We start from the raw sequence: 72,089 nt of genomic DNA on the forward strand, positions 1-72,089 counted from the left end.
CAAATGCATGCTTCAGCTAGCTGGCTCAGTTTCTTGTATTCCTGGCATTTTCTTCCTTGAGGAAATCGAGCAGGACAGTACTCTTGCATTTGGGGCATTTTGGATCAGCCAGCTCGGATAGCATGACGTACATGAGGCATCTGGGACATCCTACGAGCATCATCGATCTGGGTTCCGTGCTGCTTGGGGAGTACTGCAACGTCATAGGCTGATCTTCCGGCTCCGATGAAACGCATGAGCCTTCAAACGACATTTCCGACGAAGAAGAGGTCGAAACATTTAGAGACTTGGCAGGCGAGTGTTCCCGCCTTGGCGGCGACAAGTTCAACTTCAATTCCAGCTTTGGACCGTTGGCTCTTTTGCTCATGTTGTCGTACTAAATATATATCTGTCCGGATCGAGCAACCTTTTAATTTGTGGGTTTTGATCGTTTGTAAAATATCGACTTTTCCAGCAATGAGTAGTACTACTGATCTACAGCCATGAAAAAAGTTATAGATCAGTACGAGTAATTTATAATATATGATTGATTCTGCGGAAAGAACGATCAGTCCCTGTGAAAATCAATGAAAGTACGGCAAGCCGTAAACTGCGAAATGATTGAAACAAAAAAATAAAATGAAAGACTAATGCCTTGTAAATTTAAGGTCGCTTGCAAATTACTGTAGGATGATGAAATATCAGCAGCTGAAGCGATTGGAAAACTAGTGGGACAATTGCAAGAAGATCTGCGGCTATATTGGATCGCCTAATCAACGAAGGTTTGGCGTTGTACGCGTTGTTGACATTGGACCTGTGAATTAAGATGACTTTTTATATAGTACATTTGAGAGAGAGAGAGAATGAGTGAGAGGACTCAAGGGTTTGGATTGATGAGTTGTAGAGAAGAAATATTTAAGAACCAGCAGGAAGTCTAAAATGTCATAATGTTAATTTATTGGTAGGAGGATAAGCATGACATAAGAACTTCGTATATGCATTTTCGAAAGAATTTGTATATGAGCAGTGCTACATATACTTATAACTTTACTTACAAAACTCATTTTGTTAGTTTTCTTTTGAAATTTAAAATTTCATAATTTTCAGTATATCAATAATTGACATTTGAAAAAGTAAGTTTTTAGTAAGTTTTTCTTAAGTACATTTAGCATTTTTCTTTCTATATATGTCTATGCCTAATTTAAACAATGCAGGTGGAGAGTTAAGCCTTATCAATGAAACTCACATTGCGTTAATACAAAGAAGAAGAATCCAAAGAAGATATCAGAGTTCAGGCCTATTTCTCTTTGCAATATGATTTACAAGGTAATCTCTAGAGTTTTGACAAATCAACTAAAGAAGATACTGCCTAAGATCATCTCTCCAACTCAGAGTGCCTTTATTCCAGGAAGGTTGATTCTTGACAATGTAATAGTGGCTTATGAAGCTATGCATTCAATGAACTAGAGGATGAAGGGCAAATCCGGTTTCATAGACTTGAAGTTAGACATGAGTAAGGCCTATGATAGGGAGGAGTGAAACTTCCTTAAAGCAACTACGTCCAAGCTAGGTTTCAATCAGAGATGGATTGATTTGACTATGAGATATATCAATTCTATTTCTTATTGCATCCTATTCAATAGTTCCCTCGAGCACAATTCAAAGCATCAAGAGGGTTAAGGAAAGGTGACCCACTGTCATCCTACCTTTTTGTCTTATGTTTAGAGGCTTTGAGTGTCATTCTTAATCATGCTGAGGCCACTAATTTAATAACGGGTATTCCCACGGCTTGAGGAAAAATATGTATTAATCACTTATTTTTTACTGATGATAGCTTGTTATTTTGTAAAGCATATCCAGTAGAGTGGAGTAGAATGGATGGCCTTCTTGACTCCTATGAACAAGCCTCGGGCCAAAGGCTTCATAGAGATCAGACTTCTACTCATTTTAGCAAAAACACTTGTAGGGAAGTCAGGAGCCATATACTGAGTATTGCTAGGGTTAGATCTTCAACTTCATATGAAAAGTATCTTGTATTACCTGCACTCATTAGTAGGTCTCAATTCCAGGCTTTCAATAGCATACTGGATAGAGTAAGAAGCAATGTGAGCAACTGGAAAACTAAGATCTTATCATAGGCTAGGAAGGAGATCCTTTTGAAGGCAATGATCCAAGCTTTACCAACTTACTGCATGGGGGTTTTTAAGCTACATAGATCTCTATTGAAAAAGATCAACCAAGTCATGAGGAGCTTTTGGTAGAGTCAACAACATCATGAAAGAAAGATTCACTGGGAACTTGGCAAGGCTGGTATTGGGATTATAATTAGAGATCATGGAAGGCAAGTAATAGCAACCAAAAGAATGCAAAGAGATTTTTATTAAAACCCCTTACTGGCTGAATCATATGGAGCCTTCCAAGCTATTAGTTTTGCCTTGGAGATTGGTATAAGAAAGATTATCATTGAAGGTGATGCATTGCAGGTTGTTAGAAGCATTTTACAGCAAGAAGCTTCCTATCATAACTCGAGAGTTTTCATTTGGGACACTAAATATGTTCCATCACAGTATGAATTTTGGAAATCTAATCATATTAGAAGAGGAGCTAATGTAGTAGTTGACACTCAAGCTAAAAATGTTCTAGGAATTGATGAGGATATAATTGATTCGGAAAGTTGTCCCACTTGGATTATTTCCTTCATATGAGGAGTGATATCAATAAAGAGCCATTGTTCATTAAAAAAAAAAAACTAAAATCATTTATTTATTTATTCTGTATATTGCTATTTATTTATTATGTTGTTATATATACAAAATTATTGAGTTTATGGAGCCTAGTTTTGTTAGTGTGGAGTCGATTTGATGACTCGACCCTGCAAGGATGCTTTATAATTTTTTGGCAGGTTTTCAATGAGGCATGGGTGATGTTCGCTTCGGCTTGGGCTGAATATTTGGCACTGTTTGCGGTCAGAAAAAGTGCCAGGCAGAAAGTTCACTCGATGTTCACGTGATGGGTAGATCGAGCAAAGCTCAGGCAGATTGTTCACTAGACAGGTAGCTCGAGTGAGAATCGAACAGAGATCTTGCTCGAGGCACGCTGACACTCCATTCGAGCAAATAATGCAAAAAAGTAAAAATTAAGATTTCTGTTGTGTGACACTATAAATACGTACTTAATGAACAATTTAGTATGCCTGAGTGTTCTAAATAGTAAGATTTCACGCCATAGTATATTTTGTGATTCCTCAATATAATAAAACATTTGTAATTCTGTGAACGTAGGCACGTTGCTGAACCACGTTAATTTTGTATAGTGTGATTGATTGTTTGTTTATTCGCTTGTGTTTGCTTTCACTTGTTTTTCGTCGTTGTTTTTCACAACAACAGTCACACACATCTAGTTAGGTTGTTTTTGGGTGTAGAGAATATCTGAGATCATCTAAGATATTTTCGTAGTTATGAGAATACCCTCATTCCAAACACTCACAATTCATTTCATCCCAATTGATGGGATCTACCACTTTTGCAACTTCTCATAAAAAGTTAAACATATCTCAGCTTACTTCATATATCCAAACTCACTACTATTCATTTTTTTAAAGGAGCCACACTCTTACACAAAATTCACTCAAATATCTTAACTCACTATTATTTTTAGATATTTTAAGATACTTTTAGTATCCAAACGAAATTATACAATTTTTAAAACCAAAAAGCAGGATTACTTTACCTTAAGAGCAACCCATAAAATGATGTAAAAGTGGCGTGAATTGGCTTAGGCATCATTCAGTCATCCAGCTCTTGAGCTATATATAGTGGTTCAACATATTTGTGTTCTATTTTAGCTAGGGGTGAAAAACAGTCGGTTCGGACCAGAGAATCCGACCGGATGGGATAGAGACTGAGACCAGTCGATCTCAGTCCACGTTTTAGAGGATCGAAAAGTTTCGGTCTGGTCCCGGTCCAAGATTTTTCTAGCCCAGCCCGGACCGAATGAAAAATAAAAATAAAAAATATATTTTATACATATTATTTATATAATAATTGTACAATTTATTATGTAATTTTCATCTAACCTATTACCATTAACAATATAAAATTGTAAATATATTATTAACACTTGTTAATATTCTATAAATTAATTAATATATAATATCAATTAGCTAATTATATAAATTAATAATGTAATTTTCATCAATTATTATTATTGACCAATAAAATATTTTTTTATTGAGTTAGTTACATAATCCATATCAATAAGTCACTTAATTTTAATTTAGTATTTTAAATGAATTTTTTTTATTAGTTGATTTAAACAAATAAAAAAATAATTAGGCTAGACCGACCGGACCGATAGCTACCAATTCAGTCTGCTCCCCATGGGTGTTCGGTCCGGTCCGGAAAAATGATGGACCGAAAATGAAACATTCACTGGACCGAACTGACCGATTCGCACCCTTAATTGTAGCTCAATCATCTTTATATTTTATTATTAATTTTTCTTTCACCCAAACTGTTTCATTTCCCTGATCGGTTTTGTTTCATTGCCATTATTTATATGTATTCTTCACCCCCAAATTAATCAGCACAGCCTAAAGGCAGAGCATGTACCTCTTGCCATGTGTATTAATCTTTTTTTTCCGCATCATTCATTGCGTGCTTTGAGATTTCCTTGATCTATGATATAACTTTTTTTTCCTCTGGGCAAAATAGCAGCACAACTCTTATTATATTATATATACACCTTGCTTTGAATGTTAGTATAATTTCTTGCTTGCTTGGAAGTATTGGTTGATTGCTTTCGTTATACTTTTGAACGAAGCATGAGGCTGATTTTGTACATATTTTGATGCTTCATATTTAAAAATGAAGTTAATTTAGGTTTATGGATATGTACATGTTTTATATATTTTGGTGTATAGGTTACTAGAAATTAGGAAAATGAAAAGAGAGAGGCTACAGACCGGACGAGGTGTGAAAGCCATTTTTACACCATCTACTAATAATTTGACACGTGTTTCTCACCAAATTTACAATACATTTGGGTGTATGAAAAAAAAAATCCCGCGAGGCTCATTTCCCCTTCCCAAGTCGATCTCTCTCTCCACTCTCTCCCTTTCTACTAGCCAGACCAAACCATTTCTCTAGATCTCATTTTTGCTCTCTCTCTCTCTTAACTCAAAATCTCATTAAATCAAAATCTCTAGATCCAAGCTTTCATACTAGGTTTATGAAGAACTTAATACCCAGCCACTCTTGATGTTTTCCAAAGGGTTTTGATCCAAACCTATTAGGTAAGGGTCTTAATTCACTCCTATATTGCTATTTCATCAAGTTATTTTGGCTTAATGATTTAGGGTTATGAAAAGCAGAAATTAGGGTCCCAAAAAGAGGGAGAAGGGAGAAGAGAATAAAGAGAGAAGGGAGGAGAAGAGGAGAGGGAGAAGGGAGGACCGGAGAGGGAGGACAAATGAAGGAAGAAGGGGAGAGCCTTCGGTCGGGGGAGAAGAGAGAAGGGATTCACTAGACCGTGCTCATGAATGCTTTCCCTAAATTGCACACGTGACATGTTATGATTAGAGAGTGTAAAATTACATTTTACAGTACCCGGCCAATCCATTTTGAAGATATTTTCAAATGAAAATAAAAAATATATATTTAAAAAAAAAAAAACAATGCATTTAAAAAGTATATTAAAAAAATAAATGAAAATAAAAATATTAGATTATTATAGAAAATGAGTTGGCTAATCTAATGTGTGCTTCAAGTTTTGAATGGATAACTAAAAGTTAAAAAGTGACCCATTGGCCAAACTTTACCTATGAGTTCTGATCATCATTCATGCATACATCTTACTCAAGCTAGAAACTCTGATAAGCAACAAATTGTGACCACATTTTTCTGTGAATCTGATCGATCTTGTCATTATGAATCAGTTTCGATCCATACGTTTCTTTCATTGATTACTGTACCTATGCATGTGCATCCTACATGCAGGTGTACGTACCCATTAATATTGGGTCCTGCTGGAATTTTTTATTTCACAAAAATAAACTTGGCATATATATCATGTGGCGCTCGATCCATTTATTTTTACCACACATCGGTACAAAAATAAAAATGAATTTTTGTGATCAATTTATTGTAACCAAAAGATTTTTCACAATCAATTTTAATTGTAAATAGTCATTTTACTGAAATTAACTAGTCACAAATAAGCAGTTTTCTTGTAGTGAATTAATATATCATCATGTTCACCTACATTGTTATGCCCTTACAAATGATTTTTATCCTTGAAATGCAGTAACACATGACTTCTGAAAATCCTAGATCATCTATTCTTCTAATAAAAGCGAATAGTATTATTTGAAGGTTTTTATATCGCACAGTAACACATATTTACATACAAGACATAATTTGATTTGTAAGATTCAAATTTTAAAATTTATTTTTCAAATCGAATTATCCCACGTGAATGAATTGTGTGTTGTAAAAACTTTTAAATAGAATTACTCTGATCAATAATATATAACAAGAACAAAATTATTTAGGTGTATGAAAATCACGTGAGACTCATTTCCCCTTCCCTGATCGATCTCTCTCTCCACTCTCTCCCTCTCTGCTAGCCAGACCAAACCATTTCTCTAGATCTCATTTTCGCTCTCTCTCCCTTAACTCAAAATCTCATTAAATCAAAATCTCTAGATCCAATCTTTCATACTAGGTTTATCAAGAACTTAATACCCAGCCACTCTTGATGTTTTCCAAAGGGTTTTGATCCAAACCTATTAGGTAAGGGTCTTAATTCACTCCTATATTGTTATTTCATCAAGTTATTTTGGCTTAATGATTTAGGGTTCCGAAAACTAGAAATTAGGGTCCCAAAAAGAGGGAAAAGGGAGGAGAAGAAATGGAGGGCTTTTGTTGGGGGAGCTAAGGTGGGGGAGAGAAGGGAGAAGAGAGGGAGAATGGAGGAGAGGAGAGGGAGGATGGAGGAAGGGATAAGGGGAGAGCCTTCTGTCGGGGGAGAGGAGAGAAGGGATTCACTAGACCGTGCCTATGAATTCCTTCCCTAAATTGCATACGTGACATGTTATGATTAGAGGGTGTAAAACCGCGTTTTACAGTACCCAATCCGTTTTAAAGCTAGATATTTTCAAATGAAAATAATATATATATATTTAAAAAATATATAAAAACAATGCATTAAAAAAGAATATTAAAAAAATAAATGAAAATAAAAATATTATATTATTATAGAAAATGAGTTGACTAATCTAATGTGTGGTTCAAATTTTGAATGGATAACTAAGGTGTCGTTTGGATTCGAAGATGAGTTGAGATAAGTTTGGATGAGTTGTGAATAGTAGTGAGATGAGTTGTGAATAGTAGTGAAATTTGTGAGTTAAAGTTGATGAATAGTAGTAAATAGTAGTGAAATGAGTTGAGATGACTTGAAATGACTTCCGAATACAAACCACCCCTAAAAGTTAAAAAGTGACCTATTGGCCAAACTTTACCTAAACTTTACTTATAAGTACTGGTCATCATTCATGCATCTTACTCAAGCTAGAAACTCGGATAAGCAACAAATTGTGACCACATTTTTCTGTGAATCTAATCGATCTTTTCATTATGAATCAGTTTCGATCCATACGTATATTTCTTTCATTGATCAGTATAGTACCTATGCATGTGCATCCTGCATGCATGTGTACGTATCCATATATATATATACACACACACATGACACGTGTTTATCATGCATACCAATATTGGGTCCTGCTGGAATTTTTATTTCACAAAAATAAATTTGGCATATATATCATGATTTTAATTAATTTTAAATTTCGCACATGAATTGCTTGCTTTTCGATTTATACATAGTTATAAAATATTATAATTAGTTGTATATATATAATTATTCGTAATATTTTCTACTCCTCCTAACATGATGATAAATTATTAGGGAAATAACTGTACGTCTAACTACCAGTACACAGTCTAATAAACACTACTAATATATACGTACGTACCATGAAGATCATCCAGCTGCGAGCTGCTTTCGAGATCGAGGATTAGGAAGACGTCCAGAGCCCTAGAATCAGTACTTATAATCGAGGGGCTAGCTACTTAATTGATTTGAATATTTTACTTGATAATATATATCCGATTATTTTTTACTCTCCCTGTGTGTCTTAATTTTCTGAATTAAATTTGCTATATATATATATATATATAAATAAATAAGATCCGGCGGACTTAATTAATTATAAGAAAATCTATTCGTAACCGCGTAGGGGAACCACGGAAAACCACGGCCCACATGGTAGAATTGAAAATGACATCATTTTCTTTTTTTACCAAAATGAATTCGTTTTCCCCTCATTTCATCCATTATTTTATCTTCCCCACATGAACGATTCCCCATTTCTTCCGATCATTTCAGAGCTCTTTCATTCTCCCAAACGCACAAAGCAGAAAACACCTCATATCCAAAAATTAAAGAAGAAATTAGCGAATGAAAGAAAAAAAGAAGAATAAAAATCTAGAAAATTTCATGGCGTTTTCGGTATCAAGTGGTTCCTCGACGAAGCACAAGTGCTTTTTACTACCCATTCATCTTTTTTTTTTTCTTTTCTTCTCTCTATCTTCGATCTTCTGAAATGAGTTGTGAGCAATTTGTATATTAGTTCTCTCGCGATTTGCTAAGCCCGAGCAAACCGTCCGTAGCCCAGACCACTTTCTCTCTCTCTCTCATGTTAGGGTCTGATATTGAGAAGAGGAGAGCTGAAGATGTTTGGGTCTGAGATTCCCTGAAGGATAAGTACAAAAGTAAAAATTGAAAGACAACCATTACAAGCAGAAGATTGAGAGGAGGGGTGCGAAAATGAAAGCAAAATGAGGAGAAAAGACTTTCAGCATTTTGAAAAAAAAAATAATGCCAACGTTGGATGGGTGGTAAAACTGCTGTTATTGGATAATAGGGTATCATCACCCTAGTATGGCCAATACTTTATCTTCCAGGCTCGAGAACTCTTTATTTTCCTTTTTTCTATTTTTTTAATTTTTTTAATATATTTACTGACGTAGCAAGTGCGATTTCCCTACTAGCAACTACTGGTTGTCTATAGTAGAATTCAAATAAAATAAACACTTTTTTTTTATATATTGATGATGTGATTAGTCAATAATTATTTTATATTAAAAATAAATACAGACAATCACAGTAATAAAATACAGAATGAATATGAAAAGTGACCGCAGAGTTTCTCACGGGGCATATCGTCTTTTGCTAAAAAGTACTAGTACTAGTCATCATGTTATATTGATGAGATATTATGACCTCTGCAGGTTTTAAGCTCATTGATTTTCAGCCACTTATTTAAAAGCCACGTATCGTCTCTTGTTGAACAGTACAATGGAGTAATATTGAAACTGGATATTATATAATATTTCTATTAATATTTAAGTTGTTTGAAAATTAAGAGTGATTTATATTCGTAATTTATCTTAATTTATTTTAATTCATTTTAATTTATCTTATTATTATTTATTATTATTTATTAATTTTAATTTATAAATCTCACTAATATTTATAATCTATATTAATTCATTTCAATTCATCTTTAAATCTAAACGATACTAAAATAATAGCTCCGAGATTTATTCGTTGAAAGAAGGTCAAATTCAATTAGCAAATCCATAAGACAATTTAGGTAAATAAATATTACCATTTTTTTAACCTTTTTTGTGCTTTAAAATGAGTTTGAATTTGAAACCCATTTTTTTGGTAAATTAGTTGTTAGCTGTTCTCCATATATGGTACTGTATGAAAATTTAAAGTTGGTGTAATTATTTGGAGGGCCCTCCCATTCAATGCTCTGCTTATGGTCAGAGAATACGTTGAACCTCTGAAGATCAGCAAGAGCTTGTCGAGGAATATGCGACTTTTCTCAACATTTTGTTATTATTTTTTTATTATTACTTACAGAATATTTAAAATCACTTTATTATTCAAACATAATTTTAAAGATAGTTCTGATGCAATTTTTTTTTTTTTTTTACTTGTTGATTAAAACATTATTTTTTAAATGATGTTCTTAAAAAATTTAAAGATATGAAAAAATGAACAAAAAATTAAAAAAAGAATTTATAATTTATCCGTAGCCACCCTCGTACACCCACCACTCGGTGGGTGTAGTACGACCTCTTTGAAAAATAATCTAATATTCAAAACATCATCTCTATTGTGATCAGAAAATATAAACATATATTAAATTGTGTTTTTAAAATTTTATTTTTACATATATGTAACAAATTACCAATATTTAATTTTATATATGATAATGCTTTTATAACTTTTCGTGAAATTAAGATTATGATTAGTTTCTTATTATTTTACATAAACGTATGATACGATAGAAGAGTTTGTTGCCACTTAAAAAAACTCCTAGTTCCGCTATTGATATTAAACTTCGCGGAGCAACGACAGAAGAAGAAGAAGTCATTTGATTGAGCAAGGTTTTCTTTTCTCTTAGGAATTTTAAAGCAGACTGATTGTTACACGCCGACATCGAAGTGAATAGAACAGAGGGAGTAAAGTGTTGTGAGGAGTCAGGACTTATGGTTCCTTCAGAAGACATGTTCCTGAGATAAGTGTGATCGTGCGTGGGCTGGGATAGTGCATGGGCCATAATAAAGGTCAGATGATATGGACGTTCGTGAGCCTTGAATGGGCCAAGAAGACCTGATGCATGTTTAATTCTTGCTTTACATTTCCTTCGAGTTGTAACCAAATAACCTAAGGGTAATTTGGTCCTTTTACATTTCTAGTATATCCAGCACAGTAACGGAATGAGGAAGCATCCAGAACCTGAGAATCATTTTGTTATTTTCTGTTATCATCTATGGAGGAGCTCCCCTCGAAGAGAGCCTTATCTTTTCCTTCTCAATACATATGAAATATTCATCAGATTGTGCATTTTTCCTTAAATCCCTAGTTTGATCTATTACAAGTGGTATCCAGAGCCCCTTTCCTGCCCTGTTCACCATGGCTGAAAATACTCGTATGAAGGAATTACAGGAAGGTCTCAATGCTCAAAGAAAAACTACAAAACAACACATCAAAAATACTGATAACCAGTTTAGTACAATTGGAGTGGAGATGTTGGCTATGTGGCGTCAAATGGAGACAATGTTGAAGCAGTTTTCTGGTATGGCAGCAGATCTGCATAGTGTGAAGACAACTCTATCAAGAGATTCATCTAGCCATTCACAGAATAACCAAAGTCTGGAAAATCAAGAGTCACAACTCGTACCTCACAATACCGACATCCAGCCAAGGCCCATTCGATTGGACTTTCCAGTTTTTCACAGAGATAACCCCCATGGATGGCTATTTAAGGTAAAATATTTTTTTACCCATCATAATATCCTTCCTCAGCATAAATTACGTTTAGTATCCCTCCACATGGAAGGGAAGGCACTTGTATGGTTTCAAGACTTGGAAGAATTTGGGAGAATAAACAGTTGGGAGGCCTTTGTGAAGGCATTAATTGTCAGATTTGGTCCAACCACATATGATGACCCAATGGAACAGTTGGCTAAGTTGAGTCAGAAGGGTAGTGTGGATGATTACAAAACTAATTTTGAAGCCTTGTCTAACAGGCTGCGTGGGTTATCTGAGAATTACAAGCTTAGTTGCTTTCTCAGTGGCCTTAAGGATGATATAATGTTGTCAGTTAAGATGTTTACTCCAACTGACCTGCTTACAGCCTATGGACTTGCAAAAATACAAGTGAAAAATTTTTTTTTACAAAAGAAACCTCTATATAGAACCGTACCTTACCAAACAGCTACACAAAACACTCAACCATCCTATTTTAAACCTGCCCAACAGCCACAAACCACAGACAGCCACCAAAATCATCCCAAAGCCATTGTTCCAGTCCATAAAGTTGGTCAAACTGAGATGAGAGAGCGCAGGGCAAAAGGCCTCTGTTATTCGTGTGACTCCAAGTGGGCCCCCGGTCACAAATGTTAAGTCCAAAGCTATATTTGATTGAGGAAATTGAGGAGAATTATGAAGTGGTTGACATTGACACTAAGAAGGAAGAGGAACAGATCAGACAAGAAATCTCTAGTGCAGCTCCAGAGATCACCTTACATGCTATTATAGGGTCCTTGAACCCTAAAACTATGCGTGATGTGGGCAGAATTGGTAACCAACCAGTGACTATTCTCATTGATTCCGGAAGTACTCACAACTTCCTAGATCCTTCTTTATTGTCAAAATGTTCCCTACATGTGTTAACCAATGACAAAGTGAGGGTGAAAATTGCAAATGGAGACCAAGTTCAAAGTGAGGGCAGAATTAAAGATGTTCCAATGGTTGTCCAAGACATGAGGTTTTCTGTGGACATGTATTTGCTAGTGCTGGCTGGTTGTGATGTAGTGCTGGGTGTGTAATGGTTACAAGGGCTAGGGTCGATTTTATGGAATTTCCATAACCTCACTATGCAGTTTAACTACCAGGACACTGTGATCCTTTTAAAGGGGCTACGAGGCAGCGCTTTAATGGAAGAAGGGCCATGTAATAGAGCTACGGCTCTGAAAAAAAAGGTGTGCTTCTACAGCTCATTGAACAAGTTTCCCAAGCCCAAACACCTGCCTCTGTTCCTAAACCCATCCAGCAGCTCCTTGACCTATATCCTGACATCTCTGCCCTCCCTTCTAGCCTTCCACCAACCAGATCTCAAGACCACAGTATCACCCTATTACCTGGTACTCAACCCATCTCTGTGAGACCCTATCGTTATCCCTATTTTCAAAAAGATGAAATTGAGAAAATCATTAAAGAGCTGCTGGAATATGGAATTATTCAACCTAGTCAAAGCCTGTATTCCTCACCTGTTTTATTGGTAAGGAAGGCAGATGGCACATGGCGTTTATGTGTTGACTATCGTGCCCTCAACCATGCCACAGTGAAAGATAAATATCCAATCCCAGTGGTGGAGGAATTGATGGATGAACTACATGGTGCCAAGGTGTTTTCTAAACTCGACTTAAGGTTGGGATATCATCAAATAAGGGTGAAAGCTGAAGACATCCCTAAAACCGCATTCCGTACACACGAAGGACACTACGAATTTTTGGTGGTGCCATTCGGCTTAACCAATGCGCTTTCCACCTTCCAAAGTTTGATGAATCAGATTTTTAAACCTCATTTACGAAAGTTTATTTTGGTTTTTTTTTATGATATTTTGATCTACAGCAGGGATGAGGAGGCTCACCTACACCACCTACAGCTCACTTTTGACATTTTAAGAGACAACCAGCTTTATGCTAAGCTCAGTAAGTGCGATTTTGGTTGCATGGAAATTGCATATTTGGGCCATTTAATTTCTGGCCAAGGAGTAAGGGTAGATCCAGAGAAGATAAAGGCTATGTTGAGCTGGCCACCACGTAAATCTCTTAAAGCCTTACGCGGTTTTTTAGGCCTCACGACTATTATCGAAGGTTTGTGAAAGGATATGGAGCTATATCAGCAAAACTGACCAGCTTACTCAAAAAAGACAGTTTTATTTGGGATGAGGAAGCCCAAACAGCCTTTAACACACTCAAAACAGCTATGACTGAACCCCTAGTCTTAGCTTTGCCCAACTTTCAAAAACATTTTGTCATTGAATGTGATGCGTCGGGTGAGGCTATTGGGGCAGTACTTATGCAAACAGGGAGACTCCTCGCATTTTTTAGTCAAGCTTTAAAAGGAAGATCCTTACAACTCTCTACATATGAAAAAGAATTTCTGGCCCTAATTTTAGCAGTTCAAAAGTGGTGCCATTACCTTTTGGGCCAGCCGTTTATTATCAAAACGGATCATCAAAGTTTGAAATTCTTACTTGACCAACGAGTGGGGACAGTTATGCAGCAAAAATGGGTTGCTAAACTCATGGGATATGACTTTGTGGTTGAATACAAAAAAAGGCAAAGACAACATGGTGGCGGATGCTTTATCTAGACAAGGGATAGACTCCGAAGTTACTGTGTCTCTCATTTCTGTTCCAAATTGGGACTGGATGAATGATATCAAATCCTTGTACTCGAGTGATGATAGAATTAAGGTCCTTTTGGAGAAACACAAGCAGAACCAGTTGCAGTCTCCTTACACAGTGAAAAGTGATATCCTATTTTATAAAGGCCGAGTTTACATTCCTACAGTTCCTTCTTTTATACACAAGCTCCTGGAGTTGTTACATGGGAGTCCCTTAGGGGGTCACTTGGGTTTTGACAAGACCCTTTATAGGGTCAAGAAGGACTTTTATTGGCCTGGCCAGAAGTTGGATGTGAGAAATTTCCTAAAAGATTGTGACATTTGTCAAACTGTCAAGGTGGATAATACACTCCCTAGTGGGTTGCTCCAACCCCTACCAATCCCGTCGACACCATGGACTGACATTACTATGGATTTTGTTGAAGAATTACCTAACTTTGCTGGATTTAATACCCTATGGGTAGTTGTTGACAAGTTTACAAAATACTCCCATTTTATTCCAATTTCCCACCCATATACTGCTAAGACGATCGCCCAACTCTTCCTTAAACACATCTTCAAACTACATGGCATGCCTATTACATCAGATCGTGACCCAACATTCACTAGCAAGTTCTGGCAAGATTTTCTGTCCTTATAGGGAGTTAAGTTGGTTTTCAGCACGGCATACCATCCACAAACAGATGGCCAAACGTAAGCTGTTAACAAATGGGTGAAAAATTACTTGAGGTCCTATGTCTGTGATAGACCTAAGGAGTGGTCTAAATGGGTGCCTTTGGCAGAATGGTGCTACAATTCTAGCCAACATGCTTCGAGTAAAATAACACCATTCCAAGCATTGTATGGGTACACACCACCTAAGCTAACAAGTTATACAGCAGGCACTGTAAGATTAGAGGAGATCGAGCTTACACTGCGGGAAAGAGACCAGCTTTGGGCCCTGTTGAAGCAAAACTTGGTCAGATCCTAGGAGAGAATGAAGAAATATGCGGATAAGAACAGAAAGGAACAACATTTGGAAGTCGGTGAGTGGGTTTACCTGAAACTCCAGCCATATCGACAGTCCTCCCTTCGCAACCACCATTGTTTGAACCTTTCACCGCGATTCTACGGTCCTTTTCAAGTGATTCAGAAAGTTGGGGAAGTAGCCTACCGAATCCAACTACCCCATTCTTCTCAACTTCACGATATTTTCCACATCTCGCAATTAAAGAAGAAGTTGGGCAACCAGGTCAATATCATACCCACTCTACCACCCATGGACAAAAATGGCATAGTAAAACCAGAACCCGAAGAGATCCTCCAACACAGACTAAAGAAAGTGAGGAACTTACCCGTCGTCGAGCTCTTGGTTCGCTGGACTGGTCAGACGCAAGACGAAGCCTCCTGGGAACCATACACACAGTTGTGCACCGATTACCCACATCTTGTGATGGGGGGGAAAGTGTTACACGCCGACATCGAAGTGAATAGAATAGAGGGAGTGAAGTGTTGTGAGGAGTCGGGACTTTAGGGTTCCTTCAGAAGACATGTTCCTGAGTTAAGTGTGATCGTGCGTGGGCTGGGCTAGTGCATGGGCCATAATAAAGGTAAGATGATATGGACGTTCGTGGTCCTTGAATGGGCCAAGAAGACCTGATGCATGTTTAATTCTTGCTTTACATTTCCTTCGAGTTGTAACCAAATAACCTAAGGGTAATTTAGTCCTTTTACATTTCTAGTATATCTAGCACAGTAACGGAATGAGGAAGCATCCAGAACCTGAGAATCATTTTGTTATTTTCTGTTATCATCTATGGAGGAGCTCCCCTCGAAGAGAGCCTTATCTTTTCCTTCTCAATACATATGAAATATTCATCAGATTGTGCATTTTTCCTTAAATCCCTAGTTTGATCTATTACACTGATAATGTTGGTCATGTATGGAGGATTTTTTTAGCAAAGTTTTAAATATCCCTCTAGGTTCAATCTCTCTCATCCAATGCATAATCGTTCTGCAGCGTTGGAGTCACACCAACAAAAATTCGAAAATCTCGAATGGCAAAATCCATAATTGCCTTCCTCATTTCTCATTACTTCCTTAAGTATCAAATCCACATTACAATCTTCCAACTCCAACTAGGAAAGCAAAAAATTAGGAAAATAAACTAGGAAAGCAATAAACTCGGACGAAATAACAGAATTGACCAACAACAAAATCCGAATAATTAGACTTCTAAAAACGTAAACTTCCAAAAACTCCTCTGCATAGTCGAACATCCACATCAGCTCCGTTGATTATGGATTTAAATTAACCCCTTCCGGATTTGCCTCTACATCAATATCCGCATCAATATTTCCCTCCTGATTTGCATCAATTGCCGGCTCTCCTGAAGAACTTGACTCCGGTAAGTTTTGCTGAATGTAAGCAGCAAATAGATGTGGATGTAAGCGCTTGAGTTCCGACGCTTGCAACCAAATAGAGTCCAAATTTGGACGATTCTTCCACTGGACTAAGAACTTGTAATATCCTCCCCGACGAGTCGAAACAAATTGATGGTCAAGAATGGCAACAATCTCATCTCGTGGCGCTGTATTTTCTGGTACTCGCAAAACTGGTGTTACCTCTGGAACTGGTAATGCAGAAAATTCATTGACATCACCTTTGAATGCAGCAAGGTCTTCTATGTTAAACACATGGCTAATACCAAAATCAGAGGGTAACTCAATAACATATGCATTAGTTCCCAATTTCTTGGTAACTTTAAAAGGACCTACTCGGCGCGCATGAAGCTTGGTAAAACTCCCCGGAGGAAAATGCTCCGGCCTTAAACGAACAAGAACCATATCACCTTCGTTAAATTGCCGATCCTTACGTTTTGAGTTTGCTGAAGCTGCATAGGAATTTGTATGGAAAGTAAGGCGCCGTTTGCATTCTTCGTGAACATTTCGCATATAGCTAGAAAAATCCAAGGCAGCCTCACTTGGTCTGGGTGGTAACGGTAACGAGTTGATATCGAGTGGAGTGCTTGGTCGAAATCCATAAACCACTTCGAATGGAGCACATCCTGTTGATCTGTTAACAAAGTTATTAAAGGCAAACTCGGCATGAGGAAGTACCATATCCCAGCTGGTAACATGATCGGCGACAAGGCAGCGTAATAAATTCCCTAAACTCTTGTTAGTTACCTCGGTTTGGCCATTAGTTTGTGGATGAAATGCACTTGAAGACATCAACTTTGTCCCCATTTTTTACCACAAGGTCTTCCAAAAATAACTTACAAATTTGACATCTCTATCGGACACGATGAAAACTAGAATACCATGAAAGCGGACAACCTCCTGCAAGAATATTGCTGCAACCTTGGATGCGTTAAATGTTTTGTGACATGGAATAAAATGGGACATCTTGGAAAACCGATCTACCACCACCATAATTGAGTGTTGTTGCCGAAGAGTTTTTGGCAACCCAAGAACAAAGTCCATACTAATATGCTGCCATGGTTTGTCTGGAATGAGAAGTGACGTATAGAGTCTTGCTTGATGCTTGGTTCCCTTATTGAGTTGGCAAATTCGGCACCAATCAACCACTGTATGTACATCTCCTGAAAGGACCCACGCGGAACGCATAGGCGTGACTTGAAGAATAAAAATCCCTTGTGCAACATATAATCACTACCAAACGGGCGGCATGAGTGGATAGATCTCTCCATACATTGCCGAAATCTTCATCATTGGCATACTCTGTTTTTAGACTTTCGAATTCTGCAACATTAGTGGAAGATATTTGTAGCAAATGAGGTCTCTTGCTTAAGGAGTCAACCACCTTATTCTCAGTCCCTGACTTATGCTTAGTAACAAATTCAAATTACTGCAAATAATCCATCTAACGGGCATGTCGTGCATTCAGCTTGCTTTGAGAATTTAAATGTTTCAAAGAATCATGGTCTGTATAAAGAATAAATTCTATATGGATTAAATAGGGTCGCCAATGCTTAAGCGTTTGTATTAACGCATAAAATTCCATATCATACACCGAGTAACATCTGCGAGTGTTGTTAAACTTCTCGCTGTAAAAAGCAATGGGATGGCCTTCCTGACTCAAAACACCTATGATTCCCACTTGCGAAGCATCACAAGCTACTTCAAAAATTTTTGAAAAATCTAGCAACTTGAGCACTAGTGCTTCCCCATCTTTTCTTTAATTTCAGTGAATGCTTTGGTTGATGCGGCACTCCAAACAAATTTTTTTTTTCTTTCAAACACTAAGTGATCGGAGCCATTATAGTGCTAAAATTGCGAATAAATCGCTGATAGAAAGTGGCCAAACCATGGACGCTTCTGACTTCGAAAAAATTCTGGGGCGTTGGCCATGTCTGGACAGCGTGTACCTTTGCGGGATCGGCCTCGACTCCATTATTTGAAATGATAAAACCCAAGAACTTGGCACTATTCTTCATAAATGAGCACTTCTCCTTGTTAATAAAGAGTTGTTCAACTCTCAAGACCTTCATTACCTGCTCAACGTGGCTCAGACGATCCTACACACTTCGGCTGAAAATTAATATATCATCAAAGTACACAACAACAAATTTTCCCAAAAATGGTTTGAGAACTTGCGTCATGACACGCATGAAAGTGCGTGGCGTGTTGGTTAATCCGAAAGGCATAACTAACCATTCAAACAAACCATCTTTTGTCTTGAAAGCCGTCTTCCATTCATCACCCAACCATATACGAATTTGGTGATAACCACTCCGGAGATCGATCTTAGTGAAAATAGAAGAGCCACTTAGTAAATCCAACATGTCGTCGGGACGTGGAATGGGAAATCGGTATTTCACAGTTATTTTATTGATTGCGCGGCTATCCACACACATCCTCCAACTACCATCCTTTTTTGGCGTCAGTAAAACTAGGACAGCACAAGGGCTAAGGCTTTCTCGAGTAAACCCTTTGTCTAGCAACTGCTAAATTTGTCAGCTAAACTCTTCATTTTCTGTTGGACTCATCCGGTAATGTGGTACATTAGGCAAAGTCGAGCCAGGGATCAAGTCAATAGCATGCTGTACCTCTCTCATTGGAGGTAGTTGATTCGGCATGATATCCTGGAATTCTTCCAGCAATGCCGAGAGCTCCACTGGAACATTACCGTCCCCTTGCTTCGCCTCACGTCTGACTACCATTAAAACCAGATTGTCCTCATGCATAACTCGAGTGAATTGTCGCATCGTCAAAATTGGGCAAGCTTCATTCTTTGTCTCAAATTCTGAAACCTGTAGAGGATCCAAAACAAACTTTTTACCTTTAAAATCAAAGTAGTAAGTCTTAGCATACCCATCATAAAGAACATTCCAATCATAGAGCCATGGGCGTCCCAATAACATGTGGCAAACGGTCATAGGAATTACATTGCACCAAGCTTCATCCACATATTTTTTTCCCAATGAAAATTTAATCAAGCAACGTCGTTTCACTAGGACTGAATTAGTTTCATTAACCCAACTAATCCGATAGGGAGTGGGGTGCTTCTCTGTTTTTAGCCCCCCAAACGTTTGACAGCAGTTTCAGAAATCACATTCATACCACTCTCATTATCAATAATGACATTCAAAGCCCGACCATTATGCTCCATTCGTGTGTGAAAGATATTGGTGCGCAACCACTCGGGATCGGCTTGGAGTTCTCTTTTTGATCCCATCAATACTCTCTTGATCACGCAGCTGGGTAATTCCAACGCACCCAAATGCTCTTCTTCACTATGATTATCTTCATGGACTCCTCCCCCTCTGTGTCTTCTTCAACTTCCACTACTAGTAACTCCTTCTCACATATAAAGGCTAGTTTCTTATCTCTTGTAGGACACACGACAGCATAGTGTCCAAAGCCTTTACACTTATAACACTAGGGTCTTTCATTGGTAACTTTTATTTTTCCTTTCAAATCCCCACTCCCCGAGCCTCTAAAGTGATCTTTCGAAACTAGTGCTCTTTGGAATGGAGGTGGAGTAACACGTTCTTGTCTTGCATCTGTCGAAGTCATTTTCCTCCCGACCGTAGAACTTGTTTGTTTCTCAATATGGAGAGCCAACTGGTACGCCTCCTCTACATTGATTAAGCGAGCAGTCCACATTTCTATGCGTAACTCGCTCCGTAAGCTAGTGCGATATTGAGCTAAAGTTTGTTGTTCAGTTTCCACGATCTTGCTGCGGACAGTCAACTCATGGAAGCGGTCCGTAAATTGATCGACACTCAATGACCCCTACCTAAGCTGCAACATGTCTTTAAACATCATTTGCTCATAATCAATGGGCAAATATTTTTCCTTCAGTCGCTCCTTCATCTCCTCCCAATTGGAAACTACTGGACGTCGAGTACGGTGTAACGGCTCTTCCACACTTCCCCACCATGCTCGTGCATGCCCCTTCAATTTCATCCGAACGTAACGAACCTTCATATCCTCCGAAACAGCGAACCAATCGAAATAATCCTCGATTGTTGTTAGCCAGTCCTCAAAGGCATTGGGTTCTAACTTCCCATAAAAATCCGGCACATCGATCTTCATTCTCTTGGTCAGTTCATCAAGAGGTTGATAATCTGCACCATGTTCGGCATGTCCTCGGCGAAAGTTCCGCCTATGTCGTCGAACTCACGGCCCATGATTCTCAAGTTCCCGATATTCTTCTTCATCCCCCTCTTCCTCCGCATTTCCTTCACTGTCGTCCACTCTTCCCCCATGAACTGCTCCACACCCTCTCCGATCGAAAGGGCCATACTCCTTTCGCACGTAACGCCCATCCATAACATCAAGCTGATGATTGATTTGCTCTAAGACTGTGGCGAGTTGGTCGATTTGGTGCTGCAACTGGGGCTGGTCTGTGTTTTGGTTGATGGGATTTTGGTCATTTGGATTTGGGTTGTTTGGGTTTAGGTTGTTCGCCATGGCGTATGAAGTACCACTGCAGATTACAGGCATGAGACGAAGAACTCCATAATGAAGGAACCTTTCTTTGATGCCAAAATGATGCCTAACCTCCAGGTTCAATCTCTCATCGAACTCAAAAGTTACAAAAATTCAAAAATCTCAAATGGCAAAATCCACAATTGCCTTCCTCATTCCTCATTACTTCCTTAATTATCAAATCCACATTACAATCTTCCAACTCCAACTAGGAAAGCAAAAAACTAGGAAAATACACTAGGAAAGTAATAAACTCGTACGAAATAACAAAATTGACAAACAACAGAATTCGAATAATTAGACTTCTAAAAAACGTAAACTTCCAAAAACTCCTCTGCATAGCCGAACATCCACATCAGCTCCGTTGATTATGGATTTAAATTAACCCCTTCCGGATTTGCCTCTGCATCAATATCCGCATCAATATTTCTCTCCTGATTTGCATCAATTTTGGTGACAGTTTAATTACAAAATCGCCATGATATTCCCTTTTAATTAACATTTCGGACCCATTTTTCCTATATCGAGCGAAATTCAAAAATTGATTGATATTAATTGATATTGATCAAAGTTATCGATATTTGACCCAATACAAAATATCCACCCTTATTATATTGAATACTATTTCTGTACGATAAATTGACACGTATCAAAAGGGTACTGTTTAAAACTTGAGCGGTGCTACTCTACTGTCTGAGTAGCACTGCTCATTATTACTAATAGTGTGTTTTGTAATTTTTTTTATTTTTTTATTTATATTTTTTTAATATTTTTAAAATAAAAATATATATATATTAATACATTTAAAATCACTTTACTAAATAAAAATAAATAAATAAAATTTCAAACGGTCACATATAGCGGTAGTACTGGGGCTGAACAGCTTTTTCCTTAAAACTTTATTTTGGAGTCCTATATTTTATGATATCCAAAACTATAGCCGTACGTAAAGAAGGGGTCAGATTAAATATATACTAATAAAATAAAAAAATTAAATAAATACTGATGGACTGCTGTCTTTTCCATACATTTTCCTACGTACGTAACCGTACGCATGAAATACTGACCGTCTTTTACATAAATTTTCCTGCCGTACTACTTCTGATTTGCCTGTTTGGTCTTTCATGCGGCGTGGTAATGAAAACCTTAATACGGATAACAATTTTCACGACTAGTGATACAAATCATGCAACTTATGTATAATAGAATTTTTTTGGAGTAGTACTGTCTACAGTCATCTATAGTCATAAAAGTATATAAATATTATATAATTATTTTAAAAAAAGCATAATATTAAATATACGACGTAATATTAATGGCCTGGGACGTGAATATCGAGCAATACTATAAAAGAAGTTGCTAGCAGATCAAAAGTCAAACTTGAAGTTAAAGATCATGTGTCCTAGAAGTCGAACGTACGTAGTAATTCTATGCAGGGGCTTGTCCTTGTGATTAAATGTTATCAAGTTACAAAAGGTTTACACAAACGTAATTGACTTAATTATGTCACCTTAATTTCTTAATTGAATGGTTAGTACAGAATGAAACTAATAATATTAGAATGTAAAAGCTAGCCCTCGATAATCAATAAGTAGGGTCTAGGCACATCTAAGGAAAATTAGAAAGTACTCTCGCTAAAAAAAAAAAAAAAAAAAAAAAAAGCATGCTATATATCATATTCTCATTCTATTTTTTTAAAAATGCTATATATACGAGTTTTAAAATTTGGAGAATCGATACTGTACCAATTACACTCTTAAACTGGTACTTCTGTTTTAACGATACAGATCCAGTTTGGTCCAATTTTTCTAGTATATTATATAGTATATATATATTTTTTGAAGGTATTATATATTATATATAATATAGTGATAATATATTATAGTATATTATAATATATATTATAATTGTATTATAGACTATTGTGATATATTATAATATATAATATAATATCAGCAAAGTTCATGTTAAAATTCTTATGGATCTTTTCAAATAAATCAGATTTTATTATCTTGGAATATGAATTTTGTTATCTTGGGATACAACATTAACTAAAGTGACATACAACAAATTATTAAAAAAAAAAAAAAAAGAGAAAGGAATCTAAGGATCTTGAAAGCTGAAGGATGTACTGATTAAACGAAATCTTATTTTAGGTTAATTTGGGGTTGTTATTTCATCAGTTTGAACCCCCATATAAATATATATATATATATATATATTTATTATACAATATTAGGTTTCTTAATGTAGAGCCCAAAGTAAAAATACAAGAAAAATCATTTAAAATTAGTGATCTATATGAAAAATAATTGAGAGGTTTTATTATATAAACTTTATTGAGCAAGAAAAAACTTATTTAAGGTCTTAATTATAGCATTATATGCTTAATATAACACCAAAATATCTTGATTTTACGTGAAATTTGATAAACTAGCAATTACATAACTGTAATGAAAGATTGTCTTATCAAAGATCACTTGATAGTTTTTATGATGAAAACAAGTTCTAAATATTTTATTACAAAAATAATAATGGATAAATATTATTTCATGAAATATTGTGTCAGAGATCTAAAACATATAATAAGTTTTATTTTAATTTTATAATTTTATTTCTACATGTATGTAGCAAATTATCGAGACTTGATTTGATTTAATTTTTATGAAATTAAAATTAAGACTTATCTCTTTTTAAATCAAACGGTCGAAATATTGGTCCTCCTCGAAAAACTTGCTAGATCCGCCAATGTTGTTAGCCAATGGAAGCGAGCATGATTCGTGACAAATGGAAAAAATAAATATAAAAATCTCTTCAAATTCTAAATCTATTCCTTTTATTTCCTTGAACTCAACGAACTTACTTCGGCCTTAAGAGAGGGTCCCACGAGGACATAGTGCCGAACTTAGACTTAGCCCAATAAAAATAGGCCCAACGAGAGGGTCACAAGCCCATTACCAAAAAAGTAATGCTGAAAGAATAATCCAGGGGCATCCCAATGAGGAAGGAAGCGTCCATTCTTAACAAACGAGTGTGTTTAGATATTGAAGTGAGTTGAGTTGAGTTGAGATGATCAAATATTATTAGAATATTATTTTTTAATATTATTATTATTTTAAAATTTAAAAAAGTTGAATTGTTTATTATATTTTGTATTGGAATTTGAAAAAGTTGTAATGATGAGTTAAGATGAGTTGAAAGTAGTTTAGTAACCAAACGTACCCTAACTCGAGTATCATATACGGATCATAATCGTGTTTGCGGGTCATCTTCATATTATGTTAATTTATAGACATTTGACTATATAGATCAATTTGAATACGATTTGTTAAACTAGATGAATTAGACCTTCAAACCTTAGCACTGACTCCTTTAAATAACAGATCATGTTGTATCACCCTGTTTAATAAATAATTAAAAATAGATCAACACGACACAATTCATTTCAATTCGTTTCAGGTTAAACTCACATGCATAACTCATTTAACTTGATTAACATAATTTCACATAAAAATTAAAATATATATTTATTAGTAGCCACAATATCTTAAAAAAAAACTATTAACTAACAAAAAATATCAATATTTTTCAGATTTTAACATATAATAAAACCAATAATACAACCTAACAATTTAAATTGTAATTTTAAAATTAAATTTAAACAGATTATTACGGGTTGATTTCAAGTTAAACAGTTTAACTCGTTTATTAATCGTCTTAGCATGTCAATTTGTTTTGACCCAAATCTATTTATATGAAACTCAAACCTGCTAATTTCATGTCGTGTTCATGTTGGATTCATGAGTCATGTCACATATTGTCATCCCTACTATCATATGACATTTCTAAGAAAAGTAATGATATACTTACAATCATTTTTATAACTTTTACATAATAATGCTTTAAAACGAGATTATTTTTATAAAATAATGTTACTTTTATAATTATTTTACCAAAATATCACTTATTTAAAACAAGGTTACAAAAATTGTAATGTGTCTATCATTTTCCTTTCGGGATAATCCCCACCAAGACAATAAACAATAGAAAAAATGGAAAATGGTGAGCCCGAGACTATATATCACATTATCATCCCACTTTTATTACATTATACTTATGTGTATTGCCCATTAAAAAAAATTATTTTATCCTTGCAAATAACAAATTATTTTTCGTAGAAGGGTGATTCTCTCACCATAATTAGAGCTTTTGCTATGAAAGTTTTTTTACAAAATAATAATAATAATAATAATAATAAGAAAGAAAAAACCTCTTGCCTGTGGGGTGCAAAAGGTATTCTCACTAGAAAACCACAATAAAAGCATTCCCATCTGGATGGTTAAACTACTGTTATCTCTAAAATTTAGGAAAAAAATTTGGTAGAAGCTGAAAAATTCCCTCACATCCTATTCCCTAAATTAGGGATTTCATTTAGGGAAGTTACAGTCGTTCCCCATATTTGGAGAACAATTGTACATCCCAATCGATCATCTCTTTCATTTCTTGTTGTTGGTCCTGCGTGTTCCTATCTTCCACTCTCGATTGCCCTCGTTCGTGGACGCCCTCTCTTGCACCGTTTGCCACCATTGACGGTGGCTTTTCTTCATTGACACATTATATGTAAGTTATCTCTTCTCTCTCGCATATTCCCTCTTCTTCTCTCCATGGATGGACTTTGTCCTCTCTCACACAAATCGAACACTCTAAGCCTCTCTCCCATGGTTGAATCTGATACATTTTTGAGTTTAAATATTATTGTATTTGTCACTTTAGCCACTGAAATTTGATAACCCTAGATTTAAATTAGTGCTCTAGGGTTTGAATATTCATGGATTTGTGACCCATATTCACAGCAATTTCATGCATGTATCTGCCATGGTTTTCCTATGTGTTACCTTTTTCGACTTCTTGGTTGTATGTATCAATCGATCTACTTGGCCACTGAAATTCAAGAATCCTGCATTTTATTTGTGCTCTAGGGTTTGAATGGATAATGGATCTACGTATCATTCATGAAACACTCAATGCATGTATCTGCCATGGGTGAATCTGAGACATTGCTCTTATATGTTTGAGGAAATTATTTGTTCTTTGAGCAAATTTGAGCAATTTCGAGTATGTTTTGCATGTTGGCTTTTTGTATGATTCAAATTACACTGAAATCTGAATCTGCCATGGTTGAATGTTGGACTTGTGCTCAGTTTGGACTTATTGTATTTGGGCACTCAATACTATTATTGTGAACATAAATTTGGGCATCTTTGTTTGGATTTGGATAATTGGTTTTTGTTCTTCTTACACCTCACTTTGATTGGCTTTGTTTGGGTTGCCTTTCTTTAACTTCTGTTATCATCCAGTAGTCACCTTGTTTAGAAAATGGAGATATATAAGTTAATGAAACTTCTTGAGTTTAAAGAATTTTGATTAACTTGTCAAGAAAACTGGGAATGGATTCACTTTTTCCTGTTCTTTCAATCACCCGATTTTGTTATTATCCATTTATACAGGGCACACTCAAATCTGAATCTACCATGGTTGAATGTTGTGGAATTAGATAGTTTGGACTTGTTAGTTGTATGTATCTGGGCACTCAAAATGGAAGATTCGGATTAAAAATTTTGCAACTCTAGTTTGGATTTGGATAGTTGGTTTTTTTTTTCTTCTTTTTACTTCTCACTTTGATTGGCATTGAATGTGTTAGCTTTGTTTAGTTTCAGTTATAACTTTGTTTTACTCACCTTGTTCAGCAAATTATTAGAAATAAATAAGTATAAGTAACTGATTGAGTTTAAAGGATGTTGATTAACTTGTCAAAAAAAGGTCGACTGAGTTCATTTTGAACTATTCTTTCCTTCACCCAATTTTCATATTATTCAAAATATTTTTTCATGATTTGATTCATTAGTCTCTTTGTGTATCATTGGACTTGTGCTCTAATGCATATGCCATGGTTGAATCTGAGACATTGCACCAATTGGATTGGGGAAATTGTTTCTGCTTTGGGCAAATTATATCTATGTTATTGTGGTATTTCGTTAGTTGTATGCATGTTTGATCTTTATATGATTCAGGGCACATTGAAATCCGAATCTGCCATTGTAAAATGTTGTGGAATTGCACAGTTTAGACTTGTTTGTTGCATGTGTTTGTTGGTTTGAGCAAATTGATATTACCTTACTATTAATTGATTTGGTGGTATCTTTGCTTATTGTTCCCATGGACTGAGTTGTTGTTGGTTTGAATTACCTAGTTTGGACTAAATGAGCTACTTTATGATATTTATGTTTTTATGTTCTTATCATTTTGCATTCTGCTTAGTATTGGATTTTCCTTCTCTAACCCATCGGCTGTGAATTGCTCTGTGCTATTAGGACCTTTGCAGTGTTTGGTACTGATGAATAATTATTTCTTGTGGGGGAGGGGGGACTACATGTCTACTGTTAGGCTATGATGATGGTGTTAGTGGAGTTAATTCATAAGTGTTAGTGGGGCTCCATCGAGATGGCGGGCTAATCTTCACTCGGATGGCCACACAAAAGGCGACTGGGGTTTGGGTAAGGTTTTGCAGCCATTTGACGTTGGGCTCCTGTCTCACACATGATGTAAATTCTGGTTGCCATTCTAAACCATATTTAAAACACACAAGTGTTTAGGGAAGTGGATGGGAATGCTCTTGATCATACTCCATGTTCGAACCCTGACTATCATCACGCTCGTCCTCAATGATCATGTTATGTAGAATAACACATGCTTTCATTATATTTATTAACTCATTAACTTTGAAAATTCAGAAAGGTCCACAAACAATTTCAAATCGTTGTTGAAATACCCCGAAGGCACGCTCGACATCTTTTCTTGCGGATTCTTGTGCTGCGGCAAAGTTTTTCTTCTTATTCCCTTGGGGTGATGGAATCGTCTTTACAAAGGTTAACCATTTGGGATAAATACCATCGGCAAGATAGTACCCCATAGTGTAGTCGTTGCCATTGATTGTGTAATTGACTGAAGGAGTAAGCCCTTGAGCAAGTTCCGTGAAAATAAAAGATTTTTCTAGCACATTAATATCGTTATATGAACCAGGCATACCAAAAAATGCATGTCATATTCAAAGATCAAATGAAGCAACTACTTCTAAAATAATAGTTAGTTCATGGATGTGGCCGAAGTAAATATATTTACAGGCAGCGGGACAATTTTTCCACTTCTAATGCATGCAATCAATGCTTCCCGACATTCCTAGGAATCCTCGTTATTCACCAACAGCAAGCAATCGAGCAATATCATTAGCATTTGGAGACCGTAAATATTCATCTGAAAAAATAGTTATGATTGTCTTGTAGAATTTTTTGAGGCTCTCCATTGCGGTGCTTTCTCCAATACGTATGTATTCATCCATAAAATCTCCAATAATCCCATACTCTAGCATTCTAAGTGCTACAATTATCTTTTGAAAAGAAGATAAACTAAGTCTTCCGGCATTGTCTCTTCTCTGGATGAAGTATGGCTCGTAAGCCTCTATCTCAATTAGAATATGGAGAAATAGGGGACGACTCATTCGAAATAGATTGAAGAGATATACTGAATTTTCTGGAAAATATTCGCAAAAAAGGCACTCGTGCCCTTAAAGATGATCACGCCGAATAAACTTACGACGTTGGTGATTGCCACAATGTCTCGATGACTCTCCATTAGCCTCGACATTAAGAACACCATCTAACTCATCATTAGATAACAAGTATGTGAACAATTTGCGAAAGAAAGAACGAGCCATTTGATGAAAGGAGTTGGAGATGAGGCTTGGGTTTTTTAGAATGTGAATGCAAGCAGAATGCATATTTATAGAGGAAAAAATTACAGTTATATATAAAACATAAAATGTTACTGTTGGAGAAAAAATAAAAAAAAGTTACCGTTGGAAAAATGACAAAACTTGTTACCATTAGAGGCAGAAATTCAAAATGTTACCGTTGTACTATTTTGCAAAAAATTTTATCATTAATACGCGGATAGGTATTATCGTTAGAGAAACTGAAAAAAATATTACCATTATATGAAAATGAAAAAAATGTTATCCTTAGACAAATGCAAATCAAATATTACTCAAATATATACGGACAAAATCATTTTAAAAAATACTATCGCGTTGGAAAATACACATTAAAAAAAATTATTATTTTTAATACCGATGTTGAATTGAAAAATAATACTGTATCCGGGAAAAAAATCGTATAAGTATTTATAAAATGTGATATTTGAAAATAAGAGAATAAGACAAAGAGAGTTAGTGGTTAAGAATGGAAATGGAAGTGAGAGAAAAAAAATAATAAAAAAAAAGAATATTATTTCAATAGAATAGAAATATGATAGGGAATGAGATATAAAAAGGTTTTTTAAAGATGAATAAAATTTAGGATAAAATTTTAAACTATAGGAGTGTTCTTTTTAGTTAAAATTTTGGAAAAAATTTAAGAAACCAGTTGAAAATGCTCTAAAGAGGACATTACGCCCAACCGCAAACATCCCACGAGCATGCAGCGTTCAAAACAACAAAACCAGGAGATTTGCACCACCAATATTTATTTCTCAAAGACCAAACTTTCTAAAACATAATGCTCTTTGGTTTATTAAAGATTCAATTACCGTGATATTTACATCTTGGACCAAGCCTGATATTTACATCCGCTGCCAAAAATGCTCGTACAAAGTGGCATATGTAATCCTTCTAGCTTGCCGGGATCCTCCCAACCAAGATAGAAACAAAGCTAGCACAGTCAAAATAATAAAAAGCACATATGCTCGCCAATGGTTGATTGTTCTAGGATAGAATATACCCAACAGGCATTTTGGCGGCTGCTGCTCTTGGTTTGGATGTTCATCTTTCTCTACTAAGTAGTTATAGACAGTTTCGCCACTTTCCCGTGATTCTGGTCCCTCTGCAGCAAATTCCTTTGCTTCTTTCAGTCTTAATTTGATTCTGCGATTTGCCGTGCCTTGTAAAGGGGGCACCCATGAAGTCGTTTCTTGAATTGGTTGTTGAGTTTCTCTCTCAGCCTCAGACACATGATCAGTCACTGTTGGAAGGAATAGAGGAGAAAAAGATAGCGACGATTCATCCAGCTTAATGATGTCGTCTTTAAGTATCTCTGCATAAAAATCTTCTTCAATGCCAATTTCCTATAATGCAAGCAAGAATAGAATGGATTAGAAGTCTTATAAGTCTTTTAGAAGTCTTCAACAATGCAAATGGCCCAAATGAAACCTACCTTCTGTTGACTGGAACTTTCTGCCATTGTAACCTCATTTGTTAGTTTCTGATCAGATTCAGACGTGGAATCAATTTGATCAAGGGAATAAGAATCATGACTGCTACCAACTGCCTTGTCCCCCTCAGATAATCCCGACTGTTCAATGCCAACATCAGCGACTGCACAAGGCAAATCCAACGAATTCCTTTGAGTTGAGGAAGCTTGGTTTGTAGAATCAGTTGGACGGAACTCAAGGTTCTTCCGGAGACGACAAACAACAAAAGAATCCTGCATGCACATCCAGAAAAGAATCCAACAAAATCCTCGTAAACTTTGACTAGAAAGAACCTCACCAAGTTTAAGCACAAACATCTTACAATTAACTAATGCTGGTTCACTGAAATTGCATGTTTCATAAGGTACCATTTCCAATCAAAATCTACCTGCAGCAAGGACAATAAGTACGCAACCAAGCAACAATTAAATCCATGCTGCTTATATTTTTCCGGGAGGATATGAACTAGAAAAATATATATAACACAAAATTCTAATTCCCAGTGATTCCAAAACATGTCAGAAAACAGTATGATTTACTCTCTATTATAAAGAGGGGCAGAGATGTGAAGGAACTGCCTCTCCTTTTGGATGTTTGGTTGCCGGGGAAAGAAAGGGAAGATGGTGGATTGGAGGGAGGGGTAGTGAACAGACAAGAGTGTGAGGTTGATTTCTCCAAACCTAAAAGAAAGTAGAATGCCAATCTCAGCTTCCCAGCCCTTCACTTCTCCATGAATTAACTGAGAAAACTGATTTCCTTCCCATTTTCCCTGCCTCGCTTTTGTTTTCCTCCCATTCTAGGGTCTTGAGGTTATAAATTCAAGAATCATATTTCACTAATGCAATATTCAACTCCAACAAGACTATTCTGTTAACATATATGCTAAAAACTAATTAATGGAAAAAATTACACTTTACCCCTTCAAGCTACCACAGTACCACTCTTTTTGCTGACCACCTAATATCAAAATTATCACTTTGTCCCCAATTTGAAACATAAGTTGCCATCTAGCCTTTATAAAGATCTAATCATTAGATAGATTAGAATATATGACATGAACAAACGGTTGGATCTTAAAGAGTGACAAATCGCAAGGGAGATAGTAGTTTAGACAGTAAAATGACAACTTTAAAAGTCTGATGGTCATATTGCAACAGAGGTGGTAGCTTGGGGGCGGGGGTAGTGTGCAATTTTCCCATAATTAATAATCATTTAAGTATCTCAATTGTTTTTATGCATCCATATTACATCCAGGAACTTCAACAACAATGGATTCATTGTAGCGGATGACAAGTGTTTTTGGTTCGAAAATATACTTCTACCAGTGTCATACCCATAGGGCAGGCAAAAACTTTCTTTTCGTATTATTGATATATCTAATGCAGCCTCAACGTCACTAGTGCCAGAAATTGAATCATAAATATTCTGCACCAATCCATGAACTCTAGGACCAAAGAACCTGCTTATCCAAGGGTATCCGAAGGGCCCTTACAAGTGAGCTCGGGTTTAAAGATTAGGTTCTCATTGACTCTCTTAGCATAAAAGGGTTAAATAAGGCTTAGACTTGGAGCACAACAAAATAACATCATTTTCTGTGAAAGGCCTAGTTGAAGATTTTGGTTATATTATATCATGCAGATACGACAGCCACTGTTTCCCTGAAAGCTAAAGATAAATTTAGAGGACACGTTAGAGGCCAGTATGGAAGGTCGCCCCTTTGACTAATTCTGCCCTATTACCTGCCTGCCACTGTTTCCCCATCCATGCCTTGCTTGCCCCCATCTTTATCATTTGATTTATTTATCAAACACTACAAATATATAACAAATAGTAAAAAACGAGACATCAAGCTATCATGTACAAGAAATTCAAAGAAACCTACAAGGTCAAAAGTCCCAGTTAAATTGGGCCGTCCCGACTTGATCAGATGGGAGTCAAAAGGATTTAAAGAAGGCTGAGCGGCAGGTTTTAACCAGATTTGCTTTGGTTTTTATACTTTCTCCTTGCTTATATATCAAAGTTGAGTCTAACTTCTTATGTCTCAAAAAGATAGATGTCTTCTTAAACACTGTACTAAGGTGACTAAGCCACAGGAGCAGAGATGAGACAAAGACAGGCAACAATTTGCCGAAGACTAAAACTAGCCTAGCCCCGGTTAGGCAGAGATCAAGGGATGCGCAGAGCACAATCCTTTTTGCTGAGGTTTGGGAATCATGCATCCCTTGTCTTTGCGTCAAGAAAGATTTCCATCACTGGCGAACTTGAAGCAGAAAACTAAATCCAAAGAGAGGTAAAACCCCTCAATAAAAGGAGTGAGACTATACCCTTATCTATGAAAGACCAGTTTAGAAGGAAGCATCTACCCTTTCCTCTACATGGGGGATATTGGACCCAAGATTTCCCTATCTAATTTCCTAATAATTTTTCTATTAAATTTCTTCTCCAGGATAGGGTCACAAGTGTGTAGATTGTATTTGCCTATCAAACAAAGAGATTTTCCATATAAGTGTAGAAAAACAAAATTCAACTCAACTATTTAGCAGAAGATCAAATGTACTCATGATTAAGTCACCTGAGAAATCCCGGTCATGCAATATTCGTGCATAATCCATTCAGTCCTTTCCCCTTTCGGTGCACGACCTGTGTGGAACACTAGAGTCCTCTTTGTACCTATCACAATGGAACCAGACTTTACGTTTCTTTCTTTCCCAGTAGCTTTCCAATACCCCAATTCAGTAGCCCTCCTACTTTGCGAGCCATTTGGATACTTTCTTCCCCGGGCAGAAAAGAAGAACCACTCATTATCCGATTGAATGACTGATTTGGCTGTTTGCAAATTTACCAGCACAAATAAGTAACTAAGCCCAGGTAAAAACAGCTGCTGTGTTAGAGAAATTGCACCAGAATTCACAGACATGTAAACAGGTTCTGGCACAAGATACTTACATAACAGAACCAATATGGCCCTTGATGTTTAGAAAACACATATTTAAACATGTTGCTGCACTCCAAACTTAAATAATCAATTGTCCCTGAAGTTACTTGGATTTTGTTTTCTTAAGATTAAATGATAAAATATCACGCAAACTAATAACCAGACTTTGCGGCTGACGGTTTGAATTAATAATTCATCCAAGGAAAGAGAAAGCAAACATGTTAGATACTCAAAAGTATATTGTTGCAAGTATGGAACGTCAGACTCAATCTGCAAACAAAGCTTAAAAATCTTCCTTATACAACAACTGTAATTTTTTAGCTAAAATTACGTTCTAGCAAAGAGGAAAGGGGCAATAAGAAAATAATGTTTTAGAGATGATTGAAAATATTTCTTATAAAACTAACAATCATAAAATCAGAAGAATAAAGTAAAATAATACTTTAAAAAGTCAAAACTTTTTATGACGAATTTCCGACCTGCATTAACTTAATCAACATAAAATTCATCAAGAATCTGAACCCAAACTGTACAAACCCAAAAATAAAATAAAATAAAATAAAACAATAACAATAATGAATGGACAACAAGGCCTGATTCCGTTGGATGTCTTGTGCCAAAAGAGTGCAGTGATGACTTAACAATAGTGGAGTAATGCTATATACAATCTTAATGTGTGCAAGCCCTGTCCAATTCCTTTTGAAAAAAGGAGGCCACCATGAAAAAGTAAATTTTCTTGTGTGGATCCGAAGTGTGCCGCATTTTTTTTAAAGAGACTACGTAGAGCTTAATATCGCAACTAAAGACTCTGTTGAGACTAAAAAACATATAAATATGAAAACTACCAGAGAACATATATCTAATCAGCCTAAATTAGCATATCTAAAATGAGATATCGGTTGCATTTGGGCGGCCTGGTTTGGTTACACAAACCAAACCATCTCATCTCATCTCATATAATCATTACAACTTTTTCAAATTTTCATACAAAATATAATAAACAATTCAATTTTTTCAAATCCCAAAATAAAAGTAATATTAAAAAATTATATTCTAACAATATTTTATTCAACTTTCAATTTTTATCTCATCTTATCGCATCTCATTTGTGTAACCAAACGAGGCCTAAAGGTTTTACCGCAAACAGCAAACAATTCCATTTTTAAGCACATGAATAAATGCCATGATTGAACTTCCGACCCTCAAACATCAATATCAGAAGAAACCAATTGGATAACCGCCTACTCAAACCCGAATTAATCCATGCCTAGGAACCAACAAAAAGAAAATTCAACAATTAAACTCACATTTTGTTCATCTAAAATTTGAAAGGAATCATTAAGAAATGCTAACAAGAAATTTAAGACTGGAGTAAACACATTTAGAATAAGGTCATATATTATGTGCCACATTTTTTTTTTATAAGTAAAAAATTATATATATTAAAAGGAGAAACCAAGTACACTGAATGTATATAAGAAAACATCTTGCCCAAAATGACCCAAAAAGCCTGTGGAAAAACAACCCAAAATACACCAGACCTGATCTCAATCCCTTGTTTCTCATAGAACTAAAACTCTACCTGAACACCCAACCCCAACCCCTTGATTCCCCGTCTTCACAATGCCCTCCCTTTAGACTTTCCTGTAGATGAGCTACCACCCTTAGCGTCGTAGTTGATTGCCCAGGAAAGACGTTGTAACTCCCTGCTTTTCTTGAAATTTGATTTGGTTTCAAGCGCATGGCTTGCCTCAATCGCAGTGATTAGTTCTTTAAATTGATATTCACATCCTCCACGTGAGATTCCCACAAATTGCTAAATCTCGTTAACTTTAGGCAGAATTCAGTCTGCTATTGGAGGAAGAGAGACTAGGGGAGCAACGTTATTCCCAGACACAGTATCCAACTGCACTCCCGACTCTACACAAGGCACCAACGCCAAACCCATAGGTTCTCCAGCAACTCCATTGGTTCTCTCCATTGGAGATTCTGGGGTGACAGCAAGTCCCTTCACCTCTGGGGTGATAACGGATCCTATATCTCCTTCAGACCTCAGCAGTACACTCAACTCTGACGAGGGAGCCATAGTTTCTTTGAGGACCAAGGGTGTAATACCGACTATCGATCTATCTTGTGTTACATGAGGCGAATGACATTCCACTGATGTCTCTACACCAATACCCGATGTAGACCCCGCTTCAAATAACCTAGATTTCCTTTTGACCCGCCATACTCTCATTGATCTAGTTATAGGGACAAGGCCGAATCCGATCTTCCGTTTTCCTTTTTCTGAGTTTAAAGGATTCAGGCCTATCTTGTTACTTGCAACCCTGTTGCCTCCAACTGAAAGTCGGTCTATTTTCGTAGACAATATAGTTATCGCTATCTTCAACTCGCCAAGTTGGGTTTCCATCTCTTTTAAAGAATTGTGCATCTCGACAAGCTAGTCTTGAGGCATAATTTGCAGGCCCTCACTCTAAATCCCCGAAGCCTGACCCGTCTTTAGAGCTGCTGCATAGGATCGCCTCGCCACATGTCTGCTACGCGGCTCCCTAACAGAGCCATGTCCTACAGCACCTTGTCCTTCCAAACCGTCACTCCCTTTCTTGCCAAAAGAAAAATCAAGCAGCACCTCCCCCATCCTTCTCCAGCCACTGCTCCCCTCCTCAGGAATGAAAATAAAATTCCTCCTCCCTCCACCGCCATATAACGTCCTCGAGCATTCAAGCAACGATGCGCCGTGAAACTGCATCTACCTTCCCAGACAGTAGAGAAAAAATCTTGTTTCTCATCTTTTGTGCACGCTTCCATGGCCTTGGCCAGCCACTGTACTGTTGTTAAACCCAGAACCAGCTTAGATATCACCCTTCGACTCCTTTCAGTGATGACCAACATGCTCCCCTCCTTCATCAATGTAAAGGATTTAGATTCTATGATCAACTCCATAGAAGAACCTATGCTGACCAACTCCCCTCCTTCAACAACCATTCATCATCTCAAAGAATCTAAATCTGGGACACAGGGACACGGTTGAAGACCACGGCTGAAGACCACAGCTTGACGCCGGAGTACTCCCAAAAGACTCACCGGAAAGCGTCGACTCGTTTTGTGTCGACGGCAAGACCAACGGAGTCGTCGTGGGGGTCGCCAGAGTACTCTGAGAGACAACACAGAGAAATCTAGGTCGCCGGAGGGTGGACCAACGCCACATTTTTAAGTGAAAAACAACATATCAATTCGAGTTTCAGCCAGCATCAGTTAATACGAGGTTTCGTCTTCTCTCTGTCGCTCTTTCGAGACCGTATGAGGAGAAGTGTCAAAGAATCCTTCCTTTTTGTATTTGGGATTCCAAGTACCTGATTCAAAAAGGGCTAAGATGGAGAGTTGGCAATGGTCTTAAAGTCAAGATATGGGGTGATCAGTGGCTGCCCATACCAAGTTCTTATAAAGTTCAGTCACTTGTTAAAGTCCATCAGGATTCAACAGTGAGTGAACTTATAGATCAAGTTAAAGGATGCTGGGACTCTAAGCTAATTCATGAAATCGTAAATAAAGACGAAGCTGAAATTATTTGTGGGCTTCCTTTGAGTAAGTTGGGGTCTGAGGATAAAATGTTCTGGGGATTTAGTAAAAATGGTTTGTTTACAGTTAGAAGTGCCTACTATTTGGCAGTTGACAGTTTGAAAGGCCATAAGGGTGAACCATCACAGTATGTTAATGCTTCAAAGGGATGGAAGATCATATGGAATTTACAAGTGCCTAATTCAATTAAAGTCTTTCTTTGGAAAGCAGCAAATGATGCTCTTCCAACAAAAAAGAACCTGTTTGCACGAAAGGTCACTGATAATGGTTTATGCCCAATCTGTGGGTTGGTGGAAGAGTCAATATGTCATGCTTTATGGTCTTGTACTGCTGTGTCAGATTTATTTGCAAACTCTCAAAGCCTGGTACAGAAATGGCCATGTATAGAGGAAGATTTTTTTAACTTTTTAACTCTTTGGGAGAAGCTGGTGAGTAGATTGCAGAAGAATGAATTGGAGGAAATAGCTTGTGTATTTGGAAGGATATGGTTCAGACGAACTGCTGTAGTTTTTTATGGGAAATTCGAGAGTCCTACCTCAATTTATAATCATGCTAAGATTGAATTGGATGTGTATAAAAGAGCTCAGGTTTTATCAAGGAACTCGGTTCAGACACACGGTACCACAAACAGAAATGTGAAATGGAAGAAACCAGCCAGTGATTGGTACAAAGCTAATTGGGATGCAGCTTTGGATGTAAATCATGCAAAGACGGGTGGTGGGGTTGTAATCAGAAATTGTGAAGGTTCTTTAATTGCTACTCTATGTATGCCTCAGTTTTTTGTTTCTCATCCTGTGTTAGCAGAACTCAATGCCTTATGGAGAGCCATGTCTTTTTGTAAGGAAACTGGTTTAAGCAGTGTTATATTTGAAGGTGATGCTTTGAATATAAGGAGATTCAATCACCTGAAGAAAATTGCTCCTGGTATGGTCAGCTTATTGAGGACATTAAGAAGGTTTTTTCTGATTGCAGCTGCTGGAAATTACGATATACGCCGAGGGAAGGAAACAATGCTACTCATCAGACTGCAAAGCATGCTTTGAATGTTGATAATGAGACTGTATGGCTGAAAGATGGCCCAGATGTTATTAAGAACTGTATTCTTGTTGAACAACCATGTAATTGTTGATTTATGAATGTTCAGAGGAATTTTTGTCAAAAAACAAAAATCGAGTTTCAGCCGAACCGACTACTTGTATCTGTTTTCTCAAGTCTCGTGAATAAATGAATTTCAAAATATAAAGTCTCAAAATTTTAAAAATAAAATCTCATTCCCGTCTGCTTTCCTTCGTTTTCTCAGTAACCAAACGCAAGTAAAACTGTACTCGTCAGTCCTACCTCCCCCAGATTTATTCTCTTACTAAAGCAAACACAAAACGTTGCTCTGTAACAAAACACAAATATTACAAGCACCAAACAGAGAGAGAGAGAGAGATGATGTATGTTCCAATTAGTGCTTCGTTGGCCTAACAAACAAACCAACCTGGTAAGTCCCAAGGCTCGTATCTGCAAATTTCAACTTCGGAAATCACTTCCACGCACTTCTCAGACCCCTCCAGCTTCTTCTGCAGGTAATAGGAGATCAATTCCTCGTCCGTAGGCGAGAACCGAAACCCCGGAAACGTCGTCGACGCGGCTAACGACATCTGTGCCTCCATCGATGGCCCCTCCTTCTCACTATCTCCCGAAGGCCCCTCCATCGCTTTCTCTTTCTCGTCTTCAGGATTTAAGCAACTTAACGAGAAGGAAAACGGAATCAACGGAAACTGAAAAGCTAGGAATTCGAAAACCACTCTGTCCTCTACCTTTTGGTGGGTTATTCCTTTCTCTGTCTAGCTCTTTCTTTGGTCTTCTTTCTTTCCGTGGGTTGCTTCGCTTTCGGTGTTCCAGTGTTAGACGAGGTTTCGAAGGCTATCATGGCGCGAGTGGCTGCTCGCCCGCGCGTGGCGAGAGTTGTCACGGACAACTTTGGCGGCGGGAACGGTACGAAATGCGGTGAAAATGTCACACGTGTTGATGATTTCACGGTTTAACGAGGGAGAACTATGCCTCGGAACCGTTCTAGTGTTTATTATCCTAATTTTTTTTTTTCCGAAAATGCTACTTTTTTAAACGAGACTCCACGTAAAACCCTAACTCAATAAGAGGAATAACCATAAGTACATTACAATCAAAATAAAATATGTAATATTTTATATTTTAGTGTATTTTTATCGAATAATTATTTTTATTAATTAAAAAATTTATTCTCTTATTTTAAAATTATCGAATTTTTTAAATAGTTTATTTTTATAATTTTTAAATTGTAAAAATTAAATTTGATACGTTTCCTTAATATTAATTATTGTTATGCATTTAAAGTGTTCTTTATTTTAAATTAATTTATTATTGGATTTAATTATTTTATTTTCATTTTAACATTACGTTTAAATTATGTTATTTGACTTGCTGTTTTAAAATTTTTTTCGTTGGATCATTTTTGTGACCCAAGAGGTGGGGATTGGACTTCATTTCTTTCCCTCCATTTTTTCTTTCCTCTTTTTCTTTCCTTCTCCTTTTCTTTTTCCCTCCATTTTCTTTTTCTCCCTTCTCTCTCCCCGCGCACGTCCCCTCTCTCTTCTCTCCCCCGTCCGTTTCTTCTCCTCCACCCAGCCATCGCCGTGCGCCGCCGTATGTCTCACCGCCCAGCCCACAACCTTCCCCACCCTCCGACGACCACCCTCGTCCAATCACCACTACCATTAGCTTCACCGACATCCCTAAGTCCTACCCTATCAATTTCGGGTCTTAGTTTGTCCCCGTTCAAAAGTGAGTTTTTGAGACCCACGACCACAGTGTATTTTGCACTGTTACGTTGCTGAGCCGCCACTTCTTGCACCTCCGTGATCCTTCAAAAATTATTATATAGCACTGTAAGTATTTTTCCAAAGAACTATCGTGATTTAAATATATTTTTGCACTAACTCATTTTATTGTGTTCTAGTTGGTTATGCCGGACTGAGTCTGAGGAGTAGGGGGTCGGATGGATTGGAAGACGGAGTTGTTTGTGTGTTTGGTTTGTGTTGTGAGTTGTTGGTTGTTGGTTAAGGCGTCGTTTCATGTACATGGCATATTTGCACGCATGATCATGTTTGTAAAGGAAACTGAATTTTCGTGTAATTGCATTCATGTTCATGTGTTTATTGAAAACTGGGTTTTCATGTGTTGAAGGATTTTTGGGTGCGTGTGTATCACGACCCCAAGCCGAGATGGGGCATTATCTCGGTGGAGCTCCTCTGGTCACTCGGGAGCTGAATATACTGAGTGACGTCCTCTAGGTTGTCACTGGGTGACAACAGAATCGGACGGGATGGTCTCGTGTAGACTCCGTGGCCCCTCTGCTGGCGGGGGCTAGAGGATGCTCGGCCATGAACGCGCTGGGTGCGGAACTGGGCATCGCTCGTTGCGTAAAGGATGCTTGATCATGAACGAGCTGGGCGCGGAACTGGGCATCGCTATGAAACCAGGACGTGCGGATGGTCTCTAAGGGAGATCATGGTGCATATGGTAAAATGGATTAATGGACTATTTTTTGGGAAAATAGTATGTGTTGAATAAAAGGATTTTTATGTAATTCATTTTATGATGTTTTATTGATTTGGGTCATTTTCTAGAAAAATGACGGATTATTATTTTTGGGCCAAAATGAAATTTTGGCGTGTGTTGAAAAATATCTATTTTCGGAGAAAATGATATTTTGGATTTGATGCATATTTCATCATATGCACGCATATTGGTCGCATTAATATATTTTTTTATCTCGTGGTTGTTTGGTTTATACTCACCTGCGGTTCCGTTTTATGGTAACGCAGATTTTGATGTAGAGGAGGACGAGAGTGAGCCTGAGGATTCGGCTCCACCCGATGAGTGATTGGGATTCACTCGTATTTAGTTTGAGATTTGTATTATATTTTATTTGGGATGACTATATAACTCTTTTAATCATTTTACTTATGTTAGTTTGTATAAAACATTCTGGTACCTAGTTAACTTAATTATATTTATTTGCTGCGTTGGTGATTGTACACTGTTGCATGTACACACACTTGGGCACTATTTTTGAGATGCGTGACCGTGTTATCATCATCCTGGCATCTCGATTCCCGTGTTTCCTTACATGAGGGTCGGGGCGCCCAAAATACATCTCACAAAATTAATATCTAATGTAAGGGATGCCCAATAGGACTGTTCATCCGGGCCAGATTTTTTCCCGGCCCAGTCTGGGTTCCAGTTACGATTTTCGGTCCGGGTCAAACCCGGGCTAGAACCCGCATTATGAAAACCGGATATAGCCGGCCCGGATCCGGGTATGTGTAAAAAGCCGGTACCCGGGTTTCTGTAAAAAGGAAAAAATCTCACTTCAATTTCATTTATTCACTCGATCACTCCCCCAACCTCTCTCTCTCTCTCTCTCTCTCTCTCTCTCTCTCTCTCTCTCTCTCTCTCTCTCTCTCTCTCTCTCTCTCTCTCTCTCTCGCGAAACCCTAGCCGCAAAACTCTAGCTGCCGCCATGTCTGTGGCGCCCCCAATTCCCCTTATATAAATACACAGGGATCGAGACGTCAGGATGGTGACAACACGGTCACACATCCCAACGAAGTGCCAGTGTGTGTACATGCAACAATGTACAAATAAAATAACGCAGCGGATAGTCAACTAAGTACCAGAATTTATTTACAATCAAACATCAGTAAAAATTTAAATAGCAGTTATACAGTCATCCATAAAAATATATTACAATAGTTTTCAAATAAACAAACGAGTGATCCCAGATCACTCCTCGGCGGAGCCGTCTCCTCAGGCTCGCCCTCCTCCTCCTCATCTGCATCAAAATCTGCGTTACCACAAAATGGTATCGCAGGTAAGTATGACCCCAAATAACAACGTAATATAAAATGCATTAAATGCAACTAACATGCATGCACATGATGAAGTATGCATTTTTCCACAAGACATCATTTTCTCCGAAAATGATAATTTTCCAACACACGCCAAAATTCCATTTTGGCCCAAAATATCCGTAAAACATTTCCCAGAAAATAATTTACCCAGAAATCCAACTCGCATTATTTTCCCAGAAAATAGTGCATTAATTCCATATGCACCATGCATTAATTCCATATGCACCATGGCCTCCCCTATGGACCATCCGCACGTCCTGGCTTCATAGCGGTGCTCAGTTCCGCGCCCGGCGCGTACATGGCCAAGCACCCACACTACGCAACGAGCGATGCCCAGTTCCGCACCTAGCGCGTATGTGACCAGACATCCTCTAGTCCCCGCCAGCAGAAGGACCACGGAGTCGGCACGAGACCATCTCGTCCGATCCCATTGTCGCCCGGCGACAATCCAGGGGACGTTACTCTGTATATTTCGCTCCCGAGTAACCAGATGAGCTCCACCGAGTTAATGCCCCATCTCGGCTTGGGGTCGTGATACACACGCACCCAAAATCCATTCTCACATGAAAACCCAGTTTTCATAAACACATGAACATGAATGCAATACACGAAAATCCAGTTTTCTTTACAAACATGATCATGCATGAAATAATGGTATGAACATGCACCAACACTGATCCAACATCCATCCAGAACCAATCCCAACAAATCCAATCAAAACAACTCATCAACAACCAAACCAAATAAACCAAACAACTCCAATCACAAATCCAGCCGACCCCCAAACTCCTCGGACTCAGTCCGGCATGCCAAAAATACAGTGAAATGGGTTAGTGCAAAAATACATTTAAATTACGAAAGTTCTTTGGAGAAATACTTACAATGCTATAAAGCAATTTCCGAAGGATCACGAAGCTGCAAGAAGTGGAAAAACAGCTACAGAACAGTGTAAAATACACTGTGGCCGTGGGTCACAGATACCCACTTTTCAACGGAGACAAACGAAGACCCAAAAATGATAGGGTAGGGCCTAAAGAGGTCGGTGAAGCTAGTGGTGGTGAAGGTTGGCCGTGGGTGGCGACGCAATGGGCGGTAGAAGACCAAAATACCCAAATCGGAAATGTAGATGGTGGAGTTTCACCGGTGGCGGATCGGAGCTGGGGTTGGGTCCAATGGGTTGCCAAGAGGTCGAGGATGAAGTGGTGTGAAGATGGTGGCCAATGGTGGTGCGACAGCGGCGCAGCGGCGGAAAGAGTGCCGCGGCTTCCAACCGTGCGTAGAGGCTCACGGCGGCTCAAGGGAGGTTGGAATTGATGGGGGGTGGTCGCCGGCCGGTGGGGGAGCTGCTGGGCTGGGCGGTGCAGGCCACTGCCGGCGCACGGCGGCGGGCTGGGGAGGAGAAGAACGGACGGAGAGAGAGAGAGGGAGCTGGACGCGCGCACGGGAAGGAAACCAGGAAAAGAAAAAGAAAAGAAAGAAGAAAAAGAAAAAGGAAGAAAAAGAAAAGAGGAAAGAGAAAATGCAGAGAAAAAAATGAGGTCTAATTCTCATAACTTGGGTCACAAAAATGATCCAACGGAAATGATTTCAAAACCTCAAGTTAAATAAAATAATTTAAACGTAATGGTAAAGTCAAATTGAAATAATTAAATCCCACAGTAATTAAATAAATATTAAAAGTAATTTAAATGTATAACAATAAATAAATATTAAGAAAGCACATAAAAATAATTTTCACCAAATTAAAATCATAGAAATAAACTCATTAAAAATCCAACCAATTTTAAAATACGACAATAAAATTTAAATAAATAAAAATAATCATTTAGTAAAAATATACTAAAATGCGGGGTGTTACATCCTCCCCCCCTTAAATAAAATTTTGTCATCGAAATTGGCAAAGTCAACATTAAGACTAAGACAGGAATAAGATTTAACTAAGAGCAGACTAAGAACATACCACCAAAATAGTCCGGCAAGGCCACTCTATAAGCAACGAACCCAACCTTCTCTACGATCTGAAAATGGCCAACATATCTTGGACTAAGCTTTCCTTTCTTACCAAAGCGCTTAATGCCTTTCATAGGAAAGACTTTAAGATAAACCCAATCACCTACTTCAAAGGATAAGTCTCTTCTTCTTGTATCTGCATAACTTTTCTGGTGACTTTGCGCTTCAGCCATCTTCTTCCTGATAAACTGAACTTGATCCTTCATTTCTTGAATTATCTCAGGCCCAAGCAATTTGTTCTCACCAACTTCATCCCAACATAAAGGCGATCTGCACTTCCGTCCATATAAAGCTTCATACGGGGCCATCTGAATGGAGGAATGAAAACTGTTATTATAAGAGAACTCGATAAGCGGCAGATGATTCTCCCAACTTCCTTGAAATTCCATGACACAAAACCGCAACATATCCTCCAGAGTCTGAATAGTACGCTCTGATTGACCGTCTGTTTGAGGGTGATAAGCAATACTAAACTTCAACTTAGTGCCTAAAGCTGCCTGCAAGCTCTTCCAAAATGGGAGGTGAACCGCGGGTCCCGATCTGACACAATACTCTTGGGTACTCCATGCAAACGCACTATCTCCTTGACATATAATCGAGTCAACTTACCCAAAAAGTCAGTATTAATAATAGGCAAGAAATAAGCACTCTTGATCAACCAATCAACAATCGCCGAAATTGAGTTCTTCCCACTAGGAGTCCTCGGCAACCCTACCACAAAATCCATAGAAATATCATCCCACTTCCACTCCGGAATAGGGAGAGGTTGGAGTCTACCAGCAGGTCTCTGATGCTCAGCCTTCACCTGACAGCACGTGGCACATTTCTCAATAAACATGACGATATCCAACATACTCATTTTAGTCCCCCAATGACACATCACGCCCCGTAATCCTAGGGTGACTATGCTATCCAAAATCTCATTTCCTTGAGAACCTTAATACAACATCCAATAAATTTCAATGATCAATAGATCCATACAATAATATGTGCCAACCTCAATCAACTCCTATGCTCCAACTTCTAAACCTTCATTGAATTCTACTTTTGGTAACCTAATAGCCACTTCCAAAGTTAACCATCAATAACAAATTGCACAACCAAATGATTAATCTCTAATTACAAGTATCTTCTCAAAATTCAAGTCACCACTAATTCTTCAAATCAGCACAATTTGAACTCCTGACTGCAACAAAAATACCACACTTCTGCTGCGCACTCTGATATTCGCCACATGCATAAAACTTACGTCCTCATGAAACTAACACCATCGAGTACAAGGTGGCTCCATTCCTACTAACCAAAACTCTTATCACAATTTGGTAGAAAAAAATACTCTCCCAAAACCACGAGTTCTAACTCAAATTCCTCAATTAATTTCTACTGCCTTGATCAAAATCAAATTCTATAAAATACATCCATGATCATTGACAGAAAACCAATATCAACCAACCTCAGCATTCCAAATTAAAAATAAGCAACCTCAATCCAAAATACATCCGTCTCATCTACGATAAGGAACATACTTTAAAAGACTCAATTCCAACCTAGCGAACCAAAAAGAGCACCTATAAATTTCTACCTGACAACCTAAACCCCAAAAGCTCATCACTCACATTCTAAACAACATCTAATCTAACGGTGACTAAACTCACAACGAACCACCATTGACTTCACCAAAACATTAACAAAACCTCCTTGGTAACTCGCCCAGCTACTTCTACTCCTATAAGCTAGTATTAGCACGACTAGCTCATTCAATAACACATCACTATTAAACCTCAAGGCAAGCCCTACTGCTCAAATCATCCATCCACCAAAAGCCAATGCAGATCACTCAAGGATTCTAATACTTGATTAACTCACATACTTGATCATATTATTCATCGCTAATGTCTAAACTTCAACTTCCAAGATCTTATCATACACCAAATATGACGACCCATCAATCTCTCTTCAAGTTAAATAACAATGTACTTAATTCAACCAACTGGATGCTCAATCTCCAAAGAAAGTATAACCTTAAAATTTAAATTCCTGAAGATAATCACAATAACTATTCCCAACCATGATTCATTGAGTAACCCACTTCAATTGCACACTTCGATCAACTCACCGAAAACTCCAAGCCAAGGTCTCTTGAATTACTACTATACATCAATCTCACGCACCCTTAACCAAAACCAATAATCCTCCAAACGTGCAGGTGATCATCATAACCATTTCCATCACTAGACCTATATTCTCGAAATCAATAAGAATCATTTCCTAAATCCGCACCATCTATTTTCCTTAAAATTTAATATGGATTAAATCATTAACCTGTCATTGTAACACCAAGCTAAAAATAATTATTTAACCAAATTAGATCAACATCTTCAATCCTCAGAAAATAAACAAACTAGATCATTACCTTCCATCTCTAAGAAAATTCTCGCTTGAAAAAAAAAAATATTCTCATATCAGTAACTCAACTCTCATCAATCCTATTTTAATTCAGCCCTTCAACTCTGCAATTCTAAAACCTTAACCCAGATATAAATCATTTCCTGAAATCCTCAAGATCGATAATCTTAAATCTAAAACATTCTCCTTATAAAACTTGTAAATTCTAAAACCACAAATGTTATCAAATTGCTTATCGAGGTCGGCAAGATCAAAAACTTCTAATCTAAGTAATCCCTTAATTGCTTGTTAAACCTACCAGCTTAAATCCCATAAACTTATTTCTTAAAAACTATGGGGCCACAAACCTTAGATGAACTCCTCATAAATCTAATCTTGAAATTCGTTGAACTTACAATCTCCTACCCCAAAGACTCATTACCTAAATTCTACGGAACCTAAATCCTCAATTATCCTAAGCAATTAAAAACTATTCCCCTCCTTAGCAGCAACTTGAGTACCTAATCCAAAGAGTTCACCCAGACCCTGATGTTCAAGCCTTGATATTAAAACAACCAATCACCAAGAGTTCAGGCCTACTACACCAAGTATTCAAGCCTAACAATGGCCTTCTCAGTCGTACCATCTTCCTGTCATAACATAACCCTTAACCCGCCTTTCAATTTCGAACAAAACAAGATAAAATAAAATTTCATAAATAAAATAACATACGACAAAATGCATAAAACCAATGAAGTAGTTCACAATAAAATAAATAAAACAATAAAATAATCCACCATAAAATAAAACAATTAAATTAAAATGACATACAATAAAATAAATAAACAACAAAATTATTATACAATAAAATAAATAAACACCAAAATTATTATACAATAAAATAAATAAAGCCAATAAAACCATACTCAACCAAAGGTAAACACTAATTAAAGCAATAAAATCAAATAAATCAAATAACATCAATTAACATAAAATAAAATAGCAATAAACTCATAATATAAAATAAATAACTTAACTTACACCACTTAAACAAAAATCTTATTATTTTAAAATAATAAAATAATTTTCTGGTACTATCCTAAGGGACATGTGGTTTTACCCAGAGCCGAACTGCTCTGATACCACCTGTGGCGCCCCCAATCCCCCTTATATAAATACACAAGGATCGAGACGCCAGGATGGTGACAACACGGTCACACATCCCAACGAAGTGCCAGTGTGTGTACATGCAACAGTGTACAAATAAAATAACGCAGCGGATAGTCAACTAAGTACCAGAATTTATTTACAATCAAACATCAGTAAAAATTTAAATAGCAGTTATACAATCATCCATAAAAATATATTACAATAGTTTTCAAATAAACAAACGAGTGATCCCAGATCACTCCTCGGCGGAGCCGTCTCCTCAGGCTCGCCCTCATCCTCCTCATCTGCATCAAAATCTGCGTTACCACAAAATGGTATCGCAGGTAAGTATGACCCCAAATAACAACGTAATATAAAATGAATTAAATGCAACTAACATGCATGCACATGATGAAATATGCATTTTTCCACAAGACATCATTTTCCCCGAAAATGATAATTTTCCAACACACGCCAAAATCCCATTTTGACCCAAAATATCCTTAAAACATTTCCCAAAAAATAATTTACCCAGAAATCCAACTCGCATTATTTTCCCAAAAAATAGTGCATTAATTCCATATGCACCATGCATTAATTCCATATGCACCATGGCCTCCCCTATGGACCATCCGCACGTCCTGACTTCGTAGCGGTGCTCAGTTCCGCGCCCGGCGCGTACATGGCCAAGCACCCACACTACGCAACGAGCGATGCCCAGTTCCGCGCCCAGCGCGTACGTGGCCAGACATCCTCTAGTCCCCGCCAGCAGAAGGACCACGGAGTCGGCACGAGACCATCTCGTCCGATCCCATTGTCGCCCGGCGACAATCCAGGGGACGTTACTCAGTATATTCCGCTCCCGAGTAACCAGAGGAGCTCCACCGAGTTAATGCCCCATCTCGGCTTGGCGTCGTGATACACACACACCCAAAATCCATTCTCACATGAAAACCCAGTTTTCATAAACACATGAACATGAATGCAATACACGAAAACTCAGTTTTCTTTACAAACATGATCATGCATGAAATAATGGTATGAACATGCACCAACACTGATCCAACATCCATCCAGAACCAATCCCAACAAATCCAATCAAAACAACTCATCAACAACCAAACCAAATAAACCAAACAACTCCAATCACAAATCCACCCGACCCCCGAACTCCTCGGACTCAGTCCGGCATGCCAAAAATACAGTGAAATGGGTTAGTGCAAAAATACATTTAAATTACGAAAGTTCTTTGGAGAAATACTTACAATGCTATAAAGCAATTTCTGAAGGATCACGAAGCTGCAAGAAGTGGAAAAACAGGTACAGAACAGTGTAAAATACACTGTGGCCATGGGTCACAGATACCCACTTTTCAACGGAGACAAACGAAGACCCAAAAATGATAGGGTATGGCCTAGGGAGGTCGGTGAAGCTAGTGGTGGTGAAGGTTGGCCGTGGGTGGCGGCGCAATGGGCGGTAGAAGATCAAAATACCCAAATCGAAAATGTAGATGGTGGAGTTTCACCGGTGGCGGATCGGAGCTGGGGTTGGGTCCAATGGGTTGCCAAGAGGTCGAGGATGAAGTGGTGTGAAGATGGTGGCCAATGGTGGTGCGACGGCGGTGCAGCGGCGGAAAGAGTGTCGCGGCTTCCAGCCGTGCGTAGAGACTCACGGCGGCTCAAGGGAGGCTGGAATTGATGGGGGGTGGTCGCCGGCCGGTGGGGGAGCTGCTGGGCTGGGCGGTGCAGGCCACTGCCGGCTCACGGCGGCGGACTGGGGAGGAGAAGAACGGACGGAGAGAGAGAGAGGGAGCTGGACACGCGCACGGGAAGGAAACCAGGAAAAGAAAAAGAAAAGAAAGAAGAAAAAGAAAAAGGAAGAAAAAGAAAAGAGGAAAGAGAAAATGCAGAGAAAAAAATGAGGTCTAATCCTCATAACTTGAGTCACAAAAATGATCCAACGGAAATGATTTCAAAACCTCAAGTTAAATAAAATAATTTAAACGTAATGGTAAAGTCAAATTGAAATAATTAAATCCCACAGTAATTAAATAAATATTAAAAGCAATTTAAATGCATAACAATAAATAAATATTAAGAAAGCACATAAAAATAATTTTCACCAAATTAAAATCATAGAAATAAACTCATTAAAAATCCAACCAATTTTAAAATACGAGAATAAAATTTAAATAAATAAAAATAATCATTTAGTAAAAATACACTAAAATGCGGGGTGTTACAATGTCCCTCTTTCATTCTTCACTCCCCACCAGTGACCACGATCTGTCTCGCCATCGGCCTTTCAGCAAAGAGCTTTCCGATTTCCTCATCATTTTCTTTTTCTTCTCTGAGACGCCAAAACCCTCTTTGTTTGTTTTCTTCATCCTCATGCCGTCGTCTTCATCGTCGTTGCCGACTCGCCTCATCCTCGTGACCTAAGGTTTGTTCTTTGCGTTTTGGGTTCGTTTTATTCCGATTTGGGTCTGTTTTATTACGATAAGAAAATTCTATATGATGATGTTTCTTCTCACCCTCGATCTCTCTCTCTTCTCACCCTCTTTATCTCGCGTCTTCAGATACTTTGGAATGACGACGATGAAATGCTATGGCTTGTGTAGCTTTTGTTCAAGTAAGATCTGTGCTACGACATTCTGTGCTAGCGTCCTTCTTCTTCTACTACGGCTACGACATTTTGTGCTAGACCTGGGTTTTTTTTTGTTGTTTTGTTAAACACGGGTATAAAGCATATGCTGTTAGTTTGATAGATATGGATTTTTTTTGTTATTTTGTTAAACATGGGTATAAAGTATATGTTGTTAGTTTGATAGATCTGGATTTTTTTTTGTTATTTTGCTAGTAAAATGGCCTAGATAATGCACCCTTTCTACAGAAGATTAAAGTTTCTCATTTGACATTAGGTCTTTTTAAATGAGATACCATCACCTCAGAAAAAAATAGTAGAAAATTTATAGCCAACTCTACTCATGATAAGATCTTGTTTCCGATCTTTCCTGTAAAGTCTTGTGGAAGGATCAATGATTTTAAGAACAAAATGGTATTGTGAGCAATGTATAGACTACAAAAGTTCTACAAAGAATTATAAGATCCTCTGGGTCTTTTTATTTATATAATGTAGTTTTGAAGCAATACTTGGCAAGATTTTATTCACTTTAAGGTTTATTCATTGGAAGAGAATCCTTATTCAGCTCTGTATTCCTGCTTCTTAATTTGCACAACTTTTTTTTTTTTGTCCTTTTTTGCTTGAGCTTTCTCCTTTTTCAGTCCATGGAGATGTGCTCCAATGTTTTAATGTAACTTGTTTCAAATTACATGTTATGTTTATTTAAAGAAAGATAATTTGTTTCAGATCCCAGAAAATGGAGGAATACTTACAGCACTCTATGCATTCCATTCACGAGATTTGTCACATTCTATTTATGATGTGGTTTATGATCAATGCTAGCTTTCTTTGTACTATTATTGGACTCTGAATAGCATGGTCAATTTTTATACTCCTTTGGGGGGGAAGAGGCAGCCGTTCTTGGCAAATTAGTTCATGTTTATTGTTGTGTATTGGAATTTAATTAAAGCAATAATGTGTTTTGTAATGTTTTAAGCAAATTAGTTCAAAAAATGTAATATGTAGTGGATTTTTCTATTTTTTTTACATGCATTTAGTTAACAAGTTAATAAGTTGTTTGTAGCCTTGGCAATTCTTAACATAAATCTAGTTTTTCATTTTGTTATATATATATATTTTTTTATCATTATGGACATTGATAAAAAATATAGGCTTTTATATATAATAAAAAAAAATTTCTTTTCAACATTATTTCATGAAAAAATTGTAATAAAATATAGGAGTTTTGAAAAAAAAAAGTTTTAACTTTTTACTGGAAAAAAATAATAACATAAAGACTTTTGTTAAAAAAAAAACAAAAAAGGGGTAAAACCCGGAACCCGGATTCCAGGTTTTAAAAAACCCGGATTCATTCAGGTTCCAGACCGGGTCTTAACCGGACATACCCGGGCCAAAACCCGGCCCAGATTTGAAATCTGGGTTCCGGGCTGGGTATACCTGGATACCCGATCCGAAACCCGAATGAACAACCCTAATGCCCAATCTATTCCTACGTAAAAGACCCCTAAACCTTTCTGGACCAACATCTTCTCCAATAAAATCCAAATGACCACCATCAGCCCCATTTTTAGCTAAAAAATCCACAACCATATTAGTCTCTTTATAGACATGCTTAAACTGAACATTAAGAGATCTAACAAGACTTTGAACTTCCTCTCAAAAATCTCAAAGATATCAATAATTACAAACACCTGACACAAATCATCCTATAATAACAATTGAATCTGACTCGACAACAAAATTTCCCAATCCAAGTTGATTACACATTCGAAGACCATCAAGCACCGCATAACATTCAGTAATCATATTGGTAGCTTGACCATAGCAATGGGCAAAACCTCCCAATACATGACCACGATCATCTCTAACAATTTCCCCTCTATTGGATTGCCTAGGATTACCATAAGAACCCCCGTCAACATTGAGTTTCACCATCCCAACCTCCAGTAATTCCCACGAAATCCTTCTCGGCACTCTACCACCCAACGCCACCATAGGACAATTTAGCTCTCTCAAAACCGTAACATCATTGGGACCTAACTTTTTGAAATTTTGCATCAAGCTCATAGACTCTAGGATAAATCCTGTCACTATACGCACCACCTTCCTCCAATCGAATATCAATCCCTTCATTTGAGCACTACAACGTGTTTTTTACAGAGCCCAAGAAATAAAAATAAGTATAACACTACGTAAACAATGCACCTGGGAGGACTTTGAAGCTCTACACCACTAGACATTCATCACCCCAGCCCAAATCCGAGTAGCCGGCAAATTAATACCAAAAATAGCTGCAAAAAAATCCCAAACTTTCCTCGACCCTTCCCCATCACAAAGAATATGATCAACAGACTCAACTTGGGAAGAAATATAACAATGTTTAATTACCTCATCAACAAGAATAGCCATTCGACGTGCACGACAACATAAGAAAGACATTTTCTTGGGTACATACTTTTGCCAAAGCCATTTCTTTCATGGGCATAACAAACCATGAGTTCTAACAATATTCCATGCCGATTTAATAGTAAAATTGTCGTATGCTTCCAAACCAAAATATCTTGCCCCTCTCAAACTCAAATTTGAGCAGCCAAAATTGTATTCACAATTTCCTCTTCCACAAACTGTCACAACAATGGAATATTGCACTCCGCACCCTCAAATAAATTTCGGACTTGTCAATCCCTATCACCTACCACATTTTACCGAGCAACAATAGCACTATTGCGCATCCAGTTATCAAACCAAAAGTTCAAAGCTACTTAGCTTTGGTATGGATACATAGATATTTCCTAACATTTTATCTCATCTCATTTTAATATTTTAATATTATAAATATAAATATTTTTTAATTTAAATATTCAACTTTTTTATTAAATCATTATCTAATTATTATAAATTTTCAAACTTTCAAATAAAAAATATAAAAAAAAAACAATTTTTCTAAATTTTGAAATAAAAATAATATTAAAAATTATATTCCAAAAATATTTTAAATTTATAATATTTTTATTCAAATTTTTCTCTCTTCTTTTCCAAAATCTTATAAAATATTTTAACTCAAAATTTATAACTCATCTCATCTCAACTCCAATATCTCACTACGATTTACAAATTACTTCAACTCACTATTCAAACCAGGCTAGGTAGCTTATCGATAAAATCAATCAATTGTATTTTTTTTATTTAATGATTAAGGAAGTGACTATTAGTGAATTGATATTTTTTATTTCTTAAAAATATTTAAAAATGTTTAAAAAATGATGGAAAAAAAATAAAATAAATACTTTTGCACTTGTCGGTACAATACAAGATACCATTTTTTGTCCCCTAGCATTGTCCTTTTTTTCACATAGACGACAGCTTGAGTTTCACCTCGCATATGCAACTTAGAGCTCATTTGAATAAGGATATAAAACTATTGGTTTGAACCAAAAAATCTAACTGGATCGATAGTCTTATTAGTCAGTTTTGAGGTATAATTTTTTTAGACTGAACCGGACCGAGACCGACCAAATGTATATATATTTTTAAATATTATATATATAATATATTATTTTTATATATTAGTTGTATAAGTTAATTATGTAATTTTCATTCAAGGGATTACCATTGACCATATCTACAATGTAATTATTTAATATTCATTAACCATATATAAAATGTTAAAGACATCACTTAATTTTAATTTTACTAATTTACTTAATTCTTTGAATTAATCTTTCTATCAAAACAAGAAAAAAGAGGAAAAAAATATGCATGGACTAAATCGGACCGACCAAACCAATAGCTAACTGTCAGGTCCGGTAAAAATGATGAACCAAAATTTTTGATCCATGAACCCTCCCCGAACCGGACCGAACCAATTACACCCCTACATATGAATATTTGGAGTATCTCATAATTCTGTAAGAGAAAATTTTGAATAAATATATTATAAAGTTAAAAAGTTCTATGAATATAATTTTTATTTTAAAATTTAAAAAAGTTGTAGTGATTTTTATTATTTTTTTTAAAATTTGTAAAATTGTATTAATTTTTATGTTTAAATAATGAGTAGTAGTGCTGCTCGCACCCCTCAGGGCACCTGCGGCCGGGGTGGTTGACCCCATCCCGCACCTTGCCCCTATGGGCGACGGGGTGGGGTTTTGTCCCCTAGTGGCCCTGCACACTTGGGGGAAGGGGGAGAGCATCCTTGTGTCCGCGGGCGGGGGCAGACCCCACATTCATCTACCCCACCCTAATCCACCCAGCCCATTTCTAGGCCCAAAAAGGGCAAAAACACATGTACTGGCAAAAAAATGATCCAGAACCTGGGCCCAAAAATTTATAAAACATAGTTGAAAAAAGCTTAAATTAAAGAAAAACAACTTAGGGTATTGGAATAATACAAATTAACAACTTGTATATTCCTAAGTCACAACTAATAATCATAAGTTAGCTATTACAATAATAGAAATTAATCTAAAACTATTACAAATTAATATAAAAAAATATTTCAAATTGTCACATAATTTAAATAAATAATAATAAAAATATTACAAATTTCCAAATTGACCTTGACATTGGAATTTGTAGTGGTCAGTAGTCACAGTAGTGGAAAAGTCCATGAGTTGTGCTGTGAGATTGTGAGATCATAAAACCTGAAATGTTAATAAGAAAACAAATTAGAATTATATAAAAACAAAATAATAAATACAAACATACCGTAGATATGTAAAAATTACAAATATTAAAAGTACTAAACAAGATGTGATTTGGATCAAGATGAGAATGAGATCATTGGGATTAGGATTGAGCATATGATATTGAGACTATAAAAGCTAAAAAGAATACAAGAAATGTGAATCCTTATTAGTACTTCACAGTAGCAAAATTCTCAAACTTGTATGGTGAATTGGAAATGATATTCTATTTGACACTTTCAACTTAGAACTCCTATATTAAGCGTGAACAAATTATTTAAGGATTTTTTAAAATTACAATTTGTGTATCTAGTAAGAGTCATAATCAAAGCATCATAAGATTTATTTTTTCAAAGATATATACTATATTGGCACCCAATAAAAATGATTTGATATTCATAATGTTGATGTGTTTTTTCGATAGGGTTGGAGTCCAACAGTACAGTCGAATGGGCCATGATGATGTTTTGGTGTTAAAACGGTGATAAGATATTAAGGTTTAATAGCAATTTACCAAATATTGAGTTTGTTTAGTGATCATCATATATTTCCATAATTGAGGAGACGTTGTTTGTTATTAATATAGTTAAGGCTTGACATATCCATACTTTGTGTATTTTTCCTTCATATATATATTTATATATATATATATATATATATATTTAACTCAATTTTATTATGTCAAATTATAAAAGCTAGCTTGTAAATGTCTCTTGTTAGTCTTGGTGATAAAAGATGAGGAAACTGGTAAGTGGGGTTGTCGAGAGTGGTGGGTTTTGAGTGATGAAATGTCTATTTATCATTTATCTATTTATTTTATTCTTCATATATGCAAAATTGCTTCATGGATTGCAACTTAATATACATTGAACCATAACCTTTAAGCTCCAATCAACAAAAGCAAAAAAATATGTACTCAATGAGTCAAACTTGACAACTTTTGAAATTAAATTGTTTTACTTTCAATTTTCATGATAATTAGAAATGCAATTCAATCAATGATGGTGAGGCCTTTATTATAGTGCATATTGCATTATTCTTCATTGGTATTCGTGCTTTATTCATCCAAAAAGTTATGGGCACATGAAAGATAATGTGTTATCAATGTTAGATAAGTATTTTATGTGACTAATGTATTCATATCATTGCCATATTAATCAACTACTACGTTCACATAGATATTGATCATAAGTATTATGGATGACAAGAAATGATTCATAAACATTAATATGATCTAACAAATAACTGATGCATAAATCAGTATTCGTCATGTTAGATCATATTTAACATATTTTCATGTAGAATTTTGAGTTGTAAAAATTCTACATAAATATTTTATATCTATTTCTTTACTTATTCGTTGATATTTCGGTAGTTTGCTATTTATTATTCAATAACATATGGAAGAAGATATTTTGAGTTGTGATATTGGTATAACACTTGGGAGTGATAGGGTTGGTAGTAACTCTTCTTCTATTCCAATTGATGTGGAGAAGCATGTGAGTCTTCCGGCACCTTCTTCCACAAATACACAAAATCCTACTCAATCCCTCCTATCTTTAGCCAAGAAAATGAGAAGAACTACCAATTAATCAATGATATGCGAACACTTCACTAAAGTGAAGTCTATTGACCATCATAACCTAAAAGCTCACTACAATTATTACTCTAAGCTATTTAATTGTCACTATAAGGATGGTAATTCATCTATGATGCACCACCACCACAAAAGCATGTGAAACTTATCCTCTTAAACTTAAAAGAGTTGAAAAAGTCAAAACTTGCATGCTAAGGGATGTGGAGGGAAGAGTGTGTAGTCCACAAGGATTTGTAAAGTATGATGCAGAAGAACTTAGGGTGTCAACCACTAAGTCTTTTATTAGGTGTGAATGACCTTTTAAGCTTGGGGAGCATGACGAGTTTATAGAGTATGTGGTTAATTTGTAATCTATATATATTCCATCCTGAACCACTTTCGAAGAGATTGTGTTAAGTTGTACATAGATGAGGAGATAAAGTTAAAAGTTATTGAGTGGTCAAAGGATTGTCTTTCCATCGATAGTTAGACATTGGTGTAATATTTGAATTACATGTCCATTACCTTAATGAAATTGGGGATATCATAAGAAAATCCTTAAATTTGTGTGTGCATGTGTCTGGAGAAGATGACTAGCTTTGAATTTTCCCCCAATTGAGACTTGCAATACAAAGTTCACACTCCAAAACTCAGTATGTCAACTATGTCTGCTTTGAGTAAGCTCAAAAGCCCACCTTTTGTTTGACCCTTTGCTACTTTTCTCCAAGTACATTTCTCCATTGATTTGTCAACAAACTAGATGAGAAAAATATATATTAGACATTAGTGCAGTCCATTGTGATGATTACACCAGTACTGATTGAATTCTTACTAAACGCATTCCAATAAGGCTATGTAAATCCTCCGTCGGCTCCGACTCCGGCCGACGCCTGCTCCGGCTCTTACTCCGATGGACTCCGAGTAGTCAAAATTCATATTCTGAATCAGAGTGACTCCAAAATTTTATGTCAGAGTCGGAGGCCAAATGGACTCTAAACTCCTACTTCGCACTCTGACTTTTTAAAAAAAAATAAATAAAATCTTCTTGTCGGACTCCAAAACGCAGGACCAAAGCTAACTAAACAAAGTCATTCCGTTTCAAGTGGAACAATATCTTTTTCTGCATACGGAGGTCCAAAATGCAGGACCCCCTTCTCCCCCTCACTCTTCTGCAAATCTTCTTCTCTGTTTCTCTCTGCTCGTTATCTGTGATATTAAATCCACTCTAATAAGGCATTTTGCATTGCATGCATGAACGTGATACACCATGAATCAGATCTACACAACAATGCAAATAGACATAGATATATAAAGACAAAATGTCGTTATTGAAACCAAAAAGAAGTGATTTTTGTGAATAAACGACCCTTACTACCGATTGTGTTTGTTGCATACCAAGTCCCAATTTCCCCAAGTAATTTTTTTAGCAAGAGAATTGTTTGGCTTGTTTTATTATTGCATGAGTTAGCTTAAGCTAGGGATAATTTGTGACAGCCTAATCTCTTTGCTTTATTTAATATATCTTCTTTGGTGTTTCTTATGGCATGATTCACATGGGAAGAGAAATAAAAAATTGTTCCTCCCATTGGATGTTACAACCTCTATGTATGTGTATATATATATATATATATATATATATATATATATATATATATATATATATATACAGTACACATTTTCTTCTTCTAATTTGTTTGCTTCTAATTCATTTTTTCAGCACAGCTAATTTGGATATGGCTACTACACCTACTGGGGATGATCATCCACAAAAGGATGCCATAGTTCCTACACCAATAAATACTTTTACCCCTAGACCCACATCTAAAGTAGCTATTTCCTGTGCAAATAGTCAAGTACTAATAGATATAAAAGATGAGTGTATTCTTAATGGGGATGAGGAGTTGAATATTAATGTCGATCAACCACTACAACCTAGTAAAAAAAGGTCGTACATTTCACCAAAATTTCTAATAAGCGTGAGAACGCGCAAGCAAGATGTCACCACTGCGGGTAACTTTGTAGTTGTCATTTGAAGAAGCAAGATACTTCTGTATTAATGTACATCTTATAAGTTGCCGGTGGTATAAGATACACAAGGGGTTGGTAGCCAATGATCATACGAAGCTTGGTTATGAAACTTCTACAACCACTGATGGTACATAGAGCACGAAACTATTAATCCCTAAATGCGGTGAGAAGATGTTAAGGGATTTGCTTGCATAAATGATCATTACGGATGAGATACCTTTTATCATAGTTGACAAAAAAAGACTTCTGTAAATTTTTCATGCCTTCATGGTATATGGTGATGCGATATTGTTTAAAGATACATACCAAGAAGAAGGACGAGATGAAGGAGATGTTTATTACTATTGGCCAAAGAGTGTCATTTACGACTGATACATGAACATCCATATATAATATCAGCTACGTGTGTATCACAACTCACTTCATTAACAGTGAGTGGATGTTGCACAAGCAGATTATTGGTTTCAAATAAATTAAAGATCACATGGGTTCATCCATTGGAAAGAAGATGGATAACTGCATAAAAAATGATTGGGGGATTAGAAAAGTACTTTGTATCACAATTGACAATGTCAAATCTAATAACACAACAATTGATTAGTTCAAGCGGAATATGACTGTAAAATAGGGTACAATTCGTGAGAACAAGTTTATCCATATTTGATGTTGTGCTCATATCATCAACCCCATAGTTGTTAAGGGGTTGATGGAGATTAATAAAGTTCGCAACCTTGTAAGATATGTGAAGGCTTCCCCCTAAAGGCTTAGCAAGTTTAAGGTTATAGCTGAACAATTTGAGATCTCGTCTTCTAATATGGTGAGTTTGGACATTCCCACCAGATGGAACTCTACATACACGATGTTAGATGTAGTGCAAAAGTACCAAAGAGTGTTTGAGCAGATGGAGGTCGAGGATGAGGTCCAGAGGTATGCTTTGCTGGAGCTAGTAAAGGGAGAAGGGGGCTCGGTGCGCTGGACACTATTGATTGGGCTAATGGGAGGTACTTTGTTCAATTTTTAAAATTATTTTATGATATAGCTGTGTTCATATCTGGCTTCAAATATTGTACTATGAACATGTATTTCGAGGAGCTCTTGAAACTTTATGACCACTTGCAACATAGTTGTACTGACATTTTCAAATTGTTGAATGGTATGGCTATGATGATGAAATCCAAATATAATCAATATTAGGGGATGTTGAGAAAATAAATAAATTATTATTTGTGGATGCAATTCTTAACCCTCGATATAAGTGGGTTATTATATAATTTTGAATTAAGGACGTCCTCAGTGATGAGAAGTCTGATCGGTTTATTAAAGTGCTGAAGAGTGATATTGATGACTTATATAGCCATTATAGCAACATTGGTCAATCTTCAAGCGAAAGTGGTAGCTCATCACGACCAACCAGCTCAACATCTTCCTTAGATGACACACATACAAGGAGTTCATATGTTTTGATGCGACGGTATCATCAAATCCGGGCATCAAGGAATATTGTACAATGTAAGTCTGAGGTTAAACATTATTTTATGGAAGATGTCGAGGTACCTAGTGTTACATTTCATATATTAACTTGGTGGAAGGTTCATTCCACCAAGTTTTCAGTCATTTCTTGAATAGCCCGGGATATACTAGCCATTCCTATCACTATGGTTGCTTCTAGTTAATGTTTAGCACCGGAGGTCACGTGTTGGATGCCTATTGGAGTTTATTAGCTTTGACCACCGTGGAGACCCTTGTTTGCACACAGAACTGGCTAAGTTAAATGCCCATTAGACTAGATACTGTTGATGATGCCGAGAGCTATAGGTTTGAATCTAGTAACTTTATGCTTTTAAATGATTATTTACATATTTTTAATGCTTTAATTATTTAACTTATAATTTTTATGATTTTGGAGACCTAGCTGTGAACTCCAGAATAATTGTAGATGATTGAGATGGACACACCGTGAGATTGAGTCCGGATTGTCTGGTATATCATTAACTTTAATTTGAGGTACTTAACTATTAGTATGTTTAATTTGGCTTTGTGTAATGTCTAACTTTTTTTAATTTCCAAAACAATATAGGATGCTTGAAATTGGAGGCTGATGGTGCTGATATTGTAATCACTAATTTGTAGTTTTTTTGTTTTATTTTGATACATTATTATATTGTAAATTAGTTAATGTAATACCCGAGTTCTACTACGTAAGTCCTTATGTCATTTTATTAATTCTTTAAGTTAAATATTTTGAGATAAAGATATTTTTATTACTTCCAATTATTTTATTTTAAGATGAGTTTGTTTTATTTTAAAATATGGTTTATTAAAATAGATCAAGGGTATTATTTTTAAGACTTTAAAATATTTTCCTTTAAGCCCTTTAATTTTATTTATTTAGAAAATGACATAATTAACCTCTACCATTAGATTGGTAGGTGAAAAGCATCATTGAGGTGGATAATCTCCACCATCCACTTGCTTCCTTGTGATGGAAGGAGGAAACAAAGACCAAAAGTCATTGTCCCTCCTTAAACTTATGGTGAAAGCCATACAAATGAGAAAAGAAAAAGACAAAACTAGATCACTTTATCCCATTTCACCCGTAGGAAGCAACCAAGAAAGAAAAGTCTTCATCTTCTCCTCGCAATCTTACGTGATAAGTCTTGACTAAGTCAACTAAAGCCCTTTTATTTCTTTCACCCGTAGGATTCCCAAGACAAGCAAATAAGCTTTGCATCCATAGGCTTCTAAAGCAAGCCATCAAGCCATTTGACCCACAAGCTTCCTAAGGAAGCCATTGACTTTACTTCCTTCCACCCATCGTCCAAAGGAACACAAAAGGTAAGAATTAAAACCAATTTCCCCTTAGTTCCCTTAACCCGTCGACCCTCACCCAAGAAAAAGAAATAAAATTTCATCTTCTTTTCCAAGAGCTAACCGATGCACACATTCCTTTTTTCTTCTTTTCTTTTCTTTTCATTTTCAAGAAAACAAGCTACTTTATCTTCCTCAAGCTTGTGACTCCATAGCAATGGAAGAAGAAAAATATTTTCTTCAGAATTTGGAACCAAGCTTGATCTTATCTTCAAAAGGATGAAATATTGAAGGTAATAAACTCCTGGTTCACTTCCTAGCATGATTTTCATATGGATTTCGAATTTCACCATTTCCTTACCCATTGATGTTTCGGTTTTGGGGTTAAAACAATGCTATCACTTTGTTCTTCGTCTACACGGGTTTATCACCAATTAGTCCTCCACTTGTGTTTTGAAAGAAGCTAAGAGCTCAAGGTAAAAATCCTAATTTGATTCATTTGATTTTAGTGTGATTTTGGAAGCTTACTATGTGTTTTAGCTTGTGTTTTGATGTAGTTAATTTCCTATATTGCAAATAAATATGTATGTCCTGTTTTTGGCCCAAACCGAATAGTATTATAGTTGTTTTGCTATGTATTTTCCTATATTCGAAAATACTATGTTGTTATTAAACTTGGTTTAATCATAAATAATGATTAAAGTGATTTTAAATTATATATGTTGGTATCATGTGCCTTGTGTTGAGATTTGGTTGGTAATCTATTTTTAAGATACTAGAGGTTTGGTTTAAAGGTTTTACTTGGTTCTATAATTTTATATCTTGCTTTTAAAAGTATTAAGTGAGTAAAACATAAACTCGAGTGTTTAAAGGTTTTAAAGTTTCTTAATGGGTAACTTTACTATACTTTATGCTACTTTAATTTTAATGGGAGGTTTTATCTAAACTAATTAATATATTGCTTATTTGAATAAGTTATAGCTTAGTTAGTTTAGATATCAGAGATTAATTGTGCTTGGTATATTATGATATGCAAAGCTGTCCAAGTACTCCTAAGCCCATGTCATGCCATATCTTGATGTAAAAGTAGCCCACTTATGTTGTCCCTCGTTGGTTAAATTCTATTTAACCCGAGAGTCCAAAATGTTGATAAGCTAACATTTTTATGATGAGGGACTACAAGTTGATTTAAAGGGCATATTTCCTAAGCTTGTTAGCCTACTTGAGATACATAAATCTATTTTAAAGCCCATTGTCGAAAATTTCAGATTTTATCTCCTAATGTCCATAACCCAAAATGAACTTGAACCAAAGAAACCTTACTTGAAGCCTATAAATTCTTAACTACTTTTTATGTAATCTTTTTAAATAGCCTTCCATGGACAGCTAGCATGTCTTAATACTTAAGTTATTTCTTTTATATGTTGAGGTGAGGAGTAGTCATTGGGGTTAATGTTAAGCATTGAAGGGACGTTAGATTGTAATATCGTTGCTTCCTCTTTTAAGGGAGGCTAAAGAATATTGTATGAGTATTAACACGATTATGGTATTTATTGGAATAGGACCTATATTGATGATGGAAGTATCGATGAGCATAGAGGTAAGTAGTTATGATCATACTTCTTACACAAAGTTCTCTTTATAAAAGAATGTCTCTCTTTCTTATTGCAAATATTATTCTAAAGAAAAGAGTGAATGAATATAGCATGTACAAGCCCTTTCTTGATAGCCCCTGTTAAGCATCCTAGCGATTATAATTGTGTGTATGTATATACGGTAATGCATGCACGTAGGTTCTAAGTCATGAGATTTCCATACATGCTCTCTCAATAAACTCATTGATTATTCTTATATGTAGTATGGTATGAAAATGTATTTTTTTCATAAAAAATGCATGTGCATCGAAGTAAGAAAGATGATGAAAATGTTTTGATTACAAAGGAAAGGTAATGAATGTTTCATGCCTTATGCTTCAAGTGATGCTTTAAACAAGTTTTAGAATGTCCATATGAACTGATACTTTAAATGATGCGAATAAAGTGTTTTAAAATGCCCCTATGAGTTTATACTTTAAATGACGCGAATGAACGTTTTAAGATGTCCCTATGAAAGGATGTTAAATTGTCCCTATTAACTGATGTTAAATTGTTCCTATGAACTGACGTTTTATGGATGCCATGAAAAATGATGTTCAAGCTCATGCTCTTTAAAATGATGTTTCTTCATGAATGCACTATTAAATGAAAAGATGATGTTAAGTTCATGCTTTTAAATGACGTCGTCCGTGAATGAATTGTAAATGTAATGGACTAAAAGGACTGACATGAATGAATGAATGCTTAATGTATGAAATTACGTAACGACCATATAAATGAATGAAAGGGGTACCAATGAATGGGTACATTGCAATGCCGGGTAAGTAGTACTGGTAGTACACCCAGTGCTGCCCCTGACTAAAAAGGGATTCCCAACCTGTGGCCACAGGCAGAATCCAGGTTCAAAGGAAGATCGCTAACCCCAACACACGGGACGTAATAGTGTGTACCGGCCAAAGAAAGTGAAACGTAAAGTAAAGTTATTTCTAAGAAATGTTTATGCATGAAAGCAAAGAAATCTTTATGCATGAAAGTATGACTTATTCCTTAAATTGTTATGCATGAAAGCATTGTCAAGAATTAGCAAAAATGTTTATGTATGTATGTTTTCAAAAGAAAAGAATAGATGCATAGTATGTTTACTGCATGATGTACTACTTACTGAGTATTCGATTCATTTTGTTTTAAATGTTTTAAACGTCCAGGTAATGACGAAAATGCTGGGGAGCAAGGCATTACTGCAGAGGGAGAGGCAGACACTTAGGACCTTCCCTAACTAGAACTATTATGTTTATGGATGATAGGTTATATTTTTATGAATGTACAATAGACTCTAAGAGTCTCTTATGGATGAATGTTCGAATAGAATGTCCATCAGGTGTTCCCTTTTATTAAATTATGAAAAAATTTAGAGTGCACGTGTGTCATGTCCATGCCGATCGCATGTTATTTGAAAAAGGAAAAATGATGAAAAGTAAAGAAAGTAAAGGATAGGCATGTAAGTCGCGATCTCGTCCCTCTCCGAGGCAGGGTTGTGACAGTTAAGGACTTTGGTGAAGTTCTTTGTGATTGTGGTGGATGGGTGGTTGTTTGGTGATGATTGTGATTGTAATTGTAATTGTGGTGGTTGACAGGTTGTGAACTTTTGATTGTGGAGGTTGTTTGGTTGTGATTGTAACACCCGGGTTCAGTACAAAGCTCACGTATAAATTTTTATTTTTTATTTTGGTAGTATATGATTTTTTTTAAAACTTGTAATTAAGTTAAAGCCCAACACAACTACACAACAAATCTATGCGTGATTCTTCCTCCTCTAAGTTTCTAGCTTTCTATAGTTATGCCACCTTTAATACACTAACCCACTCTCTACACACCTCATATATGGACGGCCACACCTTACCAACATATTTTTTTGTCAACTGCCCAAGCCCCTCCCACCTACATCATATTTTTTGTTCAACTTCCCATCACCCCACACCCACCGACGATTGCTCCTCCCCATTTCTTTATCTCCCACATTTTATTTTATATTTTTCTCTCACCTAAGGTAGACGTCTCTCTCTCTCTCTCTCTATTTCCATGAGCTTTGCCGCACAAGCCCTACCCCAGCCCAATGCCTTTATCCTCCACCTCTGCATCCCACCTTTGTCATGCGCCTCCTGCCAGCAAGTCGCCGTCCAGTCCTTCTTGTTGCCAACTAGAAGCCCAACTGAGGTGGTGCAACACCACTATTCGCACAGTCAATAACCACCACGATCCCAACGTGAACTACCTTGCTCCTTCACAAAAGACAACACCAGAAACCACCTCCCATAGCCACGGCAAACAACAACCACAACTCCTCCTTGCACAATGTAAACACCTCCCTACCGTGAGCCTCATTCTCGCCTCCTTCCTCTCTCGGTTTCTTCCCCACAACCTAACGGCCAGCAAGACTACCACATAAGTTTTTTGCTCAGCCTCAGTGCAACAAAGAACCCCTTCACTACGCTGCCCCTACACCATCAAGCCACCGTTCAAGCCACTGCATGTCCCCCTATTTTTTACCCCACGAAATAGAGGAAGTGTTCCTCCCACCTTGAACCACTACAACCACCCTCCATCGAGAGCTCCATCACGTTGAGGCCCCATAAAAATCTTTGCCACTGCTTCTTTTCTGCCACGTACTTATCGGTAAACCACCGATAAGGCCTCCATGCCACTTTCTCTCGGCTTACTCTCTATCTCCCTCACGTTTTACTCTCTCACCGTGTTACTCTCTCCCTCTCTCTCAGTGCTTCGTCGCGATCACCACCCACCACCGCCCAGCTCCACGTCCGTCGTAACTTTCTCTCTTCCGGTGAGTCTTCGTAGCACTACTAAAATGGTGAAAGTTTGGTTTACGCAATGTTGCTACAAGAAAAAGAGGGAAAACAAAACAAACAAAAACATGATTTACGATATTACAAGTTTGCCATTAAGGCCCACGGGTGTTGGCCTTATTTCAAATGGTTTTGTGTTTTAAAAATATTATGGGCCAGATTTCACTTTTACAGAAATTATTCTAGTTATTTTGGGCTTGGTTTAAATGGGTTATGTTTTTAATAAATGGTATTGGTTTAATTTTACTTAAGAAAATACATGATTTTATAAAGATAATAATAAATATTTATAATATGGTAGTAGTATATTATTTTTTTAATATATTTTTTAGAAGTACAATGTAGTGCAAGACTTTTATTGTGAACTCTTTAAAGAAAGACTAATTAAGTCTATTTTAGTTAAATGGTATTTTTTGCTTTGTCTACTTTAATAGTTTATAATATAATTATGTTATCCAATTTTATATTGTATAGTTGAAATTCTATAATAAATAAGTTGGAGTTTAATGTTTTAGTCAGAGTTACTAAATGAACATTGATGATTTTAGAAAGTGATGTTATATTTTAAGGTTATGAGAAGTTTAGGCTTTTGAAGAATTAAAATAGACATTTCAAATTTAAGTATTGAAATACATGTTCGATTGAAAATTTATGAGAGTTACATGACAATTTTATAGGTGGCAATTGATTTTCGTTCAGTACTGCTGTGGAGAAATTCTGATAAGCTAAGAAGTTCAGGTAAGTGGGGTTCATATACTAGTTTTGCATAAAAGAAATGAAATGAGATTGACTTTGAAAATATGTGTGCTTGTTTTTTGAAAAGAAATCTAAAAACTACCTCATATGTTTGTTCTGCATATGCATAAATTCTATATAAGAGAAAGCATTTTCTGTAATGACTGGTGTAGACATGAGTTAATTTTGTGTATTATGTTTCTGAACTTTGCAAAATGAGCGAATATAAAAATATAAAAGTTTTTGCTATGAATAAATGAAGATGTTTTGAGTCTGTTTATTTCGAACATGTGAAATGATCTGAAGTTGTTTAGTATTTTGGTTTTGATATGATGTGGCATCTGAAAACCTTAGCATGAATTTATGATTTTGTATCTGAATATAATCTAGTTCCGATGTTGTTATATTCTGTTTCTATTAAGGCCTTGCCACGAGTATAATGGTGGTTTATAACCCTACCACGAGGGTGAAACATGGTATACGGCCCAGTCATAGGTATAATTGTGGTTTATAACCTTATCATGGGGGTGAAACATGGTATACGATCCAGCCATAGGTATAATGAGAATTTATAACCTTACCACGATGGTGAAACATGATATATGGTCCAGTCATGGGTATAATGGTGGTTTATAACCCTAGTACGGGGGTTAAACATGGTATTTGTCCTGATGTGATGCTATGAGATGATGTCAATATAATGTTTTAGTTTAGATATGCCAAAAGATTTTCTTTTTGGGAATAAGTTTGTTTTTCTGAAAATTTTGCTCTGATGTTTTGTATCGAGTTTTGTTTATGCATTCCAAAAGTAAATATGTTGTTTCTGCATTCTGAAAGTAAACGTTTTGTTCTGTATACCGAACTTTATAAATGTTCATGTTTATATGCTAGTATATGTTCTTTGCTTACTGAGTTGTTGATAACTCACCATTTATCTTCACAATATTTTTCAGATATTTTGATGGTTTAGCTGAGGATCAAGATTATGAAGTATTAGGTGATATGATTTAAATATAGTGGATTAAGCATAGAAAATTTTTATGAGTATTGGCGATTTTTATTAAGAAATTTTACTATATTATGATGACTTGACATTTTGGAAAATTGGTTATATTGAAGATATTAGTTTAAATTGAAATTTCTATATGATATTAAAAATTTGGAATCTATTATTATATTGTTGAAATGTGAGTTTAAACGATAGGAAGTAACTCCTCGACCCCTGCGGGACCGGGGCGTTACAGTAATTGTGCTGGTTGTTTGGTGCTTCTTTTGCATTTTTTATTTACATTGTGTTTGTGATTGTGCATTTTTCTCTCTTTGATTTTGTAATGTATGTAATTTACTCATTGAATTTATGTTTTTTAATTATATTTTATAGTATTTTTTAGAAATGAGAAGCCCACTAAGCCGTTGGTGATTGTCTTTTTTTTTTGAAAAAAAAAATTAAAATAGGTTTTTCAAAAATGGGAAGCCCAAAGAGAGATTGGGCCTTGGGCCTTAGGCCAACTCTAACTCCAGCCGGAGCTCCTAGCTCTGATAGGCAACTCCGACCTCCAATCGAAGTCAAACTTCAACTCCCATCTGAAGTTCGAGATTACCTATGACTCCAGTCGAAGGTGGGCTTTCTGACTCCTTTGGAGTTGGAGCCCACCCCTACATTCCAACCTGCAATCTCTATCTTTGTATTTATCTTGCGTAATCACTTAGCAAAATAAGAGAATAGATAATTATGTGATGCAGCTATTGGCTATAGTTTTTGTTAACATGTCCACATATTTAATAATACAACCCCACAAAATGATTGATACATGTTGCTCTTATTTTAGAGGTCTAAATAGGTCTTAACAATGGTGATGGAGTAGTTTGTTGTTCATATCTTTTTTTACAATATAATTGTGTAATGTGCTGTGAAAAGTGATCCGTGTTTATCATTGTTTTCCTCAAATAGAAGTCCTACCGCCTATAAGAAATTTTATAAAACTAAATTTACAAAAAGATATATCTTGATATAAAATGATAGATATATTTTATAATAAGAAAACAATTAGGAAAAAAAAATTAGAATTACAAATAGTATATACATATGTAAAAAACTACAAATAGCTAAGAGACAAAATTAAATGGTGGATCAAAATCATATTATGGTTGATGTAGATTGAGAAGTAGCCTCATTTCTCAAAATTGTCCCTACAACAATTGAATTTAAAATGAAGTGTTGTCAAATAAATATAACACAATATATTATAAGCAAAAGCAAGATAATGAATTAAAAGCGACTACCGAATCCAAGCTAATCACCACCCTCTTCCTCCTCAACCTCCTCAAAGCCTACTATATTTGAAATATAAATTGGCTTCCATTTGATCCAATTTTGAGTGCAAATGTATGTCTCTACAATACCATAAGACAATGAATTTTGAAATGGATTCAATATGTGACCCGTGCTAAAGGTAGACTCTGATGTTAAATTAGAAATAGGGGCGGTCAAAATACTGCAGATTATCTCTCCAATGATGGAATTCTTGATGTCATTTACCTTCCACCAAACTAAGATATCAAGCTACCGCGTCAATAGGTGCATCTTCGCTGCCAAGTATTTATCCAACTCTGATTGGCCATTTGAAGTCTTTGGAAGCTCGAAAGTGTGCTCATACCACGCATCGCACCAATACTTTTTCGTCATTTCGACTTCGGGAGGACATGATGCGGTAGGTGTAGGTGCAGAAATATTAACACCCTTAAGTGCGGCAAACTCATCATACAATCTACTAAGAGTTTTCTTAACCACCGTCACAATATGATTCGCCCATGCCTTCCCGTTAGTGCTTACGAAGCCATACACCATGCTATTAATTTTATACTATGGGTTAAGAACAATAGCTACATATAGGAAAATGTTGATCAAACTCAAATCTCCCACATATTTCTCATACTTGAGCCTCATGCTCGTTGTCATAATCCGCAAAGTAGGATCAACATTCTCGCACATTTAATCTAATTGTTGTTTCACTTGACAAACTTGCTGACAATATTTATCGGATATAATGTACAAAGACGTGAAAGTGGTGCATGCCACCTTATAGAAAGACCTAGAAAATTCTATAAAAACCTGCACATTACCCAAATCATCATAGGTGGGCAGCCTTTATCTCCCGTCATCCTCAAAGTTATTAACATATTGTATCTCCTCATCACCCACGAGGTCAAAGGCCTTTTTATACTACTGGGTCGTTTCTAACATCAAGAAGATTGAGTTTCATCTTGTAGAAATATCAAAACATAAGTCTTTCTTGCATTCAATACCCACAACTTGAACAAAACTTGATTGGCAACTAAACAAAACTTATTGCAACCTCCAATGCCTTCCCCACGGTCATACTTTTGTGATTGTAAATTAAACAAAACTTAAGAGTTATTTTAAGACATATAGTTCAAGTTTTGGATCGATGTCTATGTATCAGTGGTGAGACAATCTTTTTTACCCCTCAATTGGTTTCTCAATAAATCGTTTTGTACACCGTATATTTTAATAATATCATTCACCATCATGTCGCTAGAAAGAATATTAAACTTAGGTTCCAAGAATTTAAAATATGCTTGGAACTCTTCACCCTCCACAAATCAAAATGGTAGCTTGTCTATTATGACCACAATGGAAGTGGGTTTCTTCCTTGATGAGCCCATGAGTGTAGGGATATGGTTTGGTGTTGGCGTAGTGGAAGTATTAGGCGTAGGGTTAGGGTAGCTAAAAGTCCCAGTTATTTATTTTTTTGTTTATGAATGTTTTTACTGTTTATTGTGGGGTTCATTTATTTTACCTTTTTAATTACTTCTAGAAATTTTAAATGATTTTGTTTTAATTTTAATATTTTTAATCACAAGAATATCTGGCAACATTTTTGTTAAATTATCTAACAAATATGTCATGAATTAACATAATTAATTGGCATGTAAGATTCAAAATCTCTTTTAAACATCCACAAATAATTAATAAATTATTACATATGAAAGCCATATAAGGGCATATGAGTAACATATGCATCATTCATACAACTAGCATACACCAACTACATGATCTAATAATGAAAAAGTTATTATGTAGTTTAAGAGTATGGATGATGTGGTATGGTGGAATGTCCTGCTCTTAAAACTGCTTACATGAATACTAAAGTCTCGTTTGGATATTGAAAGTGTTTTATTTTATTTCATCTTATCGTTATAATTTGTCCAGATTCTCAAACAAAATATAATAAACAATTTAACCTTTTCAATTTTTAAAATAATAATATTAAAAATAATATTCTAACAATATTTTTTTAACTTTCATTTTAACGTACTAACTAAACGGCATATAATTTTTAATGATATGCTATCATGTAATAGGATAAGAGGACTATGTATTCGTACTTTAAAATTACTTAATATATACTTTTGATAATGAGTCTATACATCAAACAAAATATATTAAAGCAAACAAGACAGAACATGTACATCCACATCCATGAGAGCCATGGCCAAAGCCATGGAGATAGCCATTAATGACCACAACGGAACCAAGGAAAACAAAGGCCAAGGAGAGAGAGTGTAGAGATGACGAGGGAGGTGTGGCTTAGAGATGGGGACCTGGGGGCTTCGACGGCCTAGGCTTTCATAGCTTGGAAAAGAGGGCACCGTGAAAATGACACTCGCAAGAGGCATGTGTGAAGCCTTGCAAAGAGCCTTTCTTGGGATTACTAATGGTGCTACCCAAAAAAAAATGTCAGTGCAAACAGCCTAGTTAAAAAAAAATAGCAATTTATGTAAAATTTCTTGAAAGAATAAAGAGATCTATAGGACCTTTTACCTCTCCATTTAGGTTTGAAAACTGAAAAGCCTACAAAAGATAGTAGAGATTTTTTGTAAAGAATAAACTTCTAGTCTTTTACCTTATAATTTTATGGGGTGAGTCTAATGAAAAACACAAACCTCTTTATATAGGCAAGATTAAGGATCCTTACTTATTACTTCTACAATCTTTGGGTTACCATCATTATTTCATCCATAAATAATAGCAAAAATTAACTACTTTATTTATTAAGAGCAATTACCTATGCTTTATAGATGAAGTGAATCATCTTAAATGAAGTGAACCACCTTAAGAAAGACAAATGATTTTCTAAGAAAACCCAAAGTCTAACAATTTATTCTAGTCCCAAAGATTAGAGTTCTAACTTTGGTAACTTTTTTCCTGGACAACTACAAGGTATTGACAGTCTTGAGCAATGGGAAAGCCTGAATAAATGTCCAACAACAATTAAAAACAACAAAAATTATACTACCAAGCACTAGCAGAACAAGTACCATCAAGCCTCCTTTATTTTCAAAGTGGGTAAAGTTTCAGTACATTGTTTGTTTTGCATACGTGCCGGCCTCTATCTACTGTATAAGTGTAAAGTCTAGGTACATTAAAATATCCAAAAATGGGAAATATATATATATATATATATATATATATATATTTCTACATACTTTTGTGCTCTTTTAATGATGGAACCAAAGTCATTTTCTTGATGACTCTAATAGGTAGCCATAGCACTGCTCATCCGGGTACGAGTCCAGGTATTCGGCTATATCTGGGTATTTGCCCAAATTAACTCGATTATGACCTAAGCGAATACTCAAATATACCCGAGTTTTTGAAATCTGGAAATTTGGGTACCCGAATATCCACATTTAAAAAAAAAAAAAAAATATCACTCGTGAATAAAAAAGGAAAATGAGCATAGGTGTAAATGTCAACAAGATTGAGGAGTTATCCAGTGATTTCTCGAAGAACATAATCAACCATCCACCCAAATACAAGATTGAGGAGTTACCAAGTGATTTATGAAACAAGCCAAGCG

At 36.3% G+C, this 72,089-nt stretch overlaps 2 protein-coding genes across 2 annotated transcripts; both read right to left on the reverse strand.

The window, feature by feature from the left end:
- Positions 1-25: 25 nt before the first annotated feature.
- LOC121238179 (protein GL2-INTERACTING REPRESSOR 1-like) lies at positions 26-367 on the reverse strand. The gene has a single exon (XM_041135020.1). It carries the CDS (start codon positions 365-367, stop codon positions 26-28), a length of 342 nt encoding a protein of 113 aa, XP_040990954.1.
- A 29,184-nt stretch (positions 368-29,551) lies between these two features.
- Positions 29,552-38,718, reverse strand: LOC121239873 (NAC domain-containing protein 60-like). Its single transcript, XM_041137227.1, has 4 exons — positions 38,273-38,718; positions 32,845-33,098; positions 30,236-30,505; positions 29,552-30,146 (listed from the first exon to the last, which is right to left on the reverse strand). Exons 1-4 carry the CDS (start codon positions 38,487-38,489, stop codon positions 29,646-29,648), a joined length of 1,242 nt encoding a protein of 413 aa, XP_040993161.1. The 5' UTR covers positions 38,490-38,718; the 3' UTR covers positions 29,552-29,645.
- Positions 38,719-72,089: the final 33,371 nt, after the last annotated feature.

This window comes from Juglans microcarpa x Juglans regia, chromosome 7D (genome assembly GCF_004785595.1).
Source record: "Juglans microcarpa x Juglans regia isolate MS1-56 chromosome 7D, Jm3101_v1.0, whole genome shotgun sequence".
Lineage (NCBI taxonomy): Eukaryota > Viridiplantae > Streptophyta > Magnoliopsida > Fagales > Juglandaceae > Juglans > Juglans microcarpa x Juglans regia.

Coding starts and splice junctions, on each gene's coding strand:
- LOC121238179 (XM_041135020.1), bottom strand. CDS start 367: ATGAGCAAAAGAGCCAACGGTCCAAAGCTGGAATTGAAGTTGAACTTG.
- LOC121239873 (XM_041137227.1), bottom strand. CDS start 38,489: ATGGAGGGGCCTTCGGGAGATAGTGAGAAGGAGGGGCCATCGATGGAG. Junction 33,099..38,272: donor CGAGCCTTGGGACTTACCAG/GTTGGTTTGTTT, acceptor ATTTGCAAACAG/CCAAATCAGTCATTCAATCG. Junction 30,506..32,844: donor GCATGACCGGGATTTCTCAG/GTGACTTAATCA, acceptor ATGTGCATGCAG/GATTCTTTTGTTGTTTGTCG.